The sequence below is a fragment of the Macaca thibetana genome, chromosome 17 (assembly GCF_024542745.1).
Source record: "Macaca thibetana thibetana isolate TM-01 chromosome 17, ASM2454274v1, whole genome shotgun sequence".
NCBI classification, from domain to species: domain Eukaryota; kingdom Metazoa; phylum Chordata; class Mammalia; order Primates; family Cercopithecidae; genus Macaca; species Macaca thibetana.
The window spans coordinates 87817618-87889706 of record NC_065594.1 but is presented as its reverse complement, the minus strand read 5'-3'; the positions used below and the strand labels follow the sequence as shown (position 1 = coordinate 87889706).

At 37.7% G+C, this 72089-nt stretch overlaps 2 protein-coding genes across 2 annotated transcripts; one reads left to right on the top strand and one right to left on the bottom strand.

Moving 5' to 3' along the window:
* Positions 1-15597: 15597 nt before the first annotated feature.
* On the bottom strand, positions 15598-28199 carry ABHD13 (abhydrolase domain containing 13). Its single transcript, XM_050767071.1, has 2 exons — positions 27924-28199; positions 15598-17310 (listed from the first exon to the last, which is right to left on the bottom strand). The coding sequence occupies exon 2, from the start codon at positions 17288-17290 to the stop codon at positions 16277-16279; it is 1014 nt and encodes a 337-aa protein (XP_050623028.1). The 5' UTR covers positions 17291-17310; positions 27924-28199; the 3' UTR covers positions 15598-16276.
* A 28-nt stretch (positions 28200-28227) lies between these two features.
* Positions 28228-39102, top strand: LIG4 (DNA ligase 4). Its single transcript, XM_050767070.1, is given in 4 exon segments — positions 28228-28418; positions 31933-32005; positions 35253-35886; positions 35888-39102. Coding segments are annotated over 2 exon segments (2736 nt in total). The 5' UTR covers positions 28228-28418; positions 31933-32005; positions 35253-35280; the 3' UTR covers positions 38018-39102.
* The last annotated feature ends 32987 nt before the right edge of the window (positions 39103-72089 follow it).

Genomic DNA, 72089 nt, shown 5'->3' with positions numbered 1-72089 from the left:
TCTATGAACAAGATCATGTGATCTGCTAATATAGTTTTACTTCCTCCTTTCTTATCTATATGCTTTGTTATTTTATTTTCTTTCCTAATTGTCCAGAATAGAACCTCAAGTAAAATGTGGAATAGAAGTGACAAGAGTATATATTCTTGTCTTGCTCCTGATCTTAGGGGGAAGATTTCAGTCTTTCATCATTGGGTCTGATGTTGGCTGTATTTTGTAAATGCTTATTATGATATTGAGTCAGTTCCTGTCTATTCCTAGTTTTTTTAAACTGTTTTTTTTTTTCTTTCTTTTTTAAGGAGATAGAGCCTTTAAGGAGGTAATTAAGGTTAATGAAGGCATAAGGGTAGGGTTGTAAACCCACAGTACTGGTGTCCTTCTAAGAGGAAGAGATAATAGAAATCTCTCTCTCTCTCTCTCTCTCTCTGTGCATACACAGAGGAAAAGTCATGTGAGAATACAGTGAGAAGGTGATCAACTACAAGTCAGGAGGAAAGCCCTCATCAGAAACTGAATTTGTTGGCACCTTGATCATGGACTTTTAGCTTTCAGAACTGTGAGAAAATAAATGTCTGTTTTTTAAGTGAATCAGTCTGTGGTATTTTGTCATGTCAGCCTGAGTGGACTAAAACATATGGTGTATTGCATTAGTTAATACTTAGAGTTTAAACCATCTTTGCATTCCTGTAATAAATGCCACTTGGTCATGGCAATTGATTCTTTTATATATTGCTGGATTCAGTTGGCTGATATGTTATGAGGATTTTGTACCTATATTTATATGGGTAGCTTGATCTTTAGTTTTCTGTCTTGTAATTTCTTTGTCTGGGTTTGGTATCAGAGTAACACTAACCTCATAGAACAACTTGGAATATGTTCACTCATCTTTTATTTTTTGGAACAGTTTGCGTAGGATTGCTGTTAATTCTTCTTTAAAGGTTTGGAACAATTCACTAATGAAGGATCTGGAATTAGAATTTTCTTTGTTGGATGGATTTTGATTATTCAGTCTCTTTACTTGTTGGATGAATTTTGATTATTCAGTCTCTTTACTTGTTTCAGGTCTATTCTGATTTTTTATTTCTTCTTCCGTCAGTTTTGAGAGCTTGTATCTTTCTATACATTTTGTCCCACTTGATCTAAATTATCTAATTTGTTGTTTGTTCATGGTACAGCAGTCCTGCCCTTACTTGTCATTTCACTTTCCATAGTTCCAGTTACCTGCAGTAAACTGCAGTCCAAAAATATTAAATGCCAGAAATAAACAATTCATAAGTTTTAAATTGCACACCATTCTAAGTAGTGTGATAAAATCTCATGTCATCCTGCCTCACTTTTTTTTTTAATAGAGACAGGGTCTCACTGGAGTGCAGTGGTGCAATCATAACTCACTGCAGCCTTGAACTATTGGACTCAAGTGATTCTACCACCTGAGCCTCCCCAGTGGCTGGGACTACAAATGTGCGTCACACCTAGTTGATCCTAGGACATAAATCATCCCCTGTGCTGCATATTATACCCACACATTAGTCAATTAGTAGTTGTCTTGCTTATCAGATCATCCTAACATCCAACCATTGATATTATCACGGCTCAATGATCTGAGATCACCCAAAACACATGGTCCTTCTAACATTACCAGAGGATCAGTAGTAGCCTAACACTGTGCCACACCACAACACACAAGTCATTCACCTCATTTTCTCTCAGTGGGTAGGCAGCTCATCATCTTGCATTATCACAAGAAGAATAAAGGCAAGTACAGTACAATAAGATATTTCGAGAGAGAGAGAAACAGACTATATTTGCATATTTTTGTTACAGTGTATTTCTATAATTATTCTGTTTTTATTAGTTATTGTTAATCTCGTGCTGAGCCAAATTGATAAATCACAGGTATGTATAAGGAAAAAATATAGTACATAAAGAGTTCAATATTATCTGTGGTTTCAAGCATCCACTTGGGATTTTGGAACATATCTCCCACAGATAAGTCGTTACTACTACATTTCTTTAAATCTTTTAATTTCAGCAGTAATGTCTCCTCCATTCTTGATGTTATTAACATAATTCTTCTCTTTCTCTCTCTCTCTCTCTTTGTTTCATCAGTCTAGTAAAAGTTTCTTCAATCTTATTGGTCTTTTTCAAAGAACCAACTTTCTGTTTCACTGATTTTTATCTATTGTTTTACTATTCTTTATTTCATTAATTTGAACACTAATATTTATTATTTTTAATCTGCTTGCTTTGTGTTCAATTTGCTCTTCTTTTAGTGTCTCAAGATGGAATATTGGTCTATCAAGTAAAGAATTTTTAAAAAATACAGTATTTTACACTTACGAATTTCCCACTAAGCTGTATGCCTGTTTTTAGCTGCATACTAAGTTTTGGTGTGTTTTATATTTATTTTCATTTATCTTAAAGCATTTTCTAAGTCTCCTTGTGATTTCTTCTTTTACCCACTGGTTATTTAGCAGTGTGTTCTTGAATTTCAACATATTTGCGAGTTTCTCAAATTTCTTTCTGTCATTGAATTCTAGTTTCACCCTATTCTGTTTGGTGAATGTGCTTTGTTATTTCTATCCTTTTAAATTTTCTAAGATTGATTTTATAACCTAGCCTATGGAATCCTGAAAGATCTTCCATGTGCATTTGAAAAGAATATGTATTCTGCTGCTTTTGTGTAGAGTATTCTATCTGTGTATGTGAAGTCTATTCAGTTTATAGTTTGTATAAGTTTTATATTTTCTTGTTGGTCTTCTGCTGATTTGTTCTATCCATTATTGAATGTGTAGTACTGAAGTCTATGACACGTTGAATTGTCTATTTTTTTCTTTCACTTTTGTCAGTTTTTCTTTTGTGTATTATAGGGCTCTATGGTTAGGTGTACATGTTTACAATTGTTATATCTTTCTGATGGATTGACCCTTTATCAATATAAAATAATCCTCTTTATCTTTGGTAAGATTTTATTTTTACAATCTAAACTGCCTGTCTTAATTTTATATTGGTATTATGACACATTTTTAAAGATTTGTGGCTTAAAATATCAATTCATTCTCTTACTTCTCTTACTTGTCTGCAGTCGGAAATCAAAAATCAGTTTCATGAGCTAAATTCAAGATGTTGGTAGGCTGGTTCCCCTGCAAACTCTGAGAGAATTAGTTTACTTGCCTTTTTTAAACTTCTAGTAACTGCCTGCATTTCTTGGTTTGTAATTTCTTCCTCATATCTCTACAATCTCTTGCTTCTGTTGTCATATCTCCAACTTATCACTTTGACATCCTGGTACCCTCATAATGACTTGTTACTACATGAAACTCACTTGATAATCCAGCAAAATCTCCCCATCTCATCTGGGGAATATTCAGTCATCCTACCACAGTGTCTGATAGAAATATAGCCACTTAAGTTTTCTTATAGTTACTGTTTGCATTTGTTATATCATTTACCATTATTCTACTTTAAACTTATTTGTATCTTTCAATATAAAGTATGTCCTCTAGAGAGTACATTGCTGAATCCTATTTCCCACCCCAATTGATTGTCAGCAATCTCTGACTTTAAATTGGACTATTTAATCCATTTGCATTTAATGTTATCATTTGGTATAGTTACATTTATATCTGCCATTTTAGTTGCTTTACTTTGCATTAATGTTTTTGAGTGTAGCATTATTTAATTCAATTCCTTTAATATTTTTTTCACTATGTATATATTTTTTCACTATATTTACTATATTAATATACATATATATTTAAACAGGGTTGCCCAAGCTGGAGGACAGTGGCACAATCATTGCTCACTGCAGCCTCAAATTCCTGAGCTCAAGCCATCCTCTTGCTTCAGCCTCCTGAGTAGGTTGGATTACAGGAGTAGCTTGGACTACCACCACGCCTAGCAAATTTTAATTTTTTTTTTTTGTAGAAAATGGGGACTTGCTATTGCCCAAGTTTTTCTCAAACTCCTGGCCTCAATTCACCGTCTTGCCTTAGCCTCTCAAAGGGTTAGAGGAGCTACCACACCTGACCTCACAATATATTTTTAAGTGATTTCCTTATTGGTTTCTCTAAGACTTACTATACTTACCATAGTTTATCACAATCTACTTCAAATTTTTACTAACTTAATTTCAGTGAGATACAGAAATGTAACTTCTACATAGCTCTCTACCCTCTTTCCTCTTTTGATACTGTTATACATATAAACATCTACGCATGTTATAAAACCAAAACCAAAATAAATTCTTATAATTTTACTTTATAAAATTTTATATTTACTAAGGAGACTTAGGAATAAAAGCAAACCAAGTATATTTATAGAGTTTGTTATAATAGTCTTCTTACTTACCATTTTAGGTCCACTTTTTTCCCCTGAGGATTCAAGTTACTATCTGACATCATTTCATTATTCCATGGCAGCTTTGCTCCTACCCACTTCCTTTGTTTTTATCATCAAATTACATATTTATTTGTTGTAGACTGAATAATACAATTATGCATATATATTTTATGCAAGTTATTTCCATAATTTAAGAAAAGGAGAAGAAATATGCATGTATACTGTCTTTTCTAATTACATAATTATCTTTACCAGTGCTTTTTGTTTTTTTTGTGAGTGGATTCAAATTACCATGTATGATTACTTACTTTCAGTGTGAATGACTTCCTTTAGTATTTCTCACATGGTGGGTCTGCTCACAAAAATTATGTTTTTGTTTCTAGGAATATTTTGCTTCATGTTCATTTCTGAAAGTTTTGTTGAATATAAGATCTTGTTTGACAGCTCTCTTTCAGCACTTGGAATATTTAATACCATTACTTTCTGTCTTCCACTAATCAATTCTGAAGATTAGTCAGCTGTTAATCTTATCGGGGATTTCCTTATACATGATGAGTTGTTCTACTCTTGCTGCATTCAATGTTTTCTCTCTTGTTTTTCAGCACTTTTCCTATGCTGTTTCTAGGTATGGATCACTTTGTGCTCATCCTGCTTGGAGTTCCTTGATCTTGGGTGTATAGATTGATGCTTTTTATCAAATTGGGGGAATTTTTGGTCATTATTTCTTTGGATATTTTCTCTGCTCTTTTCTCTCCTCTCTTTTTGGCACTACCATTATGCATATGTTGGTGCAGTTCTCTGAGGCTCTGCTTATTTTTCTTCATTCTTCTTTGCCCTCTGTGTTTCAGATTGCCTAGTCTTGATCAAGTTTACATAAACTTTATGAAGTTGATATTCAAGTTTGCTGATTACTTCTGCCAGTTTGATTCTGCTGTTAAGCCTGTCTAGTGAATTTTTCATTTCAGTGACTGTGCATTTCGACATCAGAATTTCCAGTTAGTTCATTATTTAAAATAATTTCTATCTCTTTTGATACTTCTCTGATGAGACGGAGACAGTTTGATGTAAAACAGTTTGATGTAAAAACTGGTTTTACAAAAAGGGAATTATCCCATGCCATAGCCATCTTCCAAGTGTTTACTTTGCTCTAGAATATGACTGTAAAACCAGAGTATCTATAGCATTTAAATTGATCGAAGACACATACATTTAAACATTGCTGACAAATTGTCTTTTTTTCCTTATGACTGGATAAAGAACCAGGTAAACAAATGTAGAATTTGCATTTATCCATAATGTACTACAATGAGCATTCTTTTTCAAAGTAAATTCATATATTTTAAAGAAAACATCCTTTGGTTTTGATCAACCTTATGGAAATCTAAAATAGCTTTTGATTTCTATATACTCAGAATCACAGAAAGCCCTTGCTAGGCTGGGCGCGGTGGCTCACGCCTGTAATCCCAGCACTTTGGGAGGCCGAGGCAGGCAAATCATGAAGTCAGGAGATGGAGACCATCCTGGCTAACATGGTGAAACCCCATCTCTACTAAAAATACAAGAAATTAGCCAGGCATGGTGACGGGTGCCTGTAGTCCCAGCTACTTGGGAGGCTGAGACAGGAGAATGGCATGAACCTGGGAGGCAGAGCTTGCAATGAGCCGAGATCGTGCCACTGACCTCCAGCCTGGGGGACAGAGGGAGACTTCGTCTCAAAAAAAAAAAAAAGAAAGCCCTTGCTAGATGCGGCCACTGGAACCAACTGAGCCAAACAGCCACTTTTCACAAGGCCCTGAAAGGTGATATATCATCCCAAGGTCACACAACTTCTTATATAGAAGAATCTCTTTCAATAGCAGTTCAATCATATTTACAAGCTCATTAAATAAAATGATACTTTTTATGAGAAAACTGTGACATTTGATAGAAATATAAACCACATTTGTAGGCAAAAAATAAAACATTTTATATAGCTTGACATTAAATTGTTAACCGCATCACTATTTTGACAATCCGAAAGGAAGGAGGAAAATATAAGGCTGATTCACCACATATTCTATTTAAATTTCTCATTTTATATGTGGAACAGTGAAGATTAGACTGCAGGCTCTTTAATTTCAGGGCTCCTCTGATGTGTAAAGTATACTTGTTGACATCTTATAATAAGGTAATTCTAATCTAATATTCAGCTCGTCTTCCTCTTATTGGACCTAAGAAGCACAGCACCTTTCCTGAAAGAGTCCAGTGATATTAAAAAGGAACCATGTAATGTTACCGGACGGACTACAGGCCTCAGCTTTCTCCAAAATGCTGATGATCGAGGTGCTCTTACCATGCCCCTCACTTCTTTCTGAATCCTCACCAGAAGCCCAGTTAATGTCCACATTGCTACCAACAGTCTTTTTAAGGCAATCTACACTTTTTGTAGTACATTTCTCAAAATTCTTCTAGCCTTATTCACTATCTAACTCCAAAGCTATTTCCCCATTTCCTCTACCAAAATCTGTATTATCTCCCTATGAAAGCCATAATAAATTACCAAAATCTTGGAAGATTAAAACAATGGGAGTTCATTCTCTGATCATTCTGGAGGCCACCAGTCTGAAATTAAGCGCCAGCAGGACCACCCCCTCCAAAGGCTTCTGGGGAGGAGTCTTCCCTTGCTTCTAGTTTCTGTGGCTGCTAGTGTTCCTAGGCCTCCTTGTCTCATGGTCTCGTCACTGCAGTCTCCACCCCCATCTTCACATATCCTTCTCTCTCTGTGTGTCAAATCTCCCTCTGCCTCTCTTTTATGGCAGTTATGATTGGATTAAGAGCCTACGCAGATAGTCCAGGATAATCTTCCCAAGTCAAGAACCTTAATTTAATCACATCTGCAAAAACTCTTTTTCCTTACAAGGTAACATGTACAGATTCCAGGGATTAGAACCAGCTAACTTTGGAGCCGTTATCCAGCCAATACAGAAACTAAAGAGATTTCATCACTAAATGCAACTTGTGGTTTGAAACTCAATTCTGTTAATATAAAGGACATTATTGAGATAATTAGCCAGACTTGAAAGGGATCTGAGAATTCAGTGGTAGTAAATTATTGGTTAATTTCTTGACTGTAATGGTTGCATTGTGAATGTGTAGAATATTTTAAATAAATACACATGGAAATATTCACAGGTGATGGTGCATTATTAGTTCAGGGACTTATTTTCAATGATTTAAAAATAATTATTTTACTGTACTTCCAACCTTCTGTAAGTTTGTGATTGAAAACAATAATACCAATAAAAATGTGAATGGAGAAAAAAGAAAGAAAAGGGACCGGATTGAGGGACTACTAATACCTCCAGAGGAAGAAGTGAGAGGTTCAAGCAGAAAGGGAAATTCAACAAAATGATATAGGACTGTTTAATCTCAAGGCAGATCAAAAAGTGTGCTCTTTTCTGAGCTACATTGTAATCTAAGCGTATATTTTTCTCACATTCCAGTATTCCTACTCCCTTGCATTTTTTTTCCATCTCTTACTAGGAGATAGTACATTTTGCTAAACTGACCTTCTTCTGAAAAATTCCCCATGATTTGCCTTTTATCTCTTCCAGCTTTACTCACATAAATAAGAATTAGAAGTCAATGAATTATTCATTAATATGTTTTCTTGAATTTGAGGCTCTAAGTATCAATTATTCTAATAAGGGAAATAAACTGCACTATTAGAACAAAAATGGTTTATATTTTAGATTTGCTACTCCCATTATAAAATGGAACACAAATAATTGTTATAAACATATATATTCCAAATATGAGGTAAAATTTGCACATGGAAAAATTTACATTCTCCTTCCCTTCAAAAAAGCCTTCTATTGTTTTTCTTTTAAGTGCAAAACAGCATAAAACATTATTTTGGCCACCTACCCCAACTACCTTGTATTCCAGTAAACAAAATGTCACGTAAACCAACCTCTAAGGATTGCGTTTTAATTAACATGATTTTAATTACATGATTGTGTTTTAATGATAAGTGTAACCATCACCTTGTACTCCATTACCACCTTTATGATTACCTTGAGTTTAATGCCCAGATTAATCCAACTGCATATTGCAGCCTTTACAAGCTTGTGGGGTGCACAGTGATGCAAATGGAGACTACTGAAAGTTCTAGAGCTTTCCACTCTCGCAAAAAGTGACTCTGACTGCAAATGTATTTAAATGTTAATATATTTTCCATCAATATCATTAGGTAGTGGAAGATTTTCTGTATGGCAGGAATGTTTTCATTCATTAAATGTTTATTGAATGTCAGCTATGTGTCAAAGGCATTGGTCTCTCCATTGAGGAGTGAGTGTTGTGCCCACCTTCACAAAATTTATAATCTATTGGGTGAAACTCTATACTTGGTGTCTGTGTGTCTATAACTCAAGGTGTTAATGACTAGTTAATGACTAACGGCAGGATATTCAAATACAGGTAATGGTGAAATACAGTAATAGACTAGGAGGGATGGCAGCCTTGAAAAATTATTAAATCAGCTCTCATTCATCTCCAGGGCCACTTTTAAGAAAGAATTAGAACTGTTTATTGTCTTACTCACTTTGTGCTGCTGTAACAAGTATCATAGACTAAATGGCTTAAACAGAAATGTATTTCTCACATTTCTGGAAGCTAGAAAGTCCAAGGTCAAGGTGCTGGCAGACCCTATGTCTGGTAAGGGCACTCTTCCTGGTTGGCAGACAGCTATCTCCTTGTATCCTCACATGGCAGAGAGAGGTAGGAGTAGCTCTCTTCATGAGGGCCCTCATTTCTCCACATTCATAAGGTCACTGCCTCGCAAATCCCCACCTCCTAATACCATCACTTTGGGGATTAGGGTCTCACACATGAATTTTGGGAGAGCACAAATAGTCCATAATATTTACTGTCTCCAGAGATTCTGCCCTTCCCACATCCTCCCTTATGCAGTCTGTCCTGTGTTTTGAGGAGTGCATGCTCTTTGCAAAGAGGAGCCTGGAACTCACTTATACCTCAAGAAATATGCTCTAGAACAAAAGACTAAGAAAAATGCCAGTGTCACATTAATTCAAGTGTCTGTGTCATTTCATTTGTTTTAAAAGTAATTGTGATGATGAATTTTTAATAAGGGAACCATGGCTACAGGGTTAAAAAACGACGGAAAAAAATCAAAACTGGCACAGTGACTATCACCCAAACTGGATGTCCCATGACAAGGGCTTCTTTGGCCTTCCACTAATGTGCCCACCTGACTTTCTGGTTCTTCCTGTCTTATCCAACACCAGATCTACTTGATACTGCCACACTTGTTGATCTCCACTGATCTCTGTTCCACATCCACTACCTGTACTCTTTGCTCCTCTCTTTCCTGAGCTTAGTTACCAGTCTCTTCTGCTCTCCTTAAGATGGAGCCCTCAAGGAACATACAACCTGCACAATTATTGCCCCTCTTATTTTCTGTAGACTGCTGTAATTACACGGGTAACTTCCAATGTTTCTACTTTATTACTTTGGGGTGCGTGTGTAACTTCCAGGTTTGTTGCTATTTTAGGTCTAAACCTTTAAGAAATGTGAAGTATTAAAGTAATGGCCTTCGTGTTTTTCTTCTTAAAGATGGAAAAGTTTGGACAAACTTTATAATCAGTGTGCACATTCTATACAGAAAATGTATTTAGTACTACAACATGCTCAGCACTGTGCCAGGTGCTATGTAAGACAGGAATCACATGACACTCCTGTCAGATCAAAAGACAATATATTATAAAGAAATGAATTGAATATAATCAAGTATCAAAATACAAAATGCTTTGAGTGCAATGGGTGTTCAGAAAAAGAAAAAAAAAAAAAAAAAAAAACTATTGGTAGAGCTACCATAAATTCGGTCAGGGACTCAGGGACATAGAGAGGTGGGAGGGAGGTACTGGATCTAGAGGTTAAAGCACCAGATATAAATAAACAAACAGAAGAAGAGTAAGTTTGATTCAAGAAAGAGAAAGAACAGATACCTTTTACAAGGTTTAGTTTGTAAAGGACCCTACAGAATGAAAGCTCTGACTTTGATCTACTGAGAAATGCAGCCACTGAAAACCACTGGATAGGGAATGATAAGAGAGTTTTTCTGGTAAGTTAGAAAGAATAGGGCAATGATCCAGTTCATATTCAGTTATTAAGAATAAATGACAAAAAGGACTCAGAACAATACTTGGAACACAAAAAGCACCCAATAAAAATGTTGACTACTATGAAATAATTTGAGGGACTGGTATGGTAGTAGTGGAAATGTTGGGAAAATAAATCTTATTGGAAAAACAGCAAGATGTGTTTCAAAGTATCAGGAATAAAAAGACAACTTCAAGATTTTTTTTTTTTTTTTTTTTTTTTTTTGAAAGGCGGAGTCTCGCTCTGTCGCCCAGGCTGGAGTGCAGTGGCCGGATCTCGGCTCACTGCAAGCTCCGCCTCCGGATTTACGCCATTCTCCTGCCTCAGCCTCCTGAGTAGCTGGGACTACAGGCGCCCGCCACCTCGCCCGGCTAGTTTTTTTGTATTTTTTAGTAGAGACGGGGTTTCACTGTGTTAGCCAGGATGGTCGCGATCTCCTGACCTCGTGATCCGCCCGTCTCGGCCTCCCAAAGTGCTGGGATTACAGGCTTGAGCCACCGCGCCCGGCACAACTTCAAGATTTTTTGAGAGGTTAACTCTTATGAGACTAACATCTAGATTTTCCTACAGAAACACGCATTTAATGACTTTGAAAACATGTACGTTACTGTATAATACTTATTTCAATTCACAGTCAATTCTTTTGGATTCCTGAATAACTGATCAACTTGTAACCCATTTCAACATTTCTAATCTATTCCAACATGAACAAAATTTTCAAATTGTTTGGGTAAATTAGCAAATGAATAGCTGTCCTCGATTTTGAATCAGAGACCTGGACTGACATCTTGGTTCACTCTAGGTAACCTTGCGCATGTTACTGAACCACTCTGAGTCTATTTCTTATAAAATGGGACTACAAATCACTCTAAGGTTTGTTGTGAAGATTCAATTAACACATTCAACACCTGGGCCTTATATTTGAAGATCCTCAAAAAATTTCTTTACCTTCCTCTGCCCTTAGTGAAATAGGAGCTATAGTCTCTAGCCAGATCTAATTGTTCATGCTTTTTAGTTATGTAATGGAATGTAAGGAAAGAGCTGGAGAGTGAAATGGCAATGTGAAAAAGCTTATCTTGCAAAATTAAGAAATAGTAATCTAAAAACGACTTCACCCTGGGATTCAAGTTGGTGATCTTTCAGGGTAGTACATGAGAGACCCTAGCTCCCACCAGATCTACCCATACAAAGATGGGCTCCAATATGTGAATTCTTCATCTTCCCTTTCAGGGGACCATTTAAGATTCATCATACACATCCTATTATCCAACTCATTCTGATATATTCAAGCGTGCACATTTCTTGTTAGGAAAAGCAAGGTATAGGCCCCTAAAGGCTTAGTATCAGGCCACTTTTTGATCATTAAAAACCATTAACTAAAATACAAACAAGAGGGGAAAAAAAGCAGAATATTTTTAAAAAGCATTTTATGAAATCTGAAGGTAACATAATAATTATGAAGTTAAAATGTATTCATTCCTAGATTCAATTAACTAAAGAAATGCATTAGGGATTAGTCATTCACCAGTGGTTCATGTATAGTTTTAATATGAGCCTAAATTAAATGTAAGAGGATAATACTCTCTGGGGAATGAAATATAAATCTAACTTCTATTTTTTATCCATACCATTACTAGAATAAAATTCATTAATTTCAGTACAAATTAAGGAATTTTACATAACCATTGAGAAAACTTTAATGTCCTACCATAAAATTCTAGATTAACAATTTTTAAAAAAAGACTGAATACAAACTATCTGAAGACATTAGTCAAATTTTTAATGTACCAATTTATTGCATATGTCAGTACAGAAAAATAGAAAGTATATTTTAAAAGAAATTTATTGTAAAAAACAAATGTAAATGTTTGCTTGCCATGGTTAGCACACAATGTACTATGACATTCAAATTTGAGTTATAAAATTTTATTACTTCAAATAAAATATGGCAAATAACAAAAATGATTTACATTATGAAATGGGATTAACTTATTTTATACTGAACATACTTGAATATGTTAAAAACAACTTGAATTTTCCATATACGCTGTACTGACAGAAATCATTATAAATTATGGTAAACACACACTCACCTGTTACATATGTATATATGGCACTTTTTGTAAAAAAGTGTCTCATACATAGTCCTGTGTTTAACCTACATTTTAAGATACAAAATATAAATGGAGGTATATTTGCGCCATTTGGCAAAAATGTGTAGACTAGTATTAAGATGACTGCATTTGTCTTGCCATACAAATGAATATATTATTTCCAATTTGCTAAAACGATGTGTGTATATATATATAGTATTAAGAATAAACAGATGTACATTTCATTTTCCACCCTATCAATTTAAAAAATAAATGTCTGTGCTCTGTCATTTCCATCTTTACCTGAGTAATATGAAAATACATAAATTTAAGTGGATAATCCAAAAGGGTTACTTATGACTAATTTTTCCTCTCACAGTTTTAAAAAATATATATAATTATCAAACATAATAGGAAAAAGGGAAAGGAGAAGAATCAGTGGAAGATTTCAGTATCTCAATCGTGACTTAAATTAAAAAGTGACTTCTGTGACATTCTTTTTACAGTTTACCTTACCTATCCCTATCCTCAAGGAGAAAAGGGTCTCCTTAATCTAAACTGCTCTTAAGCTATCTGAGCTTGAAAGATAATTTACAAAAAATGAAATATGGCCTTCACTCTTTAATTCCCCCAAACCTATTCCCACCAAGCCGAATCTTACAAATGTAAGAAATATGTAAGCATCAGATGGTATGAATTCTCAACAGATATTATAGCATAATTACTCCAGTGACATATTACCAAAGCTGTAATCTATGTAATTATCAAGTGTCTACAGGTAATCATAAATTTCAGCAGCCCTGTAGCAAAATTCAGAACACCATTTTTATGAAAATATCAATTTTAACAGTCAAAAACATTGCAGTAACAGGGTAGTTGCAATGTCAAGTGCCACAGCCACTTTTTGTTAGAAATGCTTTGCGTCCAAATGTTTTGCACTATTTCCTTTCACCAATCTCATTATTTTCCCTATCTAAATGTAAAAATTGTGTCACACTTTTCTTTCTAGTTGTTTCTATCCTACTAGTATTCTATTACGTGTCACAAATTATTTTTTCTCTTATTTTGCAGAATTCTTTTTAGGGTCCTTTTTAATATTTTTTTCACCAGTTTTCCCCCCCCAATCGTTCCCTTTAAAATAATGGATGTGAGATTTTATTCTAAATGAGCTGTATCTTGCCATATTTAAGATCACTCTAGGATCCCCAAATTTATAGTAACTTAATAACTTAGAGTTCTTTTGTAAACTCCTATAGCTGCTCTTGCATAAATAAGTCAGAAGTTAATAAACAAGATAGGTACATATACTTCCATTCACTAAGCTATGGGTCCAAAGTGAGGGAGTGACTCCTGAAGAAGTCTCATTTTACCAGGACCAATTGCTTTGGCTACAAAACTAGAAATATTTTCAAAAATGATGCCATGGGCTTCATGGACCCTGATACTAAGTTTGTTTTCCACCTCTTACTCATCTAAGGAAACAGTCTCAAATACAGATGCTAGTGAAGAAAGATGTGGTACAGCCCCAGGCACAGCCTCTGCCCTTAGCTGTAGAAAGAAAGGCTCCTTAACCCTACGAAGAGAATGAAGGTAGGGGACGGCAAACAAGTACTCTACAATTTTTGAAGTCCTGGCTTAAAATTTAAAAAGATAGTTCATAAACCTGGAATATCAAAAAGAAAAAGCAGCATAAAAGCAAAATACTGATGAAGAAACAGCTTTTATACCTCATCAGCATATTTAGAACTAAAGCTGATAAATTTCTCCATAGTGTAATGACTGATTACATAAAAACATAAGGTGTTTTTTTGTAAACTTTAAAGAATGATACAAATATAAGGTATGCCATGTAAGCTCGTGTCTAAATATACATTTTGTTGTATTTTCTTTTTAATACATTTATATTTAGAATAGTCATTCTACATAGCAAGGACCGACAAGAAAAGTAGCCTTTAATTGTGGTGAATTTATACATACAAAATATGCCTTCCATGATATGCATTACCAACTTGTTTTAAAAAGCAAGACTTTTTACAATTAATAATTTATAGAAAAACATTATTCTTAGAAATCATAGTTGCTATAATTTATTTTTTCTAAACACTGGCATAAAGTGAGTAAGAATGCTATTTGGCAAAAGTATTTCTAGCCCTATCTCCATTGAAAGTTTTAAATTGAGGTCAACATTATTGACCCATTATTTCTCTGTTCTAGTTGCTTGCAGAAAGCCACTAAATACAGCTAAAATATTCAAAATATTATATGTTAAAGCTGACATAATATTACACAAAGCTCAATTACATCTAATTTTTGAGGACTGCATGAAATAACTTGGCACAATTATGACTCAGAGCGTGTATTTTTATTAAGGTATATCCTGCAAGTTTTAAGGGACTTTTTTCTAAGATTTTCTTACTTTTCTATGCATCTAAATCCTACTTCCCACCTATAGCTATTTAACTGCTAAATGTGGTAATAGGTTTTGTGTCAAAAAGCTCCAGAATTCCTTCATTCCCACACTCCTACATGTAAAACTTTTAAAATAAATAAATAAGACTTCCTAAAACTATCTTTTGATTGTAGGAGTTCTATTTCACAACATTAAACCAAGAACATTGTTTTTTATTGTTGTTGTTGTTGGATTGTGTAACTTTTATTTTCAAGAAGTTCAATAAATGATATCTTGCCTTTGATAGGATAGATATAACTAGGTACTGGGACTTAAAATCAAATGTGAGAATTTTTTAAAAGTAGTATGTACAATCCTGTAAAGATAAAAGACTTCCTCATTTAATTCTAACTAGTGCTAATCTTCATTATGACTGCTATGAGTGGTTCAGCTGAAGACTTACAAAATCGATAGAAGCTAAAATTCTCTTTGCCACCAAAGTTACAAATGTTAAAAAGTTGAAATATGCACATCAAAGCTGCAGTAAAATTCTAAATTTCTATTTCTACATGCCATGATCCAGACTGTACCTAACAAAAACACGGTACATTTATATTGGAAAACAGGGTCCCATTTATTTGTAAGAAAAAGCTGGATCTCAGCATTCACCAGAGCAAAATTCAATGGCGACCTGCACACAGGTCTCAATTTCACTTCTTGCCAAAAACAAAATAGAGTTTACATAAAAATAGATATAACCCAGATAACCATATACATCAGTATATGACCAGTGCTATTTACATGTAAAATGCTGCATTGCATAATTCAAGGAATAAAATACCATCATGCATTTCATTTAACTTTTAAGGTGAAAAATGCAGTTACAGAACTAAGTTTGCTTACCATGATTGTCCCAATATTTACTTAAGAAATAATACCCAAAGGTTTCTTGTTTACATATCTCTTTCCACATCTAGCTATTCATCTGTGTAACAGATTACACCACTTTAGCAACAAGAAACTTTTGAACAATATCTAATATACTGACATATTAAACTAAAGATATGAATACATAACCACATTGAAAGTTTTGATGAAAATGTATGAAATAATCCCAAGAATTATAGTTTTTCAAATGTAAAAAACTATTTGGAATATCATAAAGGAGCAGTGAAGTCCTTTCAAAGTTTAATGTCACTCTTCAGACAGTACAGACATAACACACTTCTAAAAGGAACATTCTTTATCATTCTGCACAAATCAAAATACAATGCAATAATCAAAAAGGGAAACATTATATAATTGTTACATTTGATGAAGTTTTTGCCATTTCTTCAGGAGAATGGCTCTTTACGACTTCTTTGATGAACTGTTCCAGTGCAGTGAAATAGCCTTGGCACTGCCATGTATCATTGTGAGTCCCATCTGGAAAAATGGCTAATCTCTTAGTCCGAGATGGGGAGAGTTCATAAAGTTGTTTCATCATTACTGGAGGAATTAATTGATCTGAGAGTCCAGAGATGAAAAGAGAAGGCATTCTACACTGAGAGATTTTTCTGTAGGACAAAAATTTATTTTTGTAGCACCATAAAGGAAGGTAACGCATTGGAAAGAATGAAAATAAAGTGCTGGCCATATGTGGTATGCTTAAAAATGTGTTCTCCACCATAATGGCTGAAATCCTATGTGAATTTTCAGAAGCCAAATGAATAGCCACTGCTCCACCCAAGGAACGACCAAAAAGAAAAATTTTTGTTTTATCAAGGTCAGGTCTAGTCATCACATAGTCTAACACAGCTTCAGAATCTAAGTAGAGTCCTTCTTCACTTGCTTCTCCTTCACTTTTTCCATATCCTCGATAATCAACCAGCAAAAGGTTAACTTTGAGGTTAACCAACATAAGTAATGCATTTGGCAACCTGTGACCTATGTTGCCTGCATTCCCATGAAAATAAATTATAGTTGGGGAATAGGGTGAATTGTCTCCAGTGTATCGTATCAAAATAAGATTCAGACGTATTCCATCTTTGGTTCTGATGAAAATATTTTCATGTGGAATGCCAGTGGGCATGGGAACATAAAGACGTGAAGAGGATGGCTGTTCTGGAAAATAAAGCAATACATCCTGGAATTTATACAGAATACCTGCGATTGATATGAATATTAACAAAAGTAAGATAATGCCTCCATACAGATGAAAAGTCACTATTAAAGGTAAAAGAGAAATACGGCAGAGAGCCCAAGACCATGAAGCCAAGGCTATTAGCCATCTTTCAACAAAGTTCCACAGCATCCAGGACTTTTCCATTGTAGCTCTCTGTAAGTATCCTAGAGAGAGAGAGGGAGAATATTAATAATTCAACATGTATCTATTATTTTTTAAAAATCAATAATATAATAAACTATGGTACTAGGCCACATGTAATTGTTAAATATGGTAATAGGTATAGTCCATCCACAAAAGTAGCTGCTGTAATTTCCCTTGTCCTTTCTGTTCTCATATGTTTTACCATATCCCTCCACTGTCCTATTTATGAAACACTAGTATTCTTCAAATTAATTTATTTTTAAAAAGTGCTTATTTACGGCCAGCTACCTTCATTTATATGTTTTCACTGATTTGACCCCCAAAAAAGTTGATGCAATAGTGTCATTTTTTTTTTTTTTAAATGAGAAAACAAGCTCAGGGGCATAAGTAGACTGGCCATCATCTGGCTCTCAATGTAGATGAGCTGGGAGGCAAACAAGTGGTACATTTACTGTTAGGTTAGGTATGTCCAGGGCAAATTGAACTGAAGAGGCAGTTCAGAAATTCTAACATAGCAAGACCAATCTAATATACTTTGTCAATTTTTTTCATATACTGTAGCAAAAACTAAAGAAACTAGGATAAGGCGTTGGGCAAAACAAAACAAAATTTAAAAAAACAACTAGGGAAAGAAAGAATAAAAGTATCCCCCCTTTACCTCGAAGTTTTAATACTAAACTTAAATAATTTACTTAAACACTAGATTCTAATGTTGTATTATTTTTAAGAAAATGATTAATGATTTATCTTTCATATCTAATTAAAAATAAATATCATATTCCTAGTGTCATGAGATTGGCAGTATCTTTTATATACTCTTTATTGAAGTTTCACATCCTGGGGTCAATAGATTGCTAAAATGTATTGATAAGGCAATAAATACTTGAGGGTTCAGTGTGAAACAAATACACAGAAATCCTCTGAGAACCAGAGATAGATAAAGTAAAATGACTCATTGGAGAACAATTTTTAAAAAGATTACTAAAATATGTAACTGATACAAAGAAAGTAAAGAAAAACTATTAAAAGAGAATTTTTGTTTTCAAAAGGTTTATACATGTTGTCTTAAAAAGGCAAAAGAATTGAGGTATGTTACAAATTTTCTTATATACTATTCATCTACTTATGCTTATTTACTGAATTTTTTAAAATACATTTCCTTCTTTCCCACTAACCGAACTGCTATAAAGAAGTTATAGACTGATTATACAAATAATGAGTTGGATGATTTAACAAATTTGATTTTTTACTATTATTTCACTAAACATAGACTTTTACATTTGAATTATTATTATTATTTTAAAATTTATTTATTTATTATTATCATTATACTTTAAGTTCTAGGGTACATGTGCATAACGTGCAGGTTTGTTACATATTACATTTGAATTATTATTCAAATGAACTGAACCTTTTTGAACATAAACCATTTTTCTGATTTCCCAGAAATCAACACTGCCACCCAGTGGTAGCAAGTTTTATTACAGTATCATATCCTCCCTGAATAACTACTTATCACCTATCTCGTCTCAACTGCCTTTTCAGTAGAATGACAGTTTTTTAAATGCTTACCTATAAGGCTGGTCATTAGTATCAAGTAAGATTAATAATAAGATCATTCATAAATGTTACAGACACGTTAACTGTATTTGCTTTTGTGACTACTATTTCTGGCTCTACTTTCTTAATGTGTTCTGCTCAAATTAGTTCTTACTTAAAAAATTATTATAAAACCAGATAAAATAGCTCCAAATATATGAATAAAGCATAATTTAAAATGTGAATTTTACATTTACATTTGTATCAATTTACATAAATGTTCAACTTATGAACTTTGAAAAGTTATTTGCGTTTTAGTAGCCTCTAACATCTAATTTTAGCAAACAATACTGAATTAAAATTTATAATGCTAGGAAGTGTATTTCTCTTTTTTCACTATTGTATCTCTAATGTCTAGTACAGCACTTTACATATACTTATGACTAAAACATTTTTTAAATAATCTAATTACATATACAAATTATTAAATTTATTTTAAAAAATAAAAGTATTCTTAGCAGTTGGCATATATGTTTAAAAAAACATCAGAAAAAGGGGCATATTTGTTTGGGTCTTTTATTGGCTAGGAATAATAAGGGATAAACTTACAGTTTGCCACAAAACATTCCTGAAAAGTCACATTAACTAAACTGTTTTGTGATAAACAATCATAATCTTACAATGAATTCTTGGACTACAGAAGTCAGAATAAAAGTCAATTCATCTTGAGTAATATCAAATGGAAGTCATTGTTAAGAACAGGTTAATAAAAATTGCTCTGGGGTGGTGGAGTGCGTGGGTATGGGTGTGTTTTCTCTTTAAGATATTCTTACATTGGTGGTTTAGAGTAAGAACTCCACTCACAGATTGCATTATTTTTACCTAACCCCGCTTGCTAATAATCTCTGTTCCCTAGTCTGTATGATATTTCCATCTCAAAGATGATCTTAAAGGAATCAGGACAAGTGAACAATATCAGGAAGGATTTTTAATTTACTGAATTTGCTGAAAAGTATCAGCAAAGCACAATTACCATGCACCATCTGCTGAGATGTAAAAACAACTTCATACCCAGATGTTATGACAGTCACTACAAACAAACACTGCCTCTAATAATTAAAAGTTGACTGCATGGATCCTACAGCCAGCATTATGTTTTCTATTTATTTTGTCAATAAATTAGTGTGAGTAAAGGGTTAACAAAACCTTTCTCCCTCTTCAGATAAAAAATGACCTCTCCTTAACCTTCCTGCACTGTTTCCCTGGAAACCTGATAAAGGTAGGATATCAGTTGTGTTTCTAAGCAACAGTGTAGTAAAAATGGCTCCTACTGATGAGCTACATCTGGATTGAGAGGACAGTGAGCAGGGCTAAACATGCCCAGTGGGAAGTATAAACAGGGGCTTTTCTGAATCGAATATGACTTGTAATTGGCTTGCCATTTGCTTAGTCCTGGATGCTATACTCATATGCTGTTACAAAAAGACACTGTTTCCTGTGGAGCATGAAGCAGCTAAGCCGGGGTGGCGCTCACTCCCACCCTTGTGTCATTTTCCACTAGACCTGAGCTATCATCTGGGAACAATATACCTAACACTGACATGTTGGGTTTTCAAAAAAGCAGAGAGGCTGATGCATAGTACGGTTCACTACGGTCTACTGGGTCTTGTAAGCATCAATGTCCAGCTGACCCCAAGACCACTGCTACTAGTCATGAAGAATGAGTGAGGCAATCAAGTATGTCCTATGTGGTAAAACACTTATAAAATGTGTCTTCAGAAGAGACGTATTATTTGTCAGGTTCTTCTGCATGTGAAATCCATTTGCTGAGATCTTAGCATCATAAAAATCAGAAAAAAGGATGCATGTAATACACTCAAACTTATATCAATTAGAACGGCTGCTGAGTGGGAGAGCCCATCAGATCTGTTCTACGTAGAATACAGAAATGTAGATAATCAATAACTTCTCATCTTCCAGTCTTCTTTTACATCATTATTGTATGTATTTTTAACCTTGTGTCTACATCTTAAATGAATACATGACAGTCCCATTACTCAATTTTCTGTTTGCTGTGTTATCAGATCTGGTATTACATGTCAAACATTTCTAAAACCCACCAATCTGTGGTTTTAATCACCCCCAGTAACTCCTTAACCATTTACTATCTGAGAACTTGCTGAGTTCTCATAATGATCTCTCATAAAATGCAAACTTCACTTTAAAATAAATCTAGTGGATTTTTCTCAATCCACACTGCAACACCAGACCCCCAAAGTGTCATCTGCTGTTGGCTTCTCCTCTATACCCAAATTGCTGTTTCTCTCTGCCCTATACCCCGAAAAGCAGACATTTTCCAAGGTCTTCTCCACTCTTTTATGTTATTATGTTCTTTCCCTCACTGATTTCATTCCTTTTCATGGCTCCAATTATCACACCTGTGTATGAATTATTCCCAATCTACAAGTCTACTCTTCATCTACAATCTTAATTTACCTGTTCCTCATGTACCTGATGCTTCACTGATATTTCAAACTTATCCAAAACTAAACGTATCCTGCTCCCTTCCCAACGTTTTGCAGGCTTTATGCTAATTATGCACACAAAAAACCATGATGTGTAAACAAATGTATTTTTAAAAAACCCAGGATATGTGGCTAAGATTTAAGTGTTACAGTTTATTATAACCTGTACCAGTCTTGTATTTGAATGAAAAAAAAATCAACCTTAGAAATAACTTTTGTGCTTTCTAAATGAAGTGGTTTGAAGTGTCACATTGACATTAGTGAGTGTGTCTCAAAAAATAATCTACTGAAAGCATGACTAATCTTTATTATCATGTACGGTATAAATTAGATATGATTGTTTTCCTTTTAAAAGAATGGTTTTGTCGTATTAGTGACATCCTGCTATACTACATAAGTAGTTTGATCATCTGAGGCAGTTTAAGATATGGTGCTCACCTTGAGGATTTACGGTCCTAATTGGCTTGTTGTAGTCACCTCTAGTGCTCCCTACTTACTGTCTCTAAATTTAAGTCCATTATGGGTATATAATAAACAATTTGAGACTAAAAATAAGAGCAGTCTAGAACTGTAACGCTCTCACACCACCTTGCTGGCTAACAGTGTTAGCTGAATGGTAAGTCAGCTAATGGCATGAGTGATGGCCACGCTTATCTGATATCTACTAATCATCTCCTGTGTTCATACAGGTACCTGGAGGATCACAAACAGTTCCATTTTTAAGGAAAATTATTTAATTTAAATAATTATTTTATAAACTGATGCTTTAAAAAAAGAGATCAATATTGAAGTCATGCCCACCATGAATGGAATGAGTCCTCAGAATATCACTGCAGGCTCCCAGGGAAGCTATAAAATCCAGCATGCACCACTGAAGCAGGCCTATAGTTGATTTCCCAGCCTCTTCCAGAAGAGATGGTCATCAGATTCCAATGCATCCTAGTATACTATACAGCCCTTGCTCTCAAGTAGCTTGTGATCTACTCAGTAATGTTCAAGCAACTCTTGAGCTACTCAGGAGACAGATATGGATATAGATAACTACATACATCTAACGTAAGTTCATTTAATTATAGAGCAGACAAAGAAAAATCAAAGAAAAATGACAATTGTCCTTACAAACAGCAAAGGAAAATCAAAACCTTAGCTATATCTTTCCTTCACAACATAATTTTAGTAGTCTCTGGATTTCATCAAGGTTGATTACTTAGAGAAACCAAGTGAAACTTACGCAATGTTTTAAAAGCAGGACAAAGCATAACTCCAGAACTAAGAATCTCTTTTACTTTCCATCAAACAGCTGTCTGTGACACTTATTTTTATTCATTTAGCACAATTATTCACAGAAACTGCAAGTATTCAGCATAATCTAAATAAATACTTGGCAAGGATAGCATAGAGGAATTTAGAGCTGTTAAACTGGATGAACTTTGAGGGTTCTATTAAATCTGAGATCTTTCTATGCCAGTGTTTCTCAAAAGGTGGTCAGAAACCTGAGAGTCCCCAAGACCCTCTAATGGGGTCCACAAGATCAATATTATGCTCATAATAATACTAAAATGTCATTTACCTTTCTCACTGTTTGACGTGTGCACTACTGGTGCATAAGCAATGATGGGGAAAATTGCTGGTGACTTTGCAAGAATCAAGGTAGTGGCCTCACATGTTGGAGTCACTGTATTCTTTACCACCATGAGCTCACAGTAAATGAGGGAATAATCCAGTTCACTTAAGAATGTCAAAGAAGTAGTAAAAATTATTTTATCTCAACTAACAAGTACACATCTTTTTAACACATTGTGTGATAAATGGGTGACAAAATTGGAAGTGCACATAAAGCATTTTGTGCTATGTATTGAAATACATTTGAATTGTGAGCTGAACTAGCTGCTTTGTTCAGGTGACAACATTTTTATTTAAAAAGACAACTGACAAACTATGGCTGTTCAGACTTAGAGGTTTGGCAGATATTTACTAGAAAATGAATGAGGTTGCCAATAGCTCCGCGACACTTAAGAGACCTTTTTGCTGGCACTGTGGTAATCTATTAATATTGGGAAGAATCTGCATAACTCAATAAACCAATATATTCCAAATGACCAGTGAATGGTGTCACAAAATCAAGCAAACATGAGTAAAAAATTCACTACAAATCAATAGATTTTGATGTAACAAGGGACAAAACTTTCTCTGATGTAGGTTTCAGATGGCATGATGTAACTGACCTCTAAGGAAGTGCCTCCTGTTGAGTGATGGAGTCAGTCACACCAAAGAGTATCCACAGTTCTCTGTTACAATACTCTTCCCTTTACAACGACAAATTTGTGTGAGCCTCACTTCCTTCATGTTTCACTTAAAGAGCCCAATAATCCGCCTGCCTTCTATGAGGCAGAAATTAAATTACAAAAATATAATCCCACACCTCTACTTTTTGTAATTAAAATTGTTTTATATAAAATTTTATTTATGTGAGTATGTAATGAACTTACTACTGCTATTTTTAAATGAATTAAAACTTCCAGTTTTAATGTATACACTTTATAAATTTCCAGGTTTAATTTCTAACACAATAAATATCTATATAATCCACATACATACAAAAAAAAATCTTTGGGATCTTTACATTTCTAAAATGTAAAGGGGTCTGAGACCAAAAAGCTTGAGAACCACTGCTCCACACTATTTAACCATATAACTTTATTGCCTTATGCCCCAAGACTTGCCCTCTTCAAATTAAGAAAGATATATTACATTTATCTAAACCCTTTCTGCATTATAACATACGTAAATATATTTAAGGTTTTTACCCAGTAATATTTTCTCCAAAAATTAAAAGTAAATAAAAACTTAAATATATCAAGAACTGAATTCAAAAGTATAGTAATACATTTTAATTATTGCCGTAAGGTCAGTAGGAGAGTAAACTAGACAAAATCTACTATATCATAGATAACATTTTACAATAAAAATTATATTTTAATGAAGGTCAGAACTGCTCTACAAATTAAATTCTAGTTATTTTAATTACTTTTAATTAAAAAGTGTACATTGGGCCAGGCGTGTGGCTCATGCGTGTAATCCTAGCGCTTTAGGAAGCCAAGGCAGGTGGACCGACTAAGCCCAGCAGTTTGAGACTAGTACGGGCAACATGGTAAAACACTGTCTTTACTAAAAATTACAAAAAATTAGCCGGGCATGGTGGCACGTGCCTGTAATCCCAGCTACTAGGGAGACTGAGGCACGAGAATCACTTGACCCCAGGAGTCGGGGTTGCAGCAAGCTGAGATCGTGCCACTACACTCCAACCTGGGTGACGCAGTGAGACTCCGTCTCAAAAAAAAAAAAGTGTACATTGTATTGCATGTTGTATATCGAGTTACGGATTCTGCCACTAGCAAATGGTCTTTTAAAAATACAAAAAAGTGCATTACCCATAGGTGAATTACAATGAATTTCCCAAAAACAATTTGGCAAAAGGCTAAACGATTTCAAATACAATTAAAAAGTCCTAAGTCATAAATGTACTATTACTTCTTTAAAGGTCTTTAAGTCCATCCTAAATTGATAATTTTGGGAACAGCGTGTTTAAAAATAAAAACAGTTTATACATTAAAAAAAAAAAGATGCCTACAAGTGGAAAGAACAATGTGCAGGTTCAAGTGAAAACTGTAAAAAGTGGAAAGCGAGTTCATGTGTCAATGCCAACATCCACATCCCAGCAGAGAATGAGGACCCCACACCCCATGGTGCTCATTAATGACTCTGGGTGAATCACAGCTTCCAATCACATGTGAAGTAATGTGGAACTCAGATTCAGTATTGTTACATCAATCTCTCTCCTCTTCTCTTAAGCATTGGGAAGTTAAGAAACCATGCCAGCTGCACAGCTAAAATGGAAACACAAATAGCTGCTATCAAGGTGTTGGAGACACCACAGAATGAATTATCTATTTCCCTAATGGTTACCCACATGCCATCAATAATGAAAAAGTGTGTATTGATAGTCCTACGGGACAAATGAACAGTAACTGCCTATGGAGATGCTGGATAATATCTGGATAGTTCAGACAGCATTTTTAACTAGGATTTAAATCTGTATGAGCAAATAGCTCAAAAATTATACCAGGCAGCAACTTAGTAGCTTTTTCGTGCTTGAAAATCTTGGCAAATAGAGTCAACTCTGGCAGAAGTAAAATGAGAGATTATTGTTACTATGGAAGCCAACCACAATTTGTTCTGAGATTATAAATATCTGAAATGTTTAAAAAAAATCCACAAGCCTAAAACTGTAGTGATGTTAGACTGATAATGAAATTCACAAAGTTTCCAATTTATAAATGGGCAATGTTCTAAAACTTTACCTATAAACTAGATGGATGAAACTCAGAATATTTGTTTTGTATAAAACCAGTGTTATGCAACATTAAGTATGTGAAAGTAAGTACAACTAGAAGCCTTACTAGAAGTATCGAGATTCTCAGGCTAGCTCATCAATGCCTGTAGTCCATGTACTGGAAATACTACATCTTTGCAAGGGATTTCAGCAGAATGCACTGTTGTAGGAGTTAACACCGTGTGAAACAGAAACATAAAATGTAATAATGGATTACAAAATCTGTCATTTGAGGAAAACTATCTTCGTTAGAAGAACTGGAGCGTTTTTTAAGTCTACACACACACACAAAAAGGCTGTTTAAAGGTCTTAAGACTTTCCTGACGCAACTAAACAAGGATTAGAAAGATTTCAAAATCTGAGTAATACATTGAACAGAGAAACAGAAATAGATTCCCCTGAGATAAGTTATGAGGACAGATCATGGGAAAATGTTAGTCCAACAGCTTCCTGCACCTATCACTAAGTTATATTGTTAGCCCAAGGCAATTTGGTTAGTAAACCCTCTTATTCACATGCCAAGAGGCCTTTGATGTGACCAAGAAGAGGGCAGTGTGCCAAGAGCTACCTGTAGGTACCTGGCTTGCTTTCATCATTCCAAGTTAACTATCAATCGGAGGCAGTGCAGTGTGGTGCAATGGAAAGGAGACAGTGTTTTGGGTCATGGTCTGTTAATAGATAGGTAGGTTTTGCCAACTCACTTAGCCTCTCTAAATATATATTTCCTCATATGTAAAAGGAGGATGAAAGATTAAATTGAAATACTGTTGAGATAAAATGTAACAGTGTGTTAAGTGCAGCTACTTCTATGAGACAAAATTTAAATTAATTATCTACTATAGCAGAGTATGTGAAAGTAAGGACAACTAGAAGTCCTATTAGTCCTGGATTAAATAATGGATATGATTCCCTAGAGGCTACCGTATCCGAACACAGGAAGTAATCAGAGCAATGCACTCTTTTTCTGTTAAAACCAAACTCAGGTAGTAGATCCTTCAAAAAGCTTTCCTTGGACCCCTACTCCCTCCTGCCATCCATTCCATATTCTGTAGTTTGTGCAAACTTACGTGGCAGAAGTTACTATTACAGCGTAATTAACCTGCTTACACAGGCTGTGAGTTCCTTGATGACAGAGACCTCATCCTATCCAACTCTACATTTTTAGTATGCAGCAGTGCCTGATGCATAGTGGGCCTCTATTAACAACTATTTAATTGAGCAGCTGATGTCTTAGGTAGGATATCATGGCGTTAACACTAAATGGGCAATCACGAAATCTTACACAGTAAAATAAAATTTGATATTTTAGTCAAAGACGAGTGATTTCCCTAAGCATGCATACCAATAAGTATTGATCCACGAACCCTCTCCCGTCAAAAGAGATCAGTGAAAATCCAATACCAACACACAAAGCCAATATACTCATCTCTCTCTATCCAGTTACTATCACATAGTAAACATAAATAAGAGTTGTTAAATGGGGATGGACTTTTTTTTGGTTTTGATACCTTGGGCAGTAATACTAGTAATTCATTTTACTGAAATGTTGACTAAAATCTACAGCAAAATTGACTTCGATTGCATGGGGTGCTTTTTTGATGTTTCCTGAATACCCCAGAACTTCCTGCCCTGATATTCACAGGTTTAAACCTGTTACTGGCGTGATTAGATCGGGACTCTCCCTTTCTCCAACCTAGTAGCTGGAATTATTCTATTTTACTTTTCATGTCTGTGGGGGAGACGAGGGTTGGATTTTAAAGATCGCAGGTTTGTACACATTACTGGAAATGCAATTGACACAGAACACTAAGATACGTTTTCGGTTCCAATTACAAAACGACACCCGGCGAGCCTCTGGCAATGCGCGCACCTTAGTTTCCAAAACAGGTATGTGGCTTCAGTTTGCTGCCCCTGGTGAGGGGTGAGCGGAGTAGGGGCGGCCGGCAGGGCTGCAGCCCGGACCGGCACGGCGCCCCGGGTTGGTCCTCCACAGCCCCCGGCGCTCGGCCCCCTCACGACCCCCCCGGGAAGCCGCACTGGCCCCGGGGCTCCCCCCACGGCCTCCCGGGAGGGTTTCGCGCCTGCCTTGAGGAGCCGGCGGCTCCCCACGACCCTCCTAGAAGGCGCGGACCGGCGCTCGGGCCCCGCGGGCTCGGGGTCCCCAAGCCGCACTTACTCAGACTCGCGGACAGGCTGCGCAGTCGGCCGCGGGCACGAAACCGGGCGCCGCGCAGCAGCGTACCCCCGCGTCGCTTCCGTCGCTCCTCATCATCCTCCTCCAGCCCAGGGGCCGCTGCCGTCGCCACGGTCTAGCCCCGAGCTCCTGCGGTGCGCTGTAGCCCCACTTCCGGCCCCCGCTCGGGTGTCGCCGGCAAATGCCCCCGCCGGCTCGCACATAACCTGTACTCCGTCTCCGCTCCCGGAGTGGGAACCCTGCCCGCTCTCCCGAGCATGCGCAGAAGCCGCTGCCCGGGGAGCCCCCGCGACGGTGGCCGGGACGGAAAAGATACCTCGGCGGCGTGGGCCCGGCTCCCTGTTCCACGACCTGGGGATCTTGGCCTTCAACCCTCCTCCGAGCACCAGGAGTCCCTCCAGTTACGTACCCCAGGCCTCCGCGGTGAAGAGGTGCCTGACCCGATGAGCTCGGGAGTCCACCATCGCTCTGCAAACCGTAGGTTTGCGGAGGAATTTGTTCTGCCTAATAGGGTTGTTAAGGGTGTCGCAATGAGGTCCAGGATTTAAAGCGCTTCTGTTTTTCTCCTTTTACCCCTACCAGAGTGGAGACTGTCAAGGGCGAATGCAGGTTTTGTGAGGCCTGAAACTTGTGCCGTTTGGAGAGCCCTTTTAAAGAAAAATAATGTAAAATTATCTTATTTTTGCAAATTTTACTGAGGTACACGACCATGGGAACACCTCGTTAGGGCCCCTCTCAAGGCCTTGGAAGTGTTCACCACAAAAATGGGCCCTTGAAACTTCGGCTTCATTAGCTTCACTGTCAACCCCCCTGTGCACTGAAGTGTACACACTTGTTTGTTTACAGATGTGTGCCTCCCCCTCCCTTGGGCTTTCCTTATTCTGTGTCCCCTATTTTGTATATACAGAGGATATTTCATAAATTTGTGGGTTTCTTTTTTTTTCCCCCTTTTGAGACGGAGCCTCGCTCTTGTCGCCCAGGCTGGAGTGCAATGGTGTGATCTCGACTCACGGCAACCTCCGCCTCCCAGGTTCAAGCGATTCTCTGGCCTCAGCCCCTCAAGTAGCTGGGATTACAGGAGCCCGCCACCACGCCCGGCTAATTTTTGTTTTTGTTTTGTTATTGTTGTTTTGAGACGGAGTTTCGCTCTTGTTGCCCAGGCTGGAGTGCAATGGCAAGATCTCGGCTCACCGCAACCTCCGCCTCCCGAGTTCAAGCGATTCTCCTGCCTCAGCCTCTGAGTAGCTGAGATGATAGGCACGTGCACCACGCCTGGCTAATTTTGTATTTTTCTTTAGTAGAGACGGGGGTTCACCATGTTGGCCAGGCTGATCTGGAACTCCCGACCTCAGGTGATCCGCCCACCTCGGCCTCCCAAAGTGCTGGGATTACAGGCGTGAGCCACCGCGCCCGGCCTAATATTGTGTTTTTAGTAGAGACGGGGGTTCACCATGTTGGCCAGGCTAGTGTCGAACTCCTGACCTCAAGTGATCCGCTCACCTCAGCCTCTTAAAGTGCTGGGATTACAGGCATGAGCCACCGACCCGGCCTGTGGTGGTGTTTTGTTGAACATATGTGTCTTGCTACCAGATCGAGAGCTCCAGGTCAAAGCTGGGTTCTTGATTCATAGCTTCCTAATGTCAATTACCGAGTAAGTGCCAAGCACTAAAGTATACCATCTACATAAGTAAATTAATAATCATGGCAACTCTAGAAGATACTTAGTGAAAAAAACCCTTGATTGTCTTTGAACCAAGCAACTAAAATAACATGATAAAATGGAGACTGGGCTTTGAATCAATTTGGAGTTTGCCTCGTTTCATAATTCATGGTTCCTCTCATGTAACTAATACAGAGTCCAGCTTCTGACATTGTAGGAACTCAGTAGAGGTTGAACAAGGTACAGATGTACACGAATAGGTACCCTCTCATAAGATGGGCAAATGGAGGCTCCTCTACCTTAACACCATTCATTTTTCCTCCAAAATAAATTGATAACTAAATTGAAGAGTAGATACTCACAAAACAGTATCATGAGACTTTACAACATCACAGATGAGTTTATATATTCAGGCTACTTAGGTCAATTAGACATACAAAGTAAATAACTGAACCCTAAGTTCTAGCTCCACTACAAACTAGCACTGAATTAAGTATGTCAGTTTTGAAAAACGAGGTTTTTATACATTACACCACCTCTAAGGCACTTAACTGCTCTGATATGTTTTATCAGGGCCCATTGCAGCAAAATTTGTTTCATCGTAAAGCAGTATTTTATGCTAAAATAAAATAGTTCTAAAAGTTGTTCCCACCACTCTTTATGAATAACTTCTCACTTCTCCATGGCAAAAGAGGACGGACCACAGCAAAAATTTGGTGGAAACTAACAGCTCCTGGAACATAAAAACTGGGATTGTTTTTAATCTCTCCACCCTGAATATCTAGCACCATTACTATATAATAATAGGTGCTCAATAAAGGTTTGTAAATAACTTTATTTTTAATCCTTAAACAGATTCTAGAAGAGTCCATAGTTAATTTCTGGTCATGCAACGGTTTAATTCTGTATTGTAAATTATGTATTGTTATGTATTATTGCTCTATTAAGAGAACTCAGACCACAGTAGCAAACATCATGGAAAAAAAAAAAAGCTCTATATAGTTTGCAAAAGCCTATTTTTTAAAAGTTTAAATGAAACAACCGACTCTTTGAGGTGGGATGCCCTGTTCTCTCTTGGGAGCTTTCACAAGCAGCGAAATAGTATAGTTATCACTGTTTTACGTACAGAGAACAAGAATTAGAGGCTATCACTAGCCAGGGCACAAAGTGATCTTAGGTCTCCCTCAAGACAAAATCCACTGGCGTGCGGATCAACTGCTTGCAAAGAGCATCTGCTACTGAGGTCAATAGGAGCCGTGTGTACTCAAGACCCTAACCAGGATGCTCCAGGTCCCGCCTCCCCTGCCCCGTGAGGCTGCCGGCCCTCCCACCTCCCATCGCGAGCCTGGCTGCGCCGGCGTCCTAGAGCCCAGTGACGGCACGGCCTCGGGTCTGCCCTGCGCCTGCGCGGCCAGCAGCTGCCGGAACCGGCATCTTCTGGCGCCAGCTTCCGGCTTAACAGCTGAGGCTCAGGCTTGACGTTAGGTGGGAAGTGTGTGGGGTGGCAGGTGGGGCTTGGGGGGGAGTTGGCATGGGGGTGGGGGGATGAGGTGTGGCAGGTTGGGGGTGTGGAGGGAGTCAAGCGGGGGGTGTGGTCCAGCAGGCGGCGGAAAGGCTGTGGGGCAGCAGACCGGGGGCAAGTCTGTGGGGCGTCAGGTTGGGGTCTGTAGGGTGTCAGGTTGTGGGTCTGTGGTGCGTCAGGCGGGAGATCTGTGGGGCGGCAGGTGGGGGGTGTTCGGGGCGGGGTTTGGGGTGTGTGTGGCGGCAGGAGGAGGGGGAGGTCTGTGGGGAGTCAGGCAGGGGGTCTGTGGGGCGTCAGTTTGTGGTCTGTGGCGCGTCACGCGGGGGTTGTGTGGGGTGGCAGGTGTGGGGTGTGTGGGGAGTCAGGTGGGGTGTATAGGGCGTCAGGTTGGGGGTCTGGGGGATCAGGTGGGGGGTGTCAGGCGGGGCTTCTGGGGGGCGTCAGGCGGGGGTTGTGTGGGTAGTCAAGTGAAGGGGATGTGGGGCGTCAGATTGGGGGTCAGGTGGGGGGTGTCTGGGACGTCAGGCGGGGTGTCTGGCGGTCGTCAGGCAGGAGGTCTAGGGGCTTGAGGCGGGGGTCGGTCTATGGAGCGGCAAGCAGGGCGTTTGTGCAGCGGCAGGTGATGGGGGTTGCCAAGTTCACGGCGCTATAGACTGCTCCGCATTAGAAGCCTGGCCTCTTGATGCTGTGCTCTTATCTAGACCCAAGCCCCAGGTCGTGGGACGATTTCTCCCATTTTTGACTCCCTGAAACTGTGTTGCCTGCTTTACCTGCTTACATGCTGATGCTTTCTCATGGCAATCCCGCAGGAAACCATCAAGATCTCATTTTACAGCTGGGATTCCCTGGTTCACAGAGGTAACGGAGCTTGCCGGAGACCAGGTATTCACTGGGAATCCATTGAAGTGTTGGGGGAGAGTAGAGGAAACTGGCAGAGGAATGATGTAGATTCCCTCGGGATTTTCCATTTTCCGAGGGGGTACAGGGGGCATTGGAGCAGGAGAGACTTTAGGCTTGGAGGGAATTACTTTATTTCTCTTCTTACACTTGGTTTTTCTTTAACTTTTGGGATCCCAGAGCCCTTCTAGCCTCTTTGTCCGCTCATTTCTTTCTGCTGAGATTATCCCAAATTGTCACTAAGTGCTGTGGAAGATAGACAACTGTAAACCCTTTGTTTCCTAGGGAAACACAGCTTGTCAAGGGTTGCGTGAAGGATACTTCAGTTGTATTAGTCACTTTCTCCTTTTTTTCCTCTGCCTTTTTTAAGTGCAATAACATAGCACTTAATCACCTTCCATAGTCTCTTACTTCTGAGTAAAACCTGCCGGTTTGTTTTCATGTGTCACTTCAGGACAATGTAGTCAGCAACTGAATGAATGATGAATCATTATTGTGTACTAATTGCTTGCATTCATTCTCCTAAAAGCTTTGCTTATTGTTAAAGAGTGAAGCTTCTTCCCACCTTTTTATCTCCTTACTATTTTACAATATTTATATTTTAAATGTTGCTTGGATCAGCAAGCATTATAGTATTAAAATTATCAAGACTTACTACTTTTTAAAGCACATTTTGTAGGTTATCTGATTGTATCTTCATTCTAATTTCTACATAGTTTTTAACCCCATTTTATACTTTAGGAAACAGAAGCTTAGAGAAATTAAGTAATTGCCCAGTATCACACAGCTGTTAAATGTTACTATCCACATTTGAACTCAGATTTATTAGAGTCCAAAACCTGAGCCCTAACCAGGAACCTCCTCATTTGTCTTATTGCAAATGGAATGAATCAGCTAAAATCCTCAGAATCCAAAAAATAAAATTAGCATGTAAAAATGAATGCAAGGCCTAATCTTTGACTGTGTATGCCATTGTAATGAGCAAAAATACTTATGCTAGTTTATAGCATTTTTGGAATCCTTGTTATCTGTGTAGCCATTTTAGGATACATGTGTATCCACACCATTACCTACATTTTGTCATTATAAAGTAATTTAAGTCCTTGCCTGGGATTTGTTGAGCGAAACTTCAACTTTGAGACCATATAGAATCTATAGATATATCTGTAGAAACTAAATACCAATATTTGAACATTAAAGAAATATTAACCTACTTCATTTTACATAGTTTATAAAGAAATTGTAGATCTAGCATTGTGTACCATGATGTACTCCCTTGAGGGAGCATATTTTGAGAGACAGGGCAGTGAACATACATAACCAGGTGTTACAGTCAGTTATGCAAACCAGATTCAGAGAGAGGAAACAACAGTATATTCAAAGATAAAAGTTTCAGAAAAGTGGTCTCTCACAGGTTTATCCCTTGATCTAACCCACTCAGTAGAAGTTGGGTTTCTTTTGTCAGAAATTAGACTGAGAAGTGCAGCTTTTTTCTCTATAGGCCACCAAATGGCTGTTGTGAACCATTGCCAGGGCAGTCAGAGGTACTGAATATTTTTAACCAAACTGAATCTCACCCACTGTGCATCTGCGTGTGTGTGTGAGTGTGTGGTATGTAACCAGACCATAGCTTTCCTAGTGTGCTTATCCAGGAGTCAACTCTAGGTGTTCAGTAATTCATTCAGCAAACCTCCTACATGTCTGCCACTAGTAGCACAAATTACAGCACAATTTCCAGCCTCTAGAGACTGACAGTATAGTAAATGTAGTATTGTAATTAGCCATTTGATTTATTTTACTGGATACTAGATAATGTAGCCTTGTGCATGTGTGTGTGGCTTATTTGTTTGCTGTGATGGAGAATTGGAAGATGGGGAGTCACATGTTCTCTGCGCTGTAATAGATCTCCCCACTCCCAGTAAAACTCTGACTCCACTGCCTGAGATACATGGTGTGCCAGGAGGTGTCTGAAACCACAGGATAAAACATAGTTTCTATTTATGGAGCATACATTTTACTTGAAATCTTTTTTTGGAAAAGTTATTTTAACATTACATAGTTTAAACCATATTAAAATTAATATATTTATCTTCCAGTAGAACTTGTATGAATATTTAAAACTAAAGAAATTTACACTTGTGAAATTTTAGGAAATATTCTTGCCCTAGTTCAGCAAGGTGCCCATTATTTCTTCTCCGACTTTAGCAGACACTTTAGGGAAAAGCTCTCCCCTCAGGACATTTTACGTTTGTTTTATTTTGTTAAAGCACTTGAGCACTTGGCATTTTATTATACTCAGTTTCCATTGCACTCCCTCCAACCTTTTTTTTCTTTCTTTTTTTTTTTTTTTTTTTTTACAGAATATATGTTCTTTTAAAAAAGAAACATGCGGTATTTTCCCCTGGCACGGTGTACGTAGCACATCTCACATGTAGTCATTAAATACTTAGGGAATAACTGGCCTGGAAATATGAAAAAAATAAGCATACTAATAAATTTATACTTATAAGACAGTAAGTAACTATGGTAAAATAGATAAAGTGAGGATTTTGTGGGTAGGGCATTTTGAGTTGGGATTGAATGCTGGTGTGATTTGGCATAGCTAGCAGTGAAGAAGTGAAAGGAAACATAGACATAGGCTTTGCTTGGCTGGAAGAAGAGGGTACCTGTGTTTCCCTTTGTTTTGTTTTTTGGTCAAGGGCCCTGCCTATGATTAGGATTTCTAGGAAGTCAAATTTCAATTCAGCAAACGAGTGATTTGTTATAAACATCTGTTTGAAGAAGTTCATTTCTGGTGCCATGTGGTAGTCTGACAGGTAAAGAAGAGAAATACGTGAGGGGCCTTCCCTCAGAAGCTCAGAAGTGAAGTGAATTAAGCCTGATGAGGTTTTTTGTCACCATTATTAGCAATATTTGTTTGTATTATGTGCTAAATAATTAATATATAGAATAATTGGAATTTAAGGAGAAAATTGAAGTGATTTCTGTATTATAAATACAGGAAATAGCTATACAGCTGATGATACTTTTCATAGTAATTTCAAATTAGGGTTGAAACAAAATAGTTGTTATTAAATGTAGAGGTTGAAAAGATACATCATTTAGAGCATTGATCTATTTAGCAAACAATAAACATTTATTGTGATCTCGGTGATCATTGTAAGGTCTTTACATTAAATATTTAGTTGAATCTTATCTTTTACTTAAAGTTATTCTCTTTTTGCTTTACTAGTTAAACGAGAAGATTCATCACCGCTTTGATGGCTGCCTCACCAACTTCACAAACTGTTGCATCTCACGTTCCTTTTGCAGATTTGTGTTCAACTTTAGAACGAATACAGAAAAGTAGAGGACGTGCAGAAAAAATCAGACACTTCAGGGAATTTTTAGATTCTTGGAGAAAATTTCATGATGCTCTTCATAAGAACCAAAAAGATGTCACAGACTCTTTTTATCCAGCAATGAGACTAATTCTTCCTCAGCTAGAAAGAGAGAGAATGGCCTATGGAATTAAAGAAACTATGCTTGCTAAGCTTTATATTGAGTTGCTTAATTTACCTAGAGATGGAAAAGATGCCCTCAAACTTTTAAACTACAGAACACCCACTGGAACTCATGGAGATGCTGGAGACTTTGCATTGATTGCATATTTTGTGTTGAAGCCAAGATGTTTACAGAAAGGAAGTTTAACTATACAGCAAGTAAACGACCTTTTAGACTCAGTTGCCAGCAATAATTCTGCTAAAAGAAAAGACCTGATAAAAAAGAGCCTACTTCAACTTATAACTCAGAGTTCAGCACTTGAGCAAAAGTGGCTTATACGGATGATCATAAAGGATTTAAAGCTTGGTGTTAGTCAGCAAAGCTATCTTTTCTGTTTTTCATAATGATGCTGTTGAGTTGCATAATGTCACTACAGATCTGGAAAAAGTCTGTAGGCAACTGCATGATCCTTCTGTAGGACTCAGTGATATTTCTATCACTTTATTTTCTGCCTTTAAACCAATGCTAGCTGCTATTGCAGATATTGAGCACATTGAGAAGGATATGAAACATCAGAGTTTCTACATAGAAACCAAGCTAGATGGTGAACGTATGCAAATGCACAAAGATGGAGATGTATATAAATACTTCTCCCGAAATGGATATAACTATACTGATCAGTTTGGTGCTTCTCCTACTGAAGGTTCTCTTACCCCATTCATTCATAATGCATTCAAAACAGATATACAAATCTGTATTCTTGATGGTGAGATGATGGCCTATAATCCTAATACACAAACTTTCATGCAAAAGGGAATTAAGTTTGATATTAAAAGAATGGTAGAAGATTCTGATCTGCAAACTTGTTATTGTGTTTTTGATGTATTGATGGTTAATAATAAAAAACTAGGGCATGAGACTCTGAGAAAGAGGTATGAAATTCTTAGTAGTATTTTTACACCAATTCCAGGTAGAATAGAAATAGTGCAGAAAACACAAGCTCATACTAAGAATGAAGTAATTGATGCACTGAATGAAGCAATAGATAAAAGAGAAGAGGGAATCATGATAAAACAACCTCTATCCATCTATAAGCCAGACAAAAGAGGTGAAGGGTGGTTAAAAATTAAACCAGAGTATGTCACTGGACTAATGGATGAATTGGACATTTTAATTGTTGGAGGATATTGGGGTAAAGGATCACGGGGTGGAATGATGTCTCATTTTTTGTGTGCAGTAGCAGAGAAGCCCCCTCCTGGTGAGAAGCCATCTGTGTTTCATACTCTCTCTCGTGTTGGCTCTGGCTGCACCATGAAAGAACTGTATGATCTGGGTTTGAAATTGGCCAAGTATTGGAAGCCTTTTCATAAAAAAGCTCCACCAAGTAGCATTTTATGTGGAACAGAGAAGCCAGAAGTGTACATTGAACCTTGTAATTCTGTCATTGTTCAGATTAAGGCAGCAGAGATCGTACCCAGTGATATGTATAAAACTGGCTGCACCTTGCGTTTTCCACGAATTGAGAAGATAAGAGAAGACAAAGAGTGGCATGAGTGCATGACCCTGGACGACCTAGAACAACTTAGGGGGAAAGCATCTGGTAAGCTCGCATCTAAACACCTTTATGTAGGTGGTGATGATGGACCACAAGAAAAAAAGCGAAAAGCTGCTCCAAAGATGAAGAAAGTTATTGGAATTATTGAGCACTTAAAAGCACCTAACCTTACTAACGTTAACAAAATTTCTAATATATTTGAAGATGTGGAGTTTTGTGTTATGAGTGGAACAGATAGCCAGCCAAAGCCTGACCTGGAGAACAGAATTGCAGAACTTGGTGGTTATATAGTGCAAAATCCAGGCCCAGACACATACTGTGTAATTGCAGGGTCTAAGAACATCAGAGTGAAAAACATAATTTTGTCAAATAAACATGATGTTGTCAAGCCTGCATGGCTTTTAGAATGTTTTAAGACCAAAAGCTTTGTGCCATGGCAGCCTCGCTTTATGATTCATATGTGCCCATCAACCAAAGAACATTTTGCCCGTGAATATGATTGCTATGGTGATAGTTATTTCGTTGATACAGACTTGAACCAACTGAAGGAAGTATTCTCAGGAATTAAAAATTATTACGAGCAGACTTCTGAAGAAATGGCTTCTTTGATTGCTGATTTAGAATATCGATATTCCTGGGATTGCTCTCCTCTCAGTATGTTTCGACGCCTCACCGTTTATTTGGACTTGTATGTTGTTATTAATGACCTGAGTACCAAAACTGAGGGGACAAGGTTAGCTATTAAAGCCTTGGAGCTTCGGTTTCATGGAGCAAAGGTAGTTTCTTGTTTAGCTGAGGGAGTATCTCATGTAATCATTGGGGAAGATCATAGTCGTGTTGCAGATTTTAAAGCTTTTAGAAGAACTTTTAAGAGAAAGTTTAAAATCCTAAAAGAAAGTTGGGTAACTGATTCAATAGATAGGTGTGAATTACAAGAAGAAAACCAGTATTTGATTTAAAGCTAGGTTTCCTAGTGAGGAAAGCCTCTGATCTGGCAGACTCATTGCAGAAGGTGGTAATGATAAAATACTAAACTACATTGCATTTTTGTATCTTAAAAATCTATGCCTAAAAAGTATCATTAGATATAGGAAAACAATAATTTTAACTTTTAAGATTGAAAAGCCCAAAGCCAAGAAAGAAAAATTATCTTAAGAGTGTAGTAGTTGATCATTTTTTATGATTAAGGTGAAATAAACAGTCTAAAGAAGAGGTGTTTTATAATATCCATATAGAAATAAGAATTTTTACTTCAAGATACTAATAAGATACATTTAGAAACTTTTAAAGTCATGAAAAGCATTAACCTTCTAAACAGTATTTTCTAAAAAGTCAAAACTTTAATAATAGTTTTTATCTAATAAAAGCATTGCAAGAAAATAGGGTAGAATTGTTATAATTGGACTTGTAAAAATATGTCTTTTTAGGGTTTAAAATGTCCCTTTTAAATGTGAAATGTAAACAAAATTGTTTTTTAAGGTTAAGGCCAAGTGTAATAATAAAACCCTGTGAATGATGGTTTTAGGTAAATTAGAGGAAGTTGTATGAGACTTAATGATCTAAAAACTTAAAATTGAATTGGTTTGATTAAAAATAAAGCTTGCAATTTTAAAAGTAGCTTACATTTAATTTCTTGAGTTAAAAAGAACATGCTTTAAAGGAAGTATTTTTATGTGAATTTGCATTCCAGTATAAATAGTATTCACAAAAAATAGATTTTTGTAGATTTTATCTATTGAATAGGTGTCAATATGGTATGCACATTGTAACTTTCATTAGAAATAAATTGCTTTGACTTTTAAAAATGACTTTTATAGTTAGATTATTTAAAGTCAATATATATAGTATAATGTATGGATTTATATACTGAATTTTAGAATACAATCTATCTCATGACCATATTGAAATGTATGAAATTTGATCGTGAGATACTATGTGTGCATTATTTGAAAGTAATTGGAAATTTTATCCAAACCGTGGAACAAATGTGTGTGATTTTGTTATACTTCTTAATTTAAATAAAATGTTCAATGTACTATTAAAATAATTTCTTATGTTCTATTCTTTTTAAAACAATTCATAATAGTTGTATCACACAGAGTTTCTGGTGTCAGGAAAATTTTTTTTTTTTTTTTTTTTTGAGGCAGAGTCTTGCTCTGTTGCCCAGGCTGGAGTGCAGTGGTCCAATCCCGGCTCACTGCAACTTCCACCTCCCAGGTTCACACCATTCTCCTGCCTCAGCCTCCCAAGTAGCTGGGACTACAGGCGCCTGCCACCATGCCCGGCTAATTTTTTGTATTTAGTAGAGACGGGATTTCACTCTATTAGCCAGGATGGTCTCGATCTCCAGACCTCGTGATCCGCCCGCCTCAGCCTCCCAAGGTGCTGGGATTACAGTTGTGAGCCACCGCGCCTGACCCGGTGTCAGTAAAATTTTTGACTGGTGCCAATCTATTTCCTCTTTAAAAGCCTTTGTATTTCACATTACCAATGAGCTGTATTAAAAATTTTAAACAACGTACAAAATAAATATTTAGTGTAACACATGTATAAAGCAAAGTGTATGCTTCATTTAATCAGCTTTCCTCAATGAATTTTGAAAATATTTACAATTCACTAAAATATAGCTCCATCATTTTAAATTGTTGTGCAATAGTTCATTGCCCTGTAATGTAGCCCATTATTGTTCAAATTTTACACTTTTTCACCGTGCCACCCACACCTTTTTTTTCCTTTACTTTTTTTTTTTTTTTCCCGACAGTCTCACTCTGTTGCCCAGGCTGGAGTGCAGTGGTGTGATCTTGGCTCACTGCAGCCTCCACCTCCTAAGTTCAAGCTATTCTCCCACCTCAGCCTCCCAAATAGCTGGGATTACAGGCGCCACTAGAATAAAGTACATGAATAAAGGCACTAGGTCAACTATTTGCAGGATAAATATTCTGAAGCCAACTGAAAAACACACTTGGCTCTTAATTCTCCAAGGCTATGGTTTCTTGCCAGAAAACAAGACAGCAGATTTACCAAGAACTCCACCCTATTCTATATCTGTGATGACTTAGAAGTAACCTCAAGGAGTTCATTTCAGGCTGATGGCAACTTCTTTGAAAGTCAGCCTTATACTCATGTGTTTGATCTGGGATCTACGTGAACAGGGTGGCTTTGGCCCCTTGGAATTCCCACTTTTGGGAAAATATGTTGTGTTTAAAATGTTTAGCATGGAATTCTTTGAGCCCTAGAATCTATCCTATAAACAACACTACAATTCACTTTAATTCAATAAAATAAGTTCTTACTCTCATTAGTAGCCCTTTGGGTAAAAAGAGGCATAAAGTAATCCCTGCCCTCAAAGAATTCACAGTGTATTGACAGATAAAGATAATTTGAATACAAAAGGTAAGTGTATTCCTAGTTAAAGGAATGATGGATTGTCCTGGAAAGTCATATGGTGTAGGGGAAAGAGCACAAGCTTTAGAATCAAGTCATTCGGGGCTCAATTACAGTTCAGCCACCAATTATCTGTTATTTTGAGCAATCACAACTTCTTTGAAACTTAGTTTCTCAAGTTTCAAATGCAAATGACACCTGTCTTACCAGAATGTTTGAGGACAGAAACATAGCTCCCAGCACATACTAAGGACTCTAGATTTTACCTGCTATTCTTACCCACACCCAGGTTAGTAAGTGAGTAACTGGGGGAAAATGAGTTTTCATCGGGCATAGTGGTATGGAAGGTTTTTCCTGGCGGAAGAGAGATTATAAATAGAGCCATAGGGGATACAAAAGTGTGTGGAGATATTTGTAAAGCATTGAGATTTCGGGGTGAGGGAGAGAGACAGGTTAAAGTAGGCTAGGGTAGATTTTGAAAGGTCTGAAATGCCACACTACAGAATATGGACTGTATCCTGTGCTCAAGATAAATGCATAAAGAATTGTAAGCAAGATATTTTAGCCTCTCGTGTAGGGCTTTTTTTTTTTTTAATTTCATTTTTTTTTTTGTTTATTAGACCATTTTCTTAAAGTATGATAAACATACAAGAGGCAGTACATATTTGAAGTATACAACTGGATGAGTTTGGAGTTAAGTATACACCTTGTGAGACCACCGCATTCAGGCCATAAAGTTATCCGTTAGCTTCAAAAGTTATCTTCTTCCCCAGTATTTATTGACCGAGTCCCCACCGTGCCTTCTGTTACTTAATGATACACAAATATGAGTGCCTCTTGAATTCTAGGCTTTGTCCTAGTCCCGGACAAACAACAGTAATCAAAGTGGGCAGAAATTCCTGCCTTCGTTGAGTTTACATTTTAGTGGAAAAGAGAGGAAAGAGAAAAATTCATGTTTCCTTCTCTCTCTGACTCTCCCTCTTTGGAGGCTATTGCCCTCAGCATTTCAAAACCACGTATTTTTTGGCTGATGCTTCTTTTCACACATGAGCATTTCTAAGAATTGTCTAAACTTCTAGTTTCACTTTCTGGCTTTTCACTCTTAAAATTACATATATAATGTTCTAACAAAGTCTTTGACCTCTTCACTGATACACCCCATAAATGTTAAGAGCTTGTTGGGTGTTCCATTAAAGGAACACAGGCACTTACATAGCGTTCACCAGGAAGAAACGATAATCATGTTCTGAAGTTATGTATTTGGAGTGAACATTGAAGGAAGAAGATAATCCACCCAACTAGTCAGCTAGATGAACCAAATAAGCATTAGTGATTCTGACTGATAGACATCATGGAGAGGTTGTCTTAGATGGAACACATGCTTCCTTTGATATTTGAAAAATTTTGGAGCATAGAAAAAACATGGAAGCCTTCCAAAATCATTTATTAGGGCTTAGTAATCTTTATATCTCCCTCTATCAAAAATAGCATAGAATGTGGAGCGACCAGAACTTTCATATGTTGCTAGTGGGAACATGCAATGGTGCCACTTTGGAAAACTGGCAATTTTTAAAGTGATATACCTACTCTGAGACTCTTAAACATGTGATTTGCTCATCTTACTCTGAGTAAATTGTACTTCAAAAAATTATTTAAATATTTGAAACAACTATTGATTGTATAGTTACATATATAAAACATCCCAATAATGCATTTTTAATTAATATTGCAGTTAGAAGAACAAGAAAATATTTCCAGTATTTTAAGAAATGTGAGGATAATACAATATTAAATATATATTATGGCATGTGGCTGTATTAATAGATTAAATGCGGCAATAAAAAATTGGTATATGAAATTCAAAAGCTTTTAAGCAATAAAAACAAAAATAATTTAAATAAAAAAGGGAGTATTTAAGGACAAAAATATCATTCAGCACTATGAATTCCTGAAATTCATACTCTATATAATTTAAGGGAGTAAGGTACATTCTTTTCTTTATGACTCTAACAGGGGTTTCTACAATTATTGGAGCAAGACTTTTGGGGTTTCTGAAACTAAATTACCAAAAGAAGTGTACTGATTTTTTTTCCATTTCATTCTGTTAATTATTTCCTTTCTGCTGGAAAGTTGGCATTGTTAATAGCTGTAGAGGATGCTGGGAGTTATGTAATTTAGTCGTAAGTAACAACAAGCTATTTATAGTGTGTCTGGCTTTGGGGTAGAGCATCATTTTTCAACAGATAGTTTGGGAATCTCAAGGTGTACAAAGATGTTTCCATATAAAGTTAGTAATGATTTTAATATATTTGGCTTTTTATATAAATTGATAAATAACTAAAGTTTCCTTTAAAATTGAGTAAGTTGAAAGCCTCTGAGTAGGAATTCAGTAAGCACTTGTAATAGTTGAGGATGACAAGTGGCGAATGACTCATTTACTGAATCATTTCATCATTCAGCAGAACATCCCATGCTGACAAAGAGGTTATGGCCATTATTCAGTTTTGAATTGTTTTTATTCCTAATCATATACAACTTAATTTGTCTCATAATGTATCTTTAATAAAAGAAGGAAAAATAAGGTACATTAAGATAACACAAGTTAATGAAGAGCAGGAACATAAGAATATTACAAAAACATATCGAGATAATTGTAACCAGATTAATAAATTTTATTCACCTGATCAAAATTCCTATATATCATATCAAATTTTTCCTAGCAGTTCCAAAAGCAATGTTACACAAAGGAGAAACTACGTTGGTAATCATATCCAGTTTACCTTTTACTTGTTAATAATAGAACACTATTCATAACCTCAATGTATTTATTTGTACAGTTGTGTTTGCAAAGAACTCCAAACATTCTCTTTTTCTAGCCACTTAGAGAAAATCCATGACCATTTTCAAAAATCTAATCCACTTGACTTTTTGGAAGTCCAATTTGCAAAAATTAAAAATCAGAAAATTAAAGTATTTTAATATATTCTTGGCGCTGAAACATATAGTTAATTTTTAGCATATATTTAAATATGCAAGGGGATATAGTATGCTATTTTATAATTTTTCCAACAAATCATGGCTACTTTAATAATTTATTTAAAGAGAATTCAACTGAATTTACTTATTAAAGAAACAAAAATTGGACTTACGAATATTGTTCCAGTTACTATTATTACACAGCAAGTGGATTGAAAATTTAGTGGTATAAAAAGACATTTTAATTATGGTCAGGTATTAAGTGTGTTCACAGTAGGTATGTCTTACATGGTTCTATTATGTCTGGGGACTTAGCTGGGTGTAACTTTCTTCTCATCACTTGCTGGCTTTGAAGACGTGACAGAACATGGATCTCACGGCCTCTAAGAATTGTTCAAGCAACAGTCATGAGAGTAGGGAAGTGATAGTCCCCTAGTTTATCCTTCAGAAGAGAAAGCAACAGTAGAAAACTAATGTAGATTTTTAGTCCAAGAAGTGGGGGTGCTGCTTAACAAATACCTAAAAAGTGACTTGGGAAAAGAGTAAACGGTAGAGTCAGAAGAAAAATTGAGGTGAATAACACAAGAAGTGTAAGTTACTGAGCAGATTGTTATTAGAAGCCTGGATTTCAAGGTCACTGGCAGTAAAGTCTCAAAAGGAAGCAAGGAACATATTATTGGAAAGTGGGGGAAGAGGGATCATTGTTATATAGTGCTAAAATCCTTAGGCAAATTGTCTCCTGTAATTATGTAAAAATCAGAACTTGTAGGTGACAAACTCAGTTATAGAGCCAAAGAGATTTTCAAGCAAGGTGCTGGTTTCTTGTTGCTTATAAAATACGGTAAGATTTAAACAAATCTGTTTTTGTCTTTTAAACAAAAAAGAACTAGAAGTTGATGATTTTGAAAATTCTCAGCATCTCCAGAAAGCAAAAACTGCTGAAATTAAGAAATTGCTCCAAAAATATGGTATGCAGAAAATTCCAAAGGTATGATTATGCAAACTTTGCTCAAAGCTCAGATATACCTAAAGATCAGATAATTCAATTTCACAGAGTCCTTTCAAGAGATCCTTTTAGATCTTCACGAGCAAGCTATGGTGCCCATAGGAAGGTTAAGCACGTTGTCTTTTAGCCATCTGATATGGTTTGGCTGTGTCCCCACCCAAATTTCAACTTGTAGTTCTCATAATCCCAGTATGTTGTGGGAGGGATCCGGTGGGAGGTAATTTAATCATGGAGGCGGTTACACTCGTGCTGTTTTCATGATAGTGAGTGAGTTCTCACAAGATCTGATGGTTTTATAAGGGACTTTTCCCCTTTTGCTTGGCACTTCTCCTTCCTGCTGCCATGTGAAGAAGGACGTGTTTGCTTCCCTTTCCTCCGTGATTGTGAGTTTCCTGATGCCTCCCCAGCCCTGCGGAACTGTGAGTCAATTAACCCTCTTAAAAATAAATACCCAGTTTTGGGTATGTCTTTATTAGCAGCATGATAACAGATTAATACACCATCTCTGCAGGAAGATGAAGTGGAGTAAGACTTACATTGCACTGATCTGTTGTGTAGCTTTTGTTTAGTGGAATAAACTCAATTAAAATCTTCAGGGGTCAATACTGTTGAGAAAATTATTTTAGCATAAACTCTACCAGCTTGGAATACAAGAAACAGAGACATTATAAAATAAAAGAAGTCTGAGGGACCATAAAAATTCTACCGGTGGGAAGCAGTCTCAGAAAACTACTCAGCTGCAAACATATGCTTTCCTTCACGAAAAGAAAAGAACCAAAAATGGCATATGATCTGTGACTTTAGAGATAATAGATTTTAGAAGTTTGAGGACTGCCATGGCATGTACTCAAAGAAGGCATTTCAATAGAGGAAACAGGATAAATAAATAGAGGAAAGGGTAAAACATAGCAAGTCAAGAAAGGACAAATGCATTTTTTTATCTAACGCACCTCCTTTTATTACTATGTATCGCATCATGTCTGGATCTATTATTTTTCCTTCTCACATCATGTACAAAATTTAATTATACAGTACAGCATTCTAAACATCATCCTAATACACACACATGTGTATTTAGTCCTAAAAACAACTCTATAAAATAGATACCATTATTTTACTACTTTATAGAAGAGGAAACTAAACCATAGGAAATTGTATAACTTGCCCAAGTAGAGTAACCAGATTTCAAATCCAGGTTCGTTATTTCTAGGGTCTGTACTCTTTATCACAGAGCTACACATGTGTTTTCTTTTTCAAGCAGAGAAGTTTTCAGCAGTGGACATCATTTCACACATGTCAGTATTAATCTCTGAGAAACAACAGTGATACTATGGATAACAAAAGAAGAAAAGTTTCAAAAAGAAATGGGGTGAGAAAAAACTGTGTAGACGTATTCCAAATATATTTATGAAACATTCAGTAAACAAAAAGAGGCACTGAAGCATAAAAGATTCATTCACATAGAATTATTCATAGCCTCAAAGATCTAAACCCCTTCTTTCTTCTAGACAATGGTTCACAACTGGAGCTGACAATCAAAAAGTATCCAGATGTTGCCACCTGGAGGGGTGTCAAGACTGGATGGTGCTACTAGAGTCTAGTAAGCAGAGACCAGGAATGCTATTAAATATCTTACAATGAACAGAACAACCCCCACGAATAGTAATTATCCAGACTAAAATGCCAATATTACTAAAGTGGAGAAAACTTATTCTAGAATCTTCTGCAATGCATGAGAAAAGACATTATATTACTTGTTAGTAATACTTTTAGACCATGCATATTTACAGCTGTATTGCAAATCAGTGTTCCATTCATAAAACAAATGCTAATTCCTACTTATTTCCTTCAAAGGAGTTAGGATGTAGGTTAATTAGTGTTTGCAAACTTCTTTGAAGATGTAAAGTCCTACGTAAATACTGCTTATTATTAATTACCATCTGGAAGAACTGCACTGTGACCCTACTTGTTCACTAGTAGAGCCAAGTCTCAAAGACCTGAGCAATGCTGAATTATTTTTGATAAGTTAGAATATTTATAATGAGAAAGGTAGACATCAGGGACCTAAGCCAATTTTAGATAGCTGGGATATGACTGTATATAAATTGGCTCATTAAGGTCAAGAAAACTATAGGTTTTGATTTGGGATGTTTGCCATACTGGAGTAGATTTCTTTCAATTTTGCAATAGTATATGTCAGAGAGGGTGGTAACAAGAATCTAAAATACAAAATTAAATAATTATAAACAAGCAAAAATAATTTATAGAAATACATTTATATTATTTATATTACAAACTGATTTTCTCTGGCCAATGAGTCACTATGTTATTTGGAGTGTATCTGTCTGTTAAGACAATAAAATGATTTAAAAAAACTTTAAAAGAAGATACTAGGTATGATAACATTTCTTTCTAGATATGAAGTATAAATCATATCATGTAAATATAATATTATACTTTGTATAAATATCTTTACATTTTAAGATGGCTCTTGGTCTTCATGATCATGACATTTTCCTGTTAGGGCAGAGTTTAATCCTATAGATTCATATGGCAATTACATTGTGATCTGCTAAAATGCCTGCAGCCCTATTTTTAACTCAGTATCAATCTGGACAAAGGACTTGTTGGTGACAATGTAAACCAAAACTAACATTTCAGTCCCCAGTTGACTGAATGGACCTCTCCTCTCAGTTAAGGACATTCCAAAGTTAATTTGAAAAACTAGTTCAAGCCATGATGAGAAGTGGGGTTCAGACATGCCTCATTATACTCTCCTCCCTTTGGAATTCAGGCAGAATTGACCAGCATTAACATTAAAACAGAGATCTTAAGACTGACAAAACATATTATACATAGCAATAAGATACCAAATTGCATCCTGACACTAGTATAGCATTACATGACAGATAGCAAACCATGAAAGAAATTTTACCCAAAATATATTTCTTTGATGTATTTTGAAATGGCCCTGCAAAACTCTCTTGTGGAGGAAATTTACATTCTATAGTGAATCCCCTTCCCTTTCCAGTCCTTTACTTTCTCATTCTGAAGAGATTAGCTGAGAGTCTAGCACCTTTTAAAGGTCCGAATAGGAAACATTTGCCATCCATTGCCTCTAAGGGCAGACATCTATGGGACTTCATCTATGTAATAAGAACACTGGTCTCTACAACTGTTTGTCTTAACCCTGATACCCCTTTCTATTGATTGTGTCACATGATCCTTTGGGTGTCACTTTGCCAGCTGGAAACCTCTGTGGCTGGTGGCACCTCTGTTTGGGTGTTGCTTGTGCCCACTGGGCTCATTCTACCCACTCAGCTTGGCAGGCTGGGCTCAGCATGCACGACAGGCCTGGATCACACACCTGCCAAGGGCAAGCCAGGTGTTGAGTGGCAAGGGGTGTGTGGGTAAGTGAGCACAGGGTCTGGCCACTGTGCACAGCCAGTCATTTCAGCTGCAGAGGGGCAGGCAGCTCTAGACACTGGCACAAGCAACCTGGCTCCACGTAAGGCTGCAGCTGAACCAGTCATACTGCAAGTGCCTTCTGCTGCAGGCACTGGTGAATAAAGTGGCGCCTGAAAGCTTGGAGATGTCAGGAACCACATAGCCCCAAAGAGGATGTTATAGCATGTTACAGCCCAGGCTCAGGGAGTCCTGTGGTTTGGGCCCCCAGAAAGGCTGCAGCTCTTCTCTCCTTCTTGCTGACCACAGTGCGGCAATTGGTAGGGGTGTGTTTCAGTGGGGGTTCAACCTGTTTCTGTTGCAGCTCTTTCATTCCCACTGCCCCACCCAAGCCCATAGCTCCTGGGCTGGCCCAGACCTGCCACTGCTTCCCATCGTGTGGGGTGGCTGCCTGGAGCCAATGGAGTGTGGGAGGCCTATAGTGCTACAACAATTCTGGCTTGGGGAACCGTGAGGTCTGGGACCCCAGAAAGGTCCTCACTCTTTACTCCTGCAGTCCAGGAGCATGTTAATATCAGCAGCTTGGTGAGCTGACCAGCCAGGAATGAGTTACAGCACCTTTCACTCCCACCATTTGGCAGGTTTCAAGTTCTTGTCCTGCATCCAGGAAGAATGAGGTAACATGGACGATTGGAGGGTGAGCAAGGCAGAGAGGAGATTTATTGAGCAACAAAACAGCTCTCAGGAGACCTAAAATTGGTAGCTCCTTTCCACAGGCAGGTCATCCCAATGAGTTTCTAAGTTTGGCTGAGTCTGGGGTTTTTATATGCTCAAAATGGAGAAAGTGTGTGCTGACTGATCTATGGGCAACCACAGGTGGGTCTGGAAAAAGCACCATCTGATTGGCCAAAAGCCATCAGTGAAATTCTCACTCTGGGTCAGACTCAACCTGGAACTGGCAGCTTTTGATCTTCTAAATTCTATGGCCAGTCACTGAAAAGTTCTACATCTATCAGCTTAGCTTATTTACACTGTTTCAGTGTTGTGATGTAATCCCACTTTCATTTACAGATTAACTCAGAATAGGTTCATTATATACCTTCTATGTGCAAAGGCATGATGCTTGGCACAGTGTGGGTTCAGATACTAGAAAATGTTTATCCATGAAGAGTTTTTAATTTAGAAGGAGAAATATGATTGCAATATTTGATCATATATGAAACTAAGCAGAGTGATATTAAATGTGATGCATCCATATTTGGAAGATTCTTTTTTCTGAGATGATCCGGGAAAGAAAGTGGCACTTGAGTTGGTACTTTAAGGATAGAGAGGAATTGATAAGGATGGATCAGAGAGGCCTCCTGCTGCATTGTTGGATTTTAATATTTTGTCTAAGGTGGTTTGAACCTTTCAAAGAATGATTTATTTTGTTTTTGCATGTTTTAACTGCCTCTCGACAATTATTTTTGGCAATTGGAAATATTTGTTTTGGTTTCAATGAGTGAACTTTACAAATAAATGTAATAACACCTTTAATGTTTTATTTTTCTCTTATATTTTTAAAATGTACTAGCTATTTAGTTCTCTATTAGGGCTATATTGTAATTAAATACAGCCCTGACTTTTTTTTTTTTTTTTTTTTTGGTCTCCTCTGGCTTGTATTTTGATTCAATATTCTTTACTTTCAGTTAGCCCCTAAAATGAAGGACCTTCTACTTTCTATACATTCTTTCCCTTCTCTTTCCATTTTTATAATTGTATGTATCTAGTATTATATGTATTGTCATTCTTACGTCCATGTTTTAAAATGTTTCAATGAATATTTTTGTGTCAAAACTTCTATAATTATTTCTTGGTGGACTGACACTTGTTTTCTACAGATTCATCAGGTAATACTTATGGAAACAATTTCCCAAATTATTTCATTTTTATAATAGCTTTACTATGACTTTTATATCTAAAGTTTAGTTAAGAGGAAATGGAATCCAAGGCTCACATTTTCTTCATTTAAATATCTTAACTCACTATTTCATTGCATCTGGCATAATGCATTGCTATCAAAAGTCTTTGTATCTTTTTCTTTTAAGGAAGGGATTTTCCCTAGATGCCAAAATAATTTATTTTTCAAATGTTTCAGTTATTTTCTTAGAATGGTTTTCGGTGTTGAGCATTCAGAATTAGTTCTTCCAGGTACACTGTATGCCTCTTTAAAATATAAGTTCAAGTCGTTTATTATCCAAAATACTTTCTTGGATTATATTCTTAAGTACTTTTTCCAATATTGCTTTAGTTTTCTTCTTTGAGACTCCCATTATATGTATGTTGACTACTCTTTATTTTCCATTTCTCTCACTTTCTCTAGAATACCTTTTATCTCTTACTTCATTGCTTTATGGTTCATTTTCTTCAAATTTTGATTTCCTATTTTCATTTCTCCTACAATAATTTCTATGCTCTTATGATACTTTCAGTTTAGGTTTAATTTCTGAAATAACATTTTCTTTTATTTCAAAATATTTTCTGGGCATACTCAACTCTCTCTTAATGTTTCTATTGTTCAGATATCTCAGTACTGATGTTTTCTAATTTTGATGTATATTGCTTTTTCTGCATATATTTAATTATTTTCTTAATTTACTATGGCATTCTTTGAGATAATGGATTATAGGTTTTTCTTTCTTTCTTGGTTATATTCTTTAGCTGTGTCTTCATTTTTTATGTCACTGATACGGTTTGACTATGCCCCCACCCAAATCTCATCTTGAATTGTAGCTCCCATAAAACCCATGTGTTGTGGGAGGTGCCTGGTAGGAGATAACTGAATCATGAGGGTGGTCCCCCCATACTGTGTTTATGGTAGTGAATAAGTCTCACGAGATCTGATGGTTTTATAAGGGGAAATCCCTTTCACTTGGTTCTCATTTTCGCTTGTCTGCTGCCATGTAAGACATCCGTTTTGCATTCTGCTGTGGTTGTGAGGCCTCCCTAACCATGTGGAACTGTGAGTCCATTAAACCTCTTTTTGTTTATAAATTACTCAGCCTTGGGTATGCCTTTATCAGCAGCATTAAAACAGACTAATATAGTTACTCATATTTTTTACCTCATCTTTCTTCCAACATCTTTGTATGGATTTGGGCTGCAGACCTTGTATGGTGCTATTATAGTAAAGTAAGATCGATTTTCCTGTATGTTTAGAAGGAATTTTCTGTTGTTCAAGATTTGGAGGTGAGCCAGGGTGACCTTGCTAGCTTCATATTTGTGGGGTTTCCTCTCTTGTTGTTTCTGCAACATACTAAAAATGCAGCCTTTTTATGTAGCCATCTCTCCAATACTTTAAGCTATCCATCTCCTCTTGTCTCCCCCATCACGACACCTCCTGTTTTCTTTACTTCCAGCATTTCCGTTCAGTTAAATGTGAGACATGTTCCTCCACAGATCCCCCTCAGTATGAGGCTCTGTCCTTCTCTGAGAATTTCAGAGATCCCTAATGACCTAGGCTTCCATAACCCAGCCCCTAACATTCCACTGACATTCAAGCTTTCAAATTTTCCTTCAAATTCTAAGCACTGTTTTCAGATTCTTCACCCTCAGTGGGGACTCCTCTTTTTGAAAGTGAGTGTTGGTAATTTCTGAATTTCCAGTTTGTTAGAACCATCAGAAGTCCCCCTTGTCTTCCTTCTTCTTTGTGTAATACAGCTGCTATGTCCACACAGTTCTTGCTGTTCTGATTGGCATAACCCCATTCACTTATATTCCACAGTTTGTAGCGAGACTTTCCTCCTAGTTTTGTTGACAATGTTCATATTGGAGGTTTTTTTGGTAATTCTAGTTGCTCTGTCTGTTTTAATGAATAATGAATATTACACAGATTACAAAATTGATTTCCATTAGTGAAAACAGTGCAAGGTAGTGTAAAGTATAAAGCTGTAGTAAGGAAAACACTGTGGTTTTGCTACATGATCAAACAGATCAAGGACTTAGAAATTCCAGAAATAAACCCAATTGTGTGTGAGCTTCAGTATACGATGAAGGCAACATTTCATGTCACGGGGGAAAACACATATTATTTAATATGTAGTTTGAGGATAATTTTGTAGTCATCAAGAAAACAGACAGCAAATTTGGAACCCTCTCTCATTGCTTAGACCAAAGTACATTTTAGATAAAACAGATATTTAAAAGAAAACAAAGTCATACAAATAATATAAATTTAGGGAAGGCTATTTTAAGCATTAAATATATAAAACAAAACAAAAAACAGAACCCAGAGGAAAAAAGATGACTGAATTTAATGTATAAATTTCACAAAAATGCTATGTGGTAAACACCATAAATAAATCAAAAGAGTTGATGCAGTAGGAAAAATTCTGTATTAAAAATTTTGTATTAAAATAGCAGAATAATGACATTTTCCTTTATGACATTTCCTTTATGTCAGGAAGGGCATCTGTAAGAAAGGCTATTAACTAAACAACAACAAAGAAAAGTATACATAAAAATATTCAAAACCGTAAAATATAGATTAAAGAAAACAAATGACTATAATACTTATAAAAAGTTATCCACACCATCCATAACAAAATAAGACAAACTAAAGTCATATTTTTCTTACTGTTATCAAATTTGGAAAGCAAAACTTTGATAATACTTTGTTTGGTAAGGATGTGAGAAAATAGATACTCTCATCCTTTTTTGACAGAAACATTTATATTTACATTATGTGTTGATTCTGATTCACTATTGGGGGGCACATGGCAGTGCCCATCATCAGAATTTAAAATACATTTATGCTTGGAGGAAGTAATTTAATTTCTAAAGATTTATCACATAAATATAGTTACACATGTACAAACAGATATTTTCAAGGTTAGTTACTGAAGAATTATAATGCTGAAGAAGAGGAATTAATTTAAATGTTAACTAACAGAATTTTTATTAAATACATGATGATATATCAGGCAATAATAATATGCAACCATAGTCATGCGTTGCATAATGACATTTCAGTCAACAGGATTGCATGTACAACAGTGATCCCATGAGATTATAATACTTTAGTTTCACTGTCCCTTTCTATGTTTAGATACACAAATGCATACCTTTATGTTGGAATTACCTGCAGTATTCAGTACAGTAGCATGCTGTACAGGTTTATAGCCTAAATACAATAGGCTGTAGCAAATGGCCTAGGTATGTAGTAGGCTGTACCATCTGGGTTTGTGTAATACACTTTATGGCATTCACAAAAATGACAAAATTGCCTAACAGTGCATTTCTCAGAATGTATCCCTGTCGTTAAGCAACACATGACTGTATTTTAAAAGAATAAGGCATTTTGATGTGTACTGCTATGAAAGGATCTTCAAGATACATTAAGTAGAAAAAAATAGAAGGTGTAAGACACTATGTGGAGGCTTTCACCATTTGCACTGTTTTATAAAAGAGGAATGAACGAGTGTGCTCACACATGGTATCAGCTCTCTTCAGAGGTGCACAGGAACTGTCAAAGTTTCACCTCCAAAGAAGCAAACTGAGGATCTTGGGAGGCAGAGGTGAGAAAAGAGGTTTAGCCTTTCTCTTTACACACTCATTTGTACCCTCTAAATTTTGTTCCATGTTTATATATTATCTATTGAAAATAGAAAAGACCAACAAATGAAATACCTATTTACACCAATAATTATAATCACTGCTGTCCTTTGAGGTTTCCAAAACACAAGTCCTGTTGCCTGCTTAGAGGTGCAGGAAACATTACTGCCCTTGCCTGTGTGACTTGTGCAGTGACCATCTTTCTAATATAAAAGTGTTATCTTTGTATGAATTGTAGTATTGAGAAGTTATATCAGTTTGGTTTTTTAATATGTAGAAATTAAAAATAAAAAAGTTTATTAAAAATATTAAAAACAATATGAACAAAAAAACTATTTTAATCACATGGAAGTTCTGTTGGGGTTGAAGGTGTGTCACCTAACTGAAACAGCCAAGATTAAGAAGACTTGACTATATTCTTCACATGTTTTTATAATGATTACATTTAGCTGGCATTCATGTTTGACATCAGAACAAGTCAAATTCAAATGATGTTTTGTCTTATTTTTCAGGAATGAGTAATAATTCTAAGAACTTAGTGTAATCACAACAGAGATTCGCTGCTCTCTGTTCTTGCTATTATTGCACTGACAATGAACACAATTGGGCATTAGTTCTTGTACTGTAAATGTAAATAAAAAGATAAGACCTGGCGTGTGAAAAATGGATCCACCAGATTGGCTCTGAGATGGGAAATTGAAGAAGAACTTGCCAAATGGGTTCAGTTTCCTCTCAGCAGTGTCGTCTTTCTCTCATCAATGTCACAGAGGAGATACTCGGGTAAGATACTTTCCCCTCTAGAGTGTCTCTCAAAATGGAAGTTCTCCAAATACACTGGTTTTCTTTAGCGTACATTTATTAATTGAAGGAGTTGTCTTTTTTTTAGTATGGAAATCCCCAATGTGAAATGAATTTGAACTGTTTTCAATAGAGAAATCTAGTGAGGTGTTTCTTATCATATTGCCTCCTAAGAATAAGTTCATGAGGATATCACAAGCAAAATGCTTTTTCAGACAATCTGTGAACAGCCAGGCACAAATGCCTGCCTTGGTAGTAACAGCTGCCAGATTATGATTCACTGAACAGGACAATAAATTTCAGCCTTATTGGATTTTGTTAACTATGTAAATGAGGTCACTGTAGAGGCAGTTGCTAATTATCAGTTACTACTGAATACCTGATGGGAGAGGTGGAGATGATACGCATCATTTTAACTATACTCATTTATTTGAACCGAGTAAGAGGGAGAGAATTGCAGTTTTCGTGATCTAGTTCTTGGTTAGCACCACTCTTTAAAATGAAATCCCACAGATACGGAAAGAAGTATATGCAAGGATGTTTATCACAGTATTATTTGCATTAGGAAAAAATCTGGGGCCATCTAAACAAATTAATTAAAATAGAACACTTCATATGATACATACCTGTGAAACTATTGAGGAAGATGTAGTCACATATATATATGTAATGCAGCTGATATAGTATGTAATTTAAAAGTATATTTTAAATGCATAGAAAAATAGAACTGTAATCGTGTCAAAATGTGAACACTATATATAAGTGATGTAATTATGGGTGCTTTCTTTGTTTTGTGTTTTTCTGAGTTTTTCAAGTAATTTTGTAGAGAGGCAAAAGTTCTAAATAAATGGAACTGATATGAACTTCAAAGATGATGCTGGGTACTGAAACTAAACACGAAAATCAGAAATCTTATTTTGTTCTCCAGGTAGAATTCTTAAGATATATCCTTTTTTCCTCTTAGCTCATTTTAATGGTTCAGTAAGTTAATTTACTAAAAAATTAAGTTTAATTTTAGCGATTTAATTTTTTAACAATTCCTTTATGTAGTTCATGTTTTTATTAACCAGAAAGTAGGAGTTATGTTTTCTCTAATTGTATGTGGTCAGGCATAATCTAGTAATTTATTGATAGTATGGCTGACACCAAACAGAAATTAGAATATCACAGAGCTTCACTTATTCTTCTCTGCTGTAAAATCTAATATAAAAATGATGGTGCGATCCGGTCGACAAAGAAGAACTCCATGAGAATGAGACAATACATACTTTTTCCTACTTTCTTTAAACAAATAACTGATTTCGCAGCACCACATATCAGAACACAGTGAGACAAAAAGTAAACATTCACCAGGTGCTCCTTGTGAAAATGATAGAAACTATGACTTATGAAGGTAGCAACATACATCAGATGCATTGTAACCAAATCATATGATACCTGTTTTCCGTCTCCTCTAGGGAACCTTTAGGATGAGCCTGATGATTTGGTGCAGTTTAGCATTCCTGACCCCCATGTAGATCATAAATCTTGCTTGAAGACCGTGCGTATTAACAACAACAAACAAAAATCAGAAGAGACAGACAGAACAATTTTAAAAACTGGCTTAGGGCTGAGAAACCAGAGAACCTCATTTCCTGGCAATGAAAGACACCTCATGCTCATTAATGATTCCCATTATCTATTCATCATTGCTTCCTCTTCAACACTCAAATTATGCTTCCATTTCTCAACGTGATATCCTTGTTCTAATCATCAGGCTCTCCATTGGCCCAGGTCTCTCACCAGTCTACAATAAATCATTCCTGGAAAAATACAGGAAATATACATGTATTACCATTTTTATCAATGCCTATGTTCACAGAGATTCCGGAGCACCCCGACCCACCTCTCTGCCTACAAATGTCCATAATATTTTGCATGGCTCATTCCTAGTCTCACCTGCTCCATTCACCCCTCTAATCTTTCCCCTCTTGGAACTCCTATTGTGAGTCTAGCATAACACATATAATTTGGTACTTAATTTGGTACTCTCTGTTTTATCTAGATAGTCTTAATAGTTCTTGGGGGAAATTCAGTCTTTTGTCTACATTTTTAGCTTTCTCCCTTAATTGTAACTTATAGTATAATAGTATACATTAAATATCTATTAATAAATTGCCTAGATATTATTGTTCTGTTAAACTTTTATGCTTGTATTTTTGTTTTAGTAGTGTTTCCACAAAAACAGGTTGGTAAGTAAATATTCTATGAGACTGCTGATTTTTAATAAATATTTAGATAAAAAGAAGCTCCATGGTAAGTCAATAATGTCTAACTTCAAAGGAAAAAAATATCTGGGCTAACAAGGAGAAGTGGAGGAGGAAATAAAGTTAACTTTAGAAAATATCCAAAAACAAACTGTAGAAACTAAATGATTTAACATGTTTAGGATGGGGCCTGGGTATTGGCAATAGCTGGATGCACCTGCTACCAATTTTAAGTTGTTGCAGTGTTGTTTATATGCTTGGACTCTGGAGCCAGCGTGCCTGAGTAATATTGCTGGCTGAGTGACAATGGGATATTAGTTTACTAAGAAAAAGCTGTGTGATTTGGGGCTGTTAGTAACTCCGAGGTTAGGTGTACGAGTAGGTGAAATTGTGACAATATGGGATCTTCCTCAAGGGACTGTTGTCAAGATTAAATGTGTTAACACCTGTCAAGAACTTAAAATAACCGCTTGATACCACAGACTGTTAAACTTTTGTGAGTCCTGAAACTTATACAACTTCCCAGCCTTTCTATAACAAAATTTTCAAAAATTAAGAATGTAAAATTAGATATGAGATCAGGTGACATCACTGAGAAAGGCTGAGTAAAGACCTCAAACATCCTCCCCTCCCAAAGCTATGTAAACACTGGTAACTTGTCAACATCAACCTTTTTGGCATGCCGTTAATTAACTAAAGGCTTCAGCAATCCAGGGAAGAGTTATTTAAGAACAACAGCTTGTAGAATTGCTCCCAAAACTTTTTGAGGTAGTTTTATCTTTATTTTTGCTCCCAAAACTTTTTGAGGTAGTTTTATCTTTATTTTACAGAAAGAAGGAATTGCAGTTTGGGGAGGTTAAAATCTTGCCTTACTGTATTGAAAATGGGAAACAGGCCAGGTGTGGTGGCTCATGCCTATAACCCCAGCACTTTGGGAGGCCGAGACGGGCAGATCACTTGAGGTCAGGAGTTCGAGAGCAGTCTGGCCAACATAGTGAAATCCCATCTCTACTAAAAATACAAAAATTAGCCGGGTGTATAGTCCCAGCTACTCGGGAGGCTGAAGTGAGAGAATTGCTTCAACCCAGGAGGTGGAGGTTGCAGTGATCCGAGATCGTGCCATTGCACTCCAGCCTGGGCGACAGAGGGAAACTCCATCTCAAAAACAAAAAAAAGAAAGAAAGAAAGAAAAGAAAGTGGGAAATAACTAATGTTATGGTAGAGAAATTTGGCAGACTCTGCCTTGGTCGATGGTCAAGGTCAACAGTAGTTCAACAGTGATGAACCGTGTTCATAGCACGGACCCTTGATATGATATGTGAGAATAACACTCTACTCCTGTTTTTTTTCTCCCCCAAAATTCATAATCCAAGCGTAATCTTGAAAAAACCATGAGACAAATCCAAATAGAGGGACATTCTACAAAACACCTGACCAATACGTCTTAAAACTGTCAAGGTCATCATAAAATAAGAGAAGTCTGAGAAACTGTCATAGCCAAGAGGAGCGTAAGGAGACACGAGGAACAGCTGTAATGTGACATTCTGGGTGGGATCCAGAACAGAAAATTTACCTAGGTGAAAAACTAAGAAAATTCAAATGAAGTATGAATTTTAGTTGATAGCAATGCATCAATATTGGCTTGTTAATTGTGACAATACTATTTTTAATAGTACCATATTAATATAAAACATTAATAGTAGGGGATACTGGGAATGGGGCTATGGGAACTCTACTGTCTTTGCATCTTTTCTGTAAGTATAAAACTATTCTAGGCCAGGTGCGGTGGCTCACCCCTGTAATCCCAGCACTTTGGGAGGCCGAGGTGGGCAGATCATGAGGCCAGGCGAGCAACACCAGCTTGGTGAACACGGTGAAACCCTGTCTCTACTAAAATACAAAAAATTAGCGTGGTGGTGCGCACCTGTAGTCCCAGCTACTCGAGAGGCTGAGGCAGGAGAATCACTTGAACCTGGGAGGCAGAGGTTGCAGAGAGTCAAGATCGCACCACTGCACTCCAGCCTGGTGACAGAGCGAGACTCCGTTTCAAAAAAAAAAAAACTTCTAAAATTTTAAAAAGTTTATTTTTGAAAATCTGTCCCCAGAGAACCTAGTTAGTATGTGGGGGAATTGACATTCAGACTCATAGTGTTTGCATTATACAAAGCTACTGTATTAGTGCCCTAAAAAAATGCTAGACTGAGTGGCTTAACCACAGAAACTTTTCTCACGGTTCTGGGGGCTGGAGAGCAGCCAGAGACCTAGGTATAGGCTGGTTGGGTTTCTCCTGAAACCTCTCCTTGGCTTGCCGATGGCTGCCTTCTAACCATGTCCTCACATGATCTTTCCTCTACACGTGCATCCTGGTGTCTCTGTGTCCACATTTCCCCTTCTTGTAAGGACACAAGTCCTTACAAGTGGGTTGGGCCCAACCTAACTAACTCATATTAACCTCATCACTCTCTCTTTAAAGACTCTATCTTCAAATGCATTCTGAGGTGTGAAGGGGGGTCAAGTTCAACATATGAATTTTGGAGATACACAACTCAGCCCACAAAAGGTACTTTCCAAATTTGGGAATAAAACCATGTTTATGTAAGAATGATTCCATGTTACATTTTCAAAGGGATGGATGATACTTTGGCAGCTCTAATTGTGTGGGAATCCTAACTGAAGTTTCAGGCCTTGTTTTTCATTTCCTGTAAGGCGCCTGGGGCCTCTGCCTGGCACTGGCTGCTCAGCCCTCGTCTTCAGACCCCTGTGTTTTCTCCTTTCCTTCTGCACACAGGCTTTTCTTTCTCATCTTATTTTATTGTCATTGGGATTCTCAGCCCTTCCCTGCACGTGTCTTAACAATGTTCTTTCCTTACCCTAGCCCTCTTCTTTTTGAGACTGTTACCATTTAGTTACTACCAGATTTTTGTTATTTTACCCTCTTTTAAAAGTTAGTATGTACTAGCAGTTTTAAAAACACTCCTATAAATGTTGATGACATTTTTATGATAATCTAAACTTTTCCTTTCCTTGCTAATCCTAGGTCTCAGGTGAATCCAAAGATTCAGGTGGGTGCTGTGTCCTGAGATTCTAACTTCTTGGAAATTATAGCTGCAAGAGAATGTTATTAGGAAATACAAAAATGTCAAAGGATTTAAAATAATAATAATTTGAACTGGGAATGTTTTAGATAAGCTTTAAAATTATGTTATATAAATAAATTACATGGGCTTCCATGAGCTATAAGGTTTCTGTAAACATCTAAAGGATTTTGAAAGAGCAAGGATGTCTATAATTATCGTGGTAAATCTTTAAATAAGTAGCAATTAAATTATGCAGAATCTCTTGAGGAACTTGCTGGAAATAAAGATGAGGCAGGAAGTTAGGGTATAAATTGCTAATTATATATGTATATATAAGCATATACATGCACACATATATTTGTATGTGTATATATACATATACACTCTTTGGTATAGTTTTGAGACATTAACTATATTAATATTAAAAATTATAAATTTATTACTCAAGAGATAATAGAATAGATTAAACATCTTGGAATCATGGATTTTTTTTTTTTGAGATGGAGTCTGGCTCTGTTGCCCAGACTGGAGTGCAGTGGCACAATCTGGGTTCACTGCAACCTCCACCTCCCTGGTTCAAGCAATTATCCTACATCAGCCTCCCAAGTAGCTGGGACTACAGGCGTGTGTCACCATTCCCAGCTAATTTTTTGTATTTTTAGTAGAGACTGGGTTTCACCATGTTAGCCAGGATGGTCTTGATCTACTGACCTCATGATCCACCCGCCTTGGCCTCCCAAAGTGCTGGGATTACAGGCATGAGCCACTTCGCCTGGGTGGAATCATGGAGTTTTAGGGAGGCTTAGCAATCAGGTATATTCTTACTTTTAATTTAATAAATTAAAAAATCTAGAGACCTAGGAAACCTGAGACCCTGAGAGATTATGTACATTTCTCAATAGTAACAAGCATATTTACAAACTCAAACGTGTTTCAGAGTATTAGTACAATAGCTAAGTGAAAGGAAGAGAGATTGAAATAAATTCAACCTGAAGATTTTTAAAGGAAAACAATCAATATAAATATTCCAGTCGTTGCTACTTCTCTTCTCGAGAGGTATCCAGATGTGCGCAGGTTCTGGGAAGCTGATTTGCTGTCCTACCACCACTGTGGGTGATTCAGGACGGCTGCACATCCTTGGCATTGCGGTTGAGAAGAGTCCAAGTCCATCTCTCCTTCCCTGGACCTTGGCTGGACTATGATAGCTTTGACTAAGAATATGTTGCAAAGGACATAATTTCAGTTCTATGCTCACCTGTGAGAAGGCTAGCAGCTTGGTCATAGTGTGTCCGCAATTTATTCCTTCTGGTGGGTTCCTGGTCTCGCTGACTTCAAGAATGAAGCGGTGGACCCTCGTGGTGAGTGTTACAGCTTTTTTTTTTTTTTTTTTTGAGACAGAGTCTGGCTGGGTCGCCACGGCTGGAGTGCCCTGGCGCTGTCTTGGCTCACTGCAAGCTCCGCCTCCCGGGTTCCCGCCTCCCAGGTTCCCGCCTCCCGGGTTCCCGCCATTCTCCTGCCTCAGCCTCCTGAGTAGGTGGGACTACAGATGCCCGCCACCTCGTCCAGCTAGTTTTTTGTATTTTTTTTTTTGTTTTTTTTTTGAGACGGAGTCTGGCTCTGTCGCCCGGGCTGGAGTGCCCTGGCGCGGTCTTTGCTCACTGCAAGTTCCGCCTCCCGGGTTCCCGCCATTCTTGGGCCTCAGCCTCCAGAGTAGCTCGGACTACAGATGCCCGCCACCTCGCCCAGCTAGTTTTTTGTATTTTTTTTTGTTTTGTTTTGTTTTGAGACGGAGTCTGGCTCTGTCGCCCGGGCTGGAGTGCCCTGGCGCGGTCTTGGCTCACTGCAAGCTCCGCCTCCCGGGTTCCCGCCTCCCGGGTTCCCGCCTTCCAGGTTGCCGCCATTCTCCTGCCTCAGCCTCCCGAGTATCTGGGACTACAGATGCCCGCCACCTCGCCCAGCTAGTTGTTTTTTTTTTTTTTTTTTTTTTTTTTTTTTTTTTTTTTTTTTTGAGAGGGAGTCTGGCTCTGTCGCCTGGGCTGGAGTGCCCTGGCGCGGTCTTGGCTCACTGCAAGCTCCGCCTCCGGGGTTCCCGCCTCCCGGGTTCCCGCCATTCTCCTGCCTCAGCCTCCCGAGTAGCTGGGGACTACAGATGCCACCTCGCCCTGCTAGTTTTTTGTATTTTTTTGTTTTTTAAGTAGAGATGAGTGTTACAGCTCTTAAAGCTGGTGTGTCCAGAGTTTATTCCTTCAGATGTGTCTGGAGTTTCTTCCTTCTGGTGGGTTCGTGATCTCCCCGACTTCAGCAGTGAAGCCGCAGACCTTCACAGTGAGTGTTACAGCTCTTAAAAATGGCGCCTCTGTAGTTGTTTGTACCTCCCAGTGGGTTTGTGGTCTTGCTGACTTAAGGAATGAAGCTGCAGACCCTGGTGGTGAGTGTTACAACTCATAAAGGAAGTGGAGACCCAAAGATGAGTAGTGGCAAGATTTATTGTGAAGAACAAAAGAACAAAGCTTCCACAGTGGAAGAACAAAGCTGCCATAGCGTGGAAGGGTACCCTAACGGGTTGCCAGTGCTGGCTCGGGTGGCCAGCTTTTATGCCCTTATTTGGCCCGGTCCACATTCCGGTGAGTGGTCCATTTTACAGAGTGCTTATTGGTCCATTTTACAGAGTGCTGATTGGTGTGTTTACAATCATTTAGCTAGACACAAAAGGTCTCCAAGTCCCCATCTGATCCAGAAGCCCAGCTGGCTTCACCTCATTAGGATCCGAACCATTGTGTAAGATATCCAAGTGCCCTGATGGAGAGGCCATCTTGTGAGTCCCCATAATTGTGGGATGAAGAGAGGCCCAGATGAGTGCAATCTTCCAGTCACTACTCTTCAGACAGGTACATGAGCCCTCTGGGACCCACTAGACCAGATGAGATGCCAGCTGCATACCACTGGGTGACCTCAGTCAATGCCTGCCTGAATTTCTGGCCCATGGAACCATGTGATAGAGTAAAAGCATTGTTGCTTGAAGCCACTAAGTTTTAGGAGCATTTGTTATGCAACAATAGATAATCAGAATATTATACTTTGGATCAATTTAGGAAGAGAACTAACATTAATTTCAGGAAATGACTGCTTTTACAAAAATTAATCAACATACTAACTCAGCTAAGTATATTAGGTCAAAGTATAATTCAGAATTACTTAAGATTCAACCAGGGCCCAACAGATATCTAGTAATTTATAGGCACAGATTATTCTTGTCCTTAACATTCTGGAAATAATTGTACTCTAGGTCCTTACTGCTAAAGTTGTGGTGTGTGGTCCAGTGCCCTTATCCTCACCTGGGAGCTAGTTAGTAATACAGGATCTCTGGCTCTGCTCCAGGCCCAGTGCATCAGAAACTTCCTTTTAACAAGACCTCTGGTGATTCCTAAGCACTGTGGACCTTGAGAAGTCCTGGTCTAGGTAGTTTTATTAGAAGCAGTGGGAGGCTGATAAACAAATGTGGGAGGAACAGTCTTCACATTCATTTTCCTCTTCCTTGTTTGGCAATAAAAGTTTCTACTTTTAGATAAATTTGTTTTCCTTCAATATTAAGTCGTTACAGGCAGAGTTTCTTCAAGTCCCAAACATTCAAGAATTCTAAAGCATACTTTCAAACTGCGGCATGTATTACAAATGTATTTACATTAGACTTAATTAGGTCAGTAAAATATATAAAGCTATTTTTTCAGTTCTTAGAAAATACAGTTTTTTACAATTTAGGCTGGTGGGGAAATAGATACAAAATAAATATTATTACATATGGAGTAATTAACCTAGTTTTGGTTTCTGGTGGTGGAAAAAGGCATCTAGAGAAGAATACCTAAATTTATTAACATAAGAAAGTGACTTTGGTGACAGATGGGAGGGCGGTGGGGGTGTGGGGGAAGCGCAGAGGCCTTCTCTTTGACAGTTTCTCACTGTCGTCACCTCGTGGCTGAGGATGAAATTCCTTCTTCTGGTCTTGCTGTTTCAATATTGTTTTTCTTTTTCTTTTTTTGTTTGTTTTGGAGATGGAGTCTCGTTCTGTAGCCCAGGCTGGAGTACAATGGCATGATCTCAGCTCACTGCAACCTCCACCTCCCGGGTTCAAGTGATTCTCCTGCCTGAGAATCACTTGTAACCCTGAGTAGCTGGGGTTACAGGTGGGAACCACCATGCCCAGCTAATTTTTGTATTTTTAGTAGAGACGAGGTTTCACCATGTTGACCAGGCTGGTCTTGAGCTCCTGACCTCAGGCTATCCACCTGCCTTGGCCTCCCAAAGTGCTGGGATTACAGGCTTGAGTCACTGCACCTGGCCTCAATATTGATGTTATATGTTTGTCTCTCAATAACTCAGCAAAGCTAAATCTCATGGATGGGACCGAGGATCAAAGCAACTCAGTTTCCCCGATGGGTTCCTGGGGGAGGAGAGCTCACCCTGAACAAAGGAGTAGAGAGCGTGGCATGGACCCTGGGGTACAGGTTGGTCTTCAGCTATGGCAGGGAGATTATCTGGTGACCTCCTGGGAGGTGATCCAGCTTCAGGCCATTCAGAGTCTTTATGAGAGGGGACTGTAGGGAAGAGAAGAATTCAGGCCACCTGAATGATTGGCATCAATGATGTATTTGTAACTGTTGGAGACAAGGTGCTCCCTACTCCAATGAGAACAGGTGTGTGAGAACGGGCACACCTTATTTCCCTCACACTGCATTTCCACAGCCTGGTGATTGGCATAGAGCTCAGTCGATGTTTGGTTGTTCACTGACTGACAGGAAGAGTGGAACTCACCAAATAATGAGAAAATTGAAAGCTGGAGTGAGATCACAGACTAGCAGTAGGGTCATACTGGAAGGTAGGAGCAACAGCATCACCACTGACAACACAGGGTGAGGAAGGCTCCCCAAGGCTAAGTGGAGATGGGCTTCCCCCAAGGAAAGGGATGCCCTAGCCATCTTGGCTTGTTTTCTGAGGGCTATGAGGGTTGTGGGGCAGAAAACAGGAGTATTTGCCCTGCTGTCTTGGGTTGTTCTTCCATATAGCCTGGGAAAGCCCAAGTTACAATTCAACTTATATTTTTGCCATATCATTGGATATATTATTGTTTCTAGCAACATCTGTATTCACCATTCACCCAAAATGAACCTTGTATTTTATTCCTTTCTCTAAGCTGCACTGAAGTGCCCCTTTTCCTATGAAAACACAGTAATTTACAAGAAAAAGGTTTTACTTTTGTTACATTTCCACGTGCTGAGAACTAAATATTCAGTTCTCATTTGTAAGTGAAAAGTAACAAGCAGGAAAAATAATTATAATCTGTGAAAGTATGGCTTATATAAGTTGCATAAATTGAGGTATAAAGATATCAAGTAATAAGGTTCATAGGAAACACAAAGGCAGTGGTTTCAGTGTGAATCACAGAAGGGATTTTTAAAAACATCAAAGAGATTTTTCTTCACAACAGTTAATTAAAAGTGAGCGATATATATATATTTTTCAAAAATATTTATTTATTTATTTCATCTTTAAAATCTTTTAGGTTCGGGGTACATATGCAAATTTATCACATAGGTGAACTCGTGTCGTGGGGGTTTGTTGCGCAGATTATTTCATCACCCATTATTAAGTCAAGTACCCAATAGTTATCTTTTCTGCTCCTCTCCATTCTTCTGCCCTCCACCCTCAAGTAGACCCCAGTGTCAGTTGTTCCCTTCTTTGTGTTCATTAGGTCTCATCCTTTAGCTGCCACTTATAACTGGGAACTTGCAATATTTGGTTTTCTGTTCCTGCCTTAGTTTGCTAAGGATAATAGCCTCCAACTCCATCCATGTTCCCCCAAATGACATGATCTCATTCTTTTTTATGGCTATGTAGTATGCCATGATGTATATGTACCTCATTTTCTTTATCCCATCTGTCATTGATGGGCATTTAGGTAGATTCCATGTCTTTGCCATTGTGAATAGTGCTGCAATGAACATTCACACGCATGTATCTTTATGGTAGAATAATTTATATTCTCCTGGCTGTATATGCAGTAATAGGATTGCCGGATCAAATGGTAGTTCTGCTTTTAGCTCTTTGAGGAATCATCATCCTGCTTTCCACAATGGTTGAACTAATTTACACTCCCATCAGCAGTGTATAAGAGTTCCCTTTTCTCTGCAACCTCACCAGCATCATTGTTTCTTGACTTTTAAGTGATAGCCATTCTGACTGTGGTGAGATGGTATTTCATTGTGGTTTTGATTTGCATTTCTCTAATGATCAGTGATATTGAGCTTTTTTTTCATATGCTTGTTGGTTGCATGTACGTTTTCTTTTGAAAAGTGTCTGTTCATGTCCTTTGCCCACTTTTTAATGGGATTATTTGTTTTTCTCTTGTAAATGTGTTTAAGTTCTTTATAGATGCTGGATATTAGACCTTTGTCAGATGCATAATTTGCAAATATTTTCTCCCATTCTGTAGGTTGTCTGTTTACTCTGTTGATAGCTTCTTTTGCTGTGCAGAAGCTCTTAAGTTTAATTATATCCTACTTGTTAATTTTTTATTGTGTTGTGATTGTTTTTGGTGTCTTTGTCATGAAATCTTGGCCTGTTCCTACGTCCAGGATGGTATTGACTAGTTGTCTTTCTGGGTTTTCATAGTTTTGGGCTTTACATTTAACTGTTTATTTCATCTTGAGTTGATTTTTGTAGATGATGTAAGGAAGGGGTCCAGATTCAATCTTCTGCTTATGGATAGCCAGTTATCCCAGCACCATTTGGTAGGCTATATATTACTGATTCGAGTTTGAAGCTCATTATTGGTCTGTTCAGAGAATCAATTTCTTTTTTGTTCACTCTTGGGAGGGTGTATGTGTCCAGGAGTTTATCCATTTCTTCTAGGTTTTCTAGTTTGTGTGCATAGAAATGTTTGTGGTAGTCTCTGATGGTTATTTTTAATTCCGTGCGGTCAGTGGAAACGTATCCTTCATCATTTCTAATTGTGTTTATTTGGATCTTCTCTCTTTTCTACTTTATGAGTGTAACTAGCAGTCTAGTCTATCTATCTTATTAATTAAAAAAAACAACTCCGGGATTCATTGATCTTTCTGATGGTTTTTGTATGTCTTGATTTCCTTCAATTCAGCTCTGATTTTGGTTATTTCTTGTCTTCTGCTAGCTTTAGGGTTGATTTGCTTGTACTTCTCTAATTTCTTAAGTTGTAGAGTTAGCTTGTTAATTTGAGATCTTTCTACCTTTTTGATGTGGGTATTTACTGCTATGAATTTCCCTCTTAACATTGTCTTAGCTGTATCCCAGAGATTCTGGTATGTTGCATCTTTGTTCTCATTCATTTTTTAAAAAATCTTGATTTCTTCCTTAGTTTCATTATTTACCCAAAAGTCATGCAGGAGTATGTTGTTTAATTTCCATGTAATTGAATAGTTTTGAGCAATTTTTTTAGTCTTGACTTCCATTTTTATTGCACTGTGGTCTGAGAGTGTGTTTGATGTGATTTGAGTTTTTGCATTTGCTGAGGATTGTTTTAGGTCCAATTATGTGGCTAATTTTGGAGTATATCTCATGTGGTGATGAAAAGAATGTATATTCTGTTGTTTTTGGGTGAAGAGATCTGCAGAGGTCTATCAAATTCATTTACTCCAATGTTGAGTTCAAGTTCTGAATATCTCAGTTTATTTTCTACCTTGATGATCTGTCTAATACTATCAGTGGAGTGTTGAAGTCTCTCACTATTATTGTGTGTGAGTCTATATCTTTTTGTAGGTCTCTAAGAACTTGCTTTATTTCTGGATGCTCCTGTGTTGGGTGCATATATATAAAATAGTTAGGTCTTCTTGTTGCATTGAACCCTTTACCATTATGTAATGCTCTTGTTTGTCTTTTCTAATTTTTATTAATGTAAAGTCTGTTTTGTCTGAAATAAGGATTTCAATTCCTGCTTTTTTCTCTCTTCCATTTTGTTGGAAGATTTTCCTCCATCCCTTTATTTTGGGCCTGTGAATATCATTACATGTGAGATGGGTCTTTTGAAGACAGCATACTGTTGGGGCTTGCTTTATCTAGCTTGCCACTCTGTGCCTTTTAAGTGAGGGCATTTAGCCCATTTATATTCAAGGTTAGTATTAATATGTGTGCATTTGTTCCTGTCATTGAGCTGTGACCTGGTTATTATGTTGGCTTGTTTGTGTGGTTTAGTGACACTGGTTTGTGTGTTTAAGTGCATTTTTGTAGTATCTGGTAGTAGTTTTTCCTTTCTATGTTTAGTGCTCCTTTCAAGAACTCTTGTAGGGCAGGTGTTGTGGTAACAAACTTCCTCAACATTTGCTTATCTGAAAAAAATCTTATTATTTATCCCTCACTTAGGAAACTTGGTTTGGCTGAATATAAAATTCTTGAAGATTTTTTTGTTTTAGAATATTGAACATGGCCCCCAATTTCTTTTTTCTTGAACAAGCCCCCAATTTCTTCTGGCTTATAGAGTTTCATTTGAGAGGTCCACTGTTAGCCTCTCAAATGAAAGGGATTCTCTTTGGAGGTTACTGTCCCTCTCTCTGTAGCTGCCTTTAACATTCTTTCATTTTAACCTTGAAAAATCTAACAATACGTGTCTTAGGGATGATCTTGCATAGACTCTTTCAGGATTTCTCTTTATTTCTAAACTTGACTGTTGGTCTCCTAGCAAAATTCAGGAAGTTTTCATGGATGGTATCCTGAAATATGTTTTCCAAGTTGTTTGCTTTCTCCCCTTCCCTTTCAGGGATACCAGTGATTCATAAATTTGGTCTCTTTACATTATCCCATACTTCTCAGAGGTTCTGTTCATTCTTTTATATTATTTTTTCTTTATTTTTGTCTGACAGTCTTATTTCAGAGAGCCAATCTTCAAGTTCTGAGTTTTTTTTTTTTTCTCATCTTGGTTTATTCTGCTGTTAATACTTGTGATTGTATTGTGAAATTCTTGTATTGTGTTATTCAGCTCTATCAAATCCATTAGGTTCTTTATTATACCAGCTATTTCATCCTTCAGCTCCTTTATCATTTAATTGTGATTCTTACTTTCCTTGGATTGAGTTTTGCCATCCTCTGTAATCTCAATGGGCTTCATCCCTATCCATGTTATGAATTCTATTTCTGTCATTCCAGCCCACTCAGCCTGGGTAAGAACTCTTGTTGGAGACTTGGTTTTGTTCTTTGGAGGACATATGGCACTCTGGCCATTTGAGTTACTGTAGTCCTTGTGTTGGTTCTTTCTCATCTCTGCATATTGGCATTCCTTTACCTGCAGTGTAGATTGAGTGCAGTCAACAGACTTGTTTTCTAGATGTTTTCACAGGACTGAGGCTATGTACAGAGTCTTTATTTGAAGCTGACTTCTTGTCTTTGATTTCAGAGTAGTGTATGCTTAGTTTATTTTTGGTGTTGAAGCTTTTGGGTGTGATCCAGTAGGTGGCACTTAGATGTTCTGGTCAGTTGGTAGACTCTCGCTCAGTTGCGTGGCTTCCCTCTGTTTCCTCACAGTTACAGCCGTGGTCCCTCTCAATGTTCGGAAAGTGTGGGTTCCTCTCCCCATTGAGTGCTGGCTGTAGATCACGGCTTGGCATTCCTCGGCTGCCCATTGCCGCTCTGGTGTGATCTCGGTGTTATTCTCCTTCCCCAACTTGGAGGCAGCAGAGGAAGGGACCTTAGTAGTGGTTGTGTCCAAAGGTCTTCTGCTTGTTTTCTGGGGGTCCACTCCAGAGAAATGGAGGTCAGAAATTGCTCAGTGCAATCATCCCAGGATGGAGGGTCTGTGCTGTGGGCCCAAGCAGGGGGTTCTCTGTCTAGTGATGAGCAGTGGGGGCAGTGGCTGGAACCCAAGGAAGACAGACTGGCCTCCTCTCCTTGGATCAACTACAGGTTGTTGGAGGTGTGGCTAAGACACATAAGGTCTTTGCTCCTTTGTTAATCTGAGGGTAGCAAGGGCAGTTCCACTGCAGAGGCAGTGGCAGAGAGGCTTTGAGTCTCTGGGGACTCTGTCCAGGGAGTTGCAGAGCTCCTACTGGCTCAGTAGTTCTGGTGGGGGTGGCTAGAGGCCTAGGCCTGGAGGACCTGCCCAGTGAGGACATATAAAAATGAGCACTCACGTAACAGTCTGGTCACTTTTCTGCAGTGCTGCTATGGTATGCTGGGGCCCACTCCAGTTCCTGGTCACCTTGGATTTTCCAGTTCCTGGAGGTATCAATAATAAAGGCTATGAAACAACAAGAAAGACAGCCTGCCTCTCTCTTTGAGATCTCCTTCCCAGAGAGTTATGGGCCTATTGCCGGCTCAAATACACCTGTAGGAGGTGTCTGGAGACCCTGGTTGGGAGGTCCCACCCAGTGAGGAGGAATGGGATCAGGGACACATTTATATAAGCAAACTAGCCATGTTTTCATAGAGCAGCTGTGCAGAGCTGGAAAACTGCTTTCAGCCTCAGTCGGCTTGGACTGTCTAAAGCTGGAAATCTGGATGGCTAAGTCACCTCAACAGCAAAGATGGTAGCCCACCCCTCCCTCTAGGTGCTTCGTCCCAGAGAGGTTTCAAGTCTCTGTTGGCCAGAGAACACCAACAGGGGTGGCTGGAGATCCTGGTTGGGAGGTTCTGCCCAGCGAGGAGGAATGGGATCAGGGATCCTTTTTAAAAAGCAGCCTGGCCATGTTTTCATAGAACAGCTGTGCTGTGCTGGGGGACCACTTCCACCCTTGGTTGGCTTGGACTCTCCAAAGCCTGAAGGCTGGATGGCTAAGTTGCCCAAACTACAAAGATGGTGGCCCGCCGCTCCCTCTGGGAGTTCTGTAAGTTGCCCAAACTACAAAGATGGTGGCCTCCCGCTCCCTCTGGCAGTTCTGTCTCAGGCGGGTGCAACACTGCTATCCTTGTCTGGCTGGAATTCTAAGCCAGTGGGCCTTATCCTGTGAGGTACCACGGAAGTGGGGTCTGCAGACTGTCGCTGCTCAGTCTAGATTCAGCCGCTTTCCTAGGGGTATGTATGGCAGTCTAACCTCCCACCTTGCCTGAATTGCAACTACTTTTCCTGGGAAGCCCAGAAAGCCCAGGTCTCTAAGGCTTCTGGGTCTCCATGTGTGTGCCTGTGTGGCTGCCCTGCTGAGACCCCAGCAGCTCTGTGTGTCAGACTGAAGGCCCTGGTGGAGTGGGTTCATGGGGGAATCTCCTGACCTGAGAGTTGCAAATATCTGTGGGAGCAGTGTAGGTTCCTGGGGTCACTCATTCACTCACTGCTTCCCCGGGTGAAGGAGGTTCCCCTGGCTCTGTGTCACTTCTGGGTGGGCTATTGATCTGCCTTGATTTTCTCCATTTTCCATGGGTCCAGTTATTTCCTTGATTAGTCTCAGTGAGTGTACCTGGGTGTTTCAGTTGAAGGTGCTGGGCTTACCTGCCCCTTCTGTTCCTGTCTGTGAGAGCTGTGTGCACTAGATTCTTCTAGTTGGCCATCTGGGCCACTACCCCCAACAAATATTTGTTAAGCACCAACTGTGTGCCAGGCACGACATAGCTGCTGTGTAGTAAATAATCATCAGGACAATAAAAATGTTTGCCTTCATTGTTCTTATGGACTTAGACGAAAATACAAGACATTTTCATATAAATTGCAATAAAGTGTGAAAATATTTGGATTAGAGAAACATAGAGCTTGAAAAAGACTTCCTAGAGGAAGTATATTTAGATTGGGACTATTGATTGGTGAGGAAGGGTGGAGAAAGAGGTTCCTAGACCAAGGGAACAGCATCAACAGGCATTGTGGAAGGTTTTTACTTTTATCCTAAAGGCAGTAAGTCAAAGAGGGCTTTCTAAAGGGGAATGATGCATTCGGTTTGGCATGCTAGAAAATTCTATCTGGCTCCAGTGTGGCAAATACATTAGAGAAAGAACAAGATGGAGACAGGGTTTCTTGTTTGGTGACTATTTGTTTTCTGTCCTTCAGGAATTAAAATGAGTACACCCCAGGAGAGTAAAGCCTTGATATATGGCATCACCTACCTACCTTTTAATTCGTATCTACTTGCTTTAGATATTTACACTCAGTTTTCTTTCTGTTTTATCCCAATAGTTGAATTTTTTTTTCTGTTTTTTTGTTTTGTTTTGTTTTTTTGCTCTTCATTGGTCTTTAGTGAAAATAATCATATCTAGCATTTTTGGAGCACCACTTTGTGCAAGATACTATGGGTTCTCCTGTGATGTTCACAAAAATCCTTTGAAGTAGGTGCTGTCTCCATGTTTCAGATGGGAAATCTGAGGCCTTGAAAAGGTATATAACTTGAACAAACTCACTCAGTAAATGCTGGTGCTGGGAATAGCACCCAGCCTCATCGTCCATGCTCTCATCCAGTGATCTAAATGAGCCTCTTAGGACTACCTGGAAGCATGCGAATGGAGTGAGATGGTGCTGTGTTGGGTGGGGTAAAGTCAGTGCCATGGGATGCAGGGTCAGAATTTTCTCTTGATTTTACTGAACAGTGAGCATATGCTTCTTCCCTGGTCC

What these genes read in the sequence shown, in the direction of transcription:
- ABHD13 (XM_050767071.1), bottom strand. Translation starts at nt 17,290, where the DNA reads ATGGAAAAGTCCTGGATGCTGTGGAACTTTGTTGAAAGATGGCTAATA.